This window comes from Natrix helvetica, assembly GCF_964273705.1.
Source record: "Natrix helvetica genome assembly, chromosome: 1".
In the NCBI taxonomy this organism is placed as follows: Eukaryota; Metazoa; Chordata; class Lepidosauria; order Squamata; family Natricidae; genus Natrix; species Natrix helvetica.
Genome location: NC_138548.1, coordinates 276,588,289 through 276,638,996, shown reverse-complemented (window position 1 = coordinate 276,638,996; position 50,708 = coordinate 276,588,289). Strand labels below are relative to the sequence as shown.

Genomic DNA, 50,708 nt, shown 5'->3' with positions numbered 1-50,708 from the left:
TAGTCTACCAGTTGTGTACATGTTAAGCAAATATGGTTGACTATGCCTTAAATAAACAATGTGGTTGTTTTTTTAAGTAATACATTTCAAGCCACACTGCCTGTCACACTCCCTTGCGCTGCTCGTTTCTGCATCCGTTTTACACAATCGGCTGTCAGAGTGAAGGCGGACATGCTTTAAAAAAAAATCGTTGAAAAAGTTTGCTTTCCTTTTGAGAGAGAAACCTGAACCGAACAGCTCCACCGGTACTGCAATGTACTTTTTTTTTAATTTATATTCAAAGCAAAAAATTTCCCTGGGCGGAGTTTAATAATAAACTCAAAGCCCTTCAGCCTAAAAAGAAAGAAAAAAGGAGGCGGGAGGTGATTCCCTTTCTTCCGCGCGGGAACTTTCAGACGGACGCGGCCCGGGTTTCGTCGGCGGGCCGAGCGCGGCGCTCCAGCCCTTTGTGTACAAACCACACCCCCAACCAGCCTCCTGAGCCGGCCGGCCGGCCCTTGCTTCTTCTCATGTACTGCCGGCGGCCGGCTGGGTTTACTTTCGCCCTTCCTTTCGCCCGGGCCAGCAGGAGCTGCTGCCTGTGCTAGCGAGAGCGGGCGTCTCGCCCCCGTGGCCGTCCCTTGGCAGCCGTTCCGCATTGGCCTTGCCTGCCTGCTGCCAGTTATGTTCAACTACGAGGAGGCCACCGCCTTTCTGGGCGAATGGGGCCCCTTCCAGCGCCTTATCTTCTTCCTGCTCAGCGCCAGCATCATCCCTAATGGTTACACGGGGCTGTCCGCAGTCTTCTTGGCCGCCACCCCCGAGCACTGGTGTCGGGTGCCTGCTAACGCCAACCTGAGCTCGGCGTGGCTCAACGTCAGCATCCCCTTGGAGAAGCGCGGCGGGCGGCAGGTGCGGAGCCAGTGCAACCGCTACAGTCTCGAGGCCCTGGTCAACTTCTCGGCCGGTAACCTGAAACCCGGCCGTGATGTCAATCTCAGCCAGGTGGGGCAGGAGGAGTGCCTGGACGGCTGGGAGTTCAGTCGAGAGTACTACGACAACACCATTGTCACCGAGGTAGGCAGGTGCGTTGCTGACTTGCGGGCTGGGTGGGTGGGGGCAGAGGTAGAGGGTAGGGGGTTGGCAGCACGACGGCCTCCCAAGAGATCAAGATCAACCGGGGTGATGTTGGGAGATGTTAGCCTGAAATGGGTAAGGTGACTTCGACGCTGCTTCGCAGGGCGGACGTGGGTGTGTTGGTGGGGAGCGGGAATGTCGAAATAGTGATCGCCGCCTCGAGCTTCTTAAAGACGGGACGGAATAAAAATCGGATCTTAAGATGGGTGCGACTTTCCCTTCAGCTTTTCAGCTTTTTTACACCCTCTGCGTCTGATCTTGACATGGTTGCAAGTCTGACTATGGTAGTTTTGTGCAACTTCCTATTATCCTCAGGCTGAGGTATACTGACTTAGTTTGGTGTCCCCCCCCCCTTGCACAAACTTATCGAATGCAGGAAAGGATTCTCAAATATCTAAAAAATTTCTAATAAAATTCACAAATTATGAACATTCCACTTTCCCTTCATTGCTTTTCTCAAATTGTATTCTTTACAAATCAGGCAAATTCCATTCCACAGTATTAATGCCCCCATTGCCTCTCAGTTGTTGTTGCCTGTTATTTTTCCTCTTCTATACATAAAGGTATAAATCTCATACTACTTCAGGAGTAGTATGGGAAGGTTTTGCCTCATCTTTTAATGTTTTACCCCACAAGGCAGCTGAAAACTATTTTTATAGAGTTGTGAATTTGACAGGGGAGGAAAAGTACATTACAGAATCATAATCCTGTGAGTGTTGTGGAATAAGGGAAATACTATATTTCTCATCTTGGCTTCCCTATGACTTCTGTATTTACATTACATTGTAGAATACATTAAGAATGCACATGCATTAAGATACCTTTCTTTTTATTTATCAAAGAGAAACAAGTTATAGTTCAATTACAACTGCTGTATGTTTGCAATTAATATTAGACTTAAAAGTAATTGTTTTACTTCTGACAAAATACATTATGCAGATTTACGGCAGGAGATTGGAATTCACACTGCCATTCGGACATTAAAACATTAAAAGATTGTATTAGTAGTTTGTCTGGAACTTCAAGATAACTAAGGTCAAGATTTCACAAACACACACATTTCTCCCTTGATGGGGGTTTGGAAATGAAGGTTACTAGATAAATACTAGATTTCAGTGAATGCATTAAACTTCCAATTATTAGTAGAGTAACTGATTATTCATAGATATTTTTAAAGAAAATAGTGATTCTGCGACAATGAAAATATAGTTCTTTGTGATATATTTGTGTGTGCGTGCGCGCGCATGTGTGCGTGCGTGTATTGAATGATTTCACTTGCATGGGACGATTGCTCAGAAGAAATTACTTCAGAGAGATGAAATTCAATAACTATTGTTATTAAAGTATAGTATTTTTAAAATTAACCTGATAACAGCAGCCACTTAATTATAGTATTTGTATCTTTTTGTGAACATATTTTTGACAAATTCCAATTCAAAAACTAAAGCTCCCCCCTCCCCCCCAGTTTTTTCACTTATAGAGACTCACAGTATTAATTGTTACATTCAACATCTGGCCCACATTTTTGTAGCCTTTATTTTCTGTTTAGAATTTCAGGTAATGTTCAAACAAGACTTGTTGCATACATTTCCCCAGGAAGTTGCACAGATTGAATACTTCATAGAATTGCCACAACTCCACCCTGAATGTAGGTTTAAATCTGAGACTTAAATATTACACCTTCCTTTATCAAAATAATCCTTTTAGACTGTAATCCCATTTATGGTTATCACTTACTAAGCTCAACTTTTAGTCTATGTGAGCCCCTAAATTACAGAGAGCCAGTTTGGTATAGTGATTAAGATGCCGGCCCAGAAACTAGAAGACTGCGGGAGTTCTAGTATTGCCTAAAGCATGAGAGCCAGATGTGTGACTTTGGTCCAGTCACTCTCAGCCCAACCCACTTCACAGAGTTGTTGTGGGGAAAATAGGATGAGAAAAGAGTATTAGGTATGTTCACCACCTTAAGTTACTTATAAAGTGATAAGGATCGGATAAAAATCTATTAAATGTTATGCATTGGGGCAGTCAGAAGCTTTGCTGTGCACAGGAGATGAATGTAATGCCTGTTTGCTGCTCTTTAAAGAGCTGTATATTTTGCCAGAATCATGTGGCAGCTGCAAAGAGAAAGAATTCAGCTCTTTAAAGAATTACAAACAAGTGCTATGTTTGTACACTGTTTTTTCTGAATTAGTTCCAAGTCCGTTAGGTATTCCATTAGAGGTAGAAGATGTGTCAACCTATTTATTTTTATAGATCAGATGCTAGGTATCTCAGCTTTATTGAATACGAGACAACCCATGACCAGGGACACTTCCTTACCTAAACAGAGAAGTAGAATAACCATAGGCAGGCAAAAAAGGAGTGGGAGCAGAGGAACTTCTGACCTACTGCCAGCTTCCTCTTTGACTTTCCTTGTAGGAAGCTGACAGAAAGTGTTGGAAATGAAGATCACATGACTGCAGCACTGTAACAGGGACACCTTTGCCAAATTTCAATGCAATAGGAGTCATGGATCCCAAACTTTGGACACATTCTGTGTTAGACCGTTTGAGGGATATTGATTAAAAAAGTGCTCCCTATAGCACACAATTCCACCGAATTGAAGATTTGCAAACAATCAAATGGATACAAAAGTTTTAGTAGTATATAGATGATGGGCTGAGATATGAACGACTCACAATTTCAATAACTAATAGGTGGGATTTGATGTGTGTGTGTGTACGTGTACACACATGTGTACATGTACATTATGTATGGCACCATGCTTCTTCCTGCCAAACAGTATTTTTGCTTTTAATTAATAAAACTATTTTGTTCAATTTTCTAAAATCTTTTTACATGGTTCCGACTTCACACAAAAAGACAAAAAGAGAAGCAATGGTAAAATATAATAAAACAATAATGGACACTGCTAATTAATCCTCAGTAGTTTAGATTAAAAGACTGAAAAATAATAGCTTCAGAGATAAAGAGTGTCCTCACCAGTCACAGGTTTGGCAGAAGCTTATTTGCCCCTTGTCTGACTTTCTAAAAGCCTGTTATAATTGGTGTTTCGTTGGCAAAGTTTTATTGACTCTAACAACTTTTAAAATATAACCTGTTATGTTCCTGAAGCAATTGTGTAAGTTGTACATATAACCTTTCACCCACTTTTTCAATTCTAGTCTTACGTTTGTTTAACTCTTAATCTGTTGATTCATTCTTGCCAATTTGTTTCCAGCTGAACTGCATGTTTTAGCTTCTCTTGTCATTTTATCAGAGGGTGATCTCTCCTTGTGAATGAGCCTTCCATGACATTTAGGGGGAAAGTGCTTACGTTTGGTGTAAATTGCATTCCATTTCTTAAATCCCCATGCTATATTTTCTAGCCCTTATTTAGAAATCCATCCTTTTTGGGGATGAGTTAGGTGACAAATGGAGTATCAGGTTCACACACTGTTCTAAGCCACTGTTCACTTAACCACAGTGCATTGAATAAACCACAATACCTGGATTCACACAATATATACAATTATCCTGACCACGTCACATTATGTCTTGCTTTCTTATATGAACCTAGAATTTTGATTTGTAAACTGGTTTATGGTTTTGCATGTTCTGTGAAGCTAGCCAATTGTGGTTTATTCAGTAAACTGTCATTAACCAAAATATGACCAAAACATACAAATCAGATCAGTGTTCTGAACCGGCTCATACTCATCAGCCTTCAATTTCTAAAGACTAAATGTTTTTGGACTGCAGTTCTATAACAAACCCCACCTGTACCTCTCTTAAAAAGTATGTTTCAAAAGTACTGAACATTATAGAAATAAATGTAATTTTTGTGAGAAAAGCAGTTGTAATCCTTCTCATTACAAATCCAACAAGAGTTTCTTAGGTACCAAATTAAAACAAGTTACATTTCTAATATGAATTTTGCATTTAAATGTAAGATCACCAATTTCCTAGTCATTTCAACTGCATCTCCAATGTATTATGAAATGAATAGTCCCACCCTTGAATTAAGGAATATTGTTTAACTTCTAATAAGCTCCTCTACAGTTGCTGTTATTGATTATAGCCTCACAAGCATCTGTCTAATCACTGTAAATATCAATTAGTTCTGAAGGATAAGAGATAGGAATCTGAAATTCTTCCAAACATATAATATAAGATGTCACCCCAGTTTTCCAAGCTCTTTCCATCTTAATATCACAGGATTTAGAGAAAGGATATGTACTTCAGGGGTTCCAGACATCTTCCAGTCATCTTGTGTTGAGGCTTCCACTTAGATTCCCTACAACCCATCTTTGCCTGGTCAGTGAACTCCCCCCAAAAACATTTCTAACAGAGACCAGCAGATATTTTTATTTTACCTCTTATCTAAAAGCAAATTTGTAAAACTCTGAAAAATCCTCATCATTCAACCCTGATCAAGAAAAGGCCATTAAGAGTTGGCAGAAACAACAAATACTCTATAATGTCCCAAAGGTTGTTACTTTTCAGTTTCTGTTTGTCTTTTGTCAGGAATTTCGTCATATGTTTATCCCATCTCTTTTGTAAGATGAAGATAAGAAAGTTATCCAAATCATTCTTCTGGTTTATTGTTCGCACTTCTCTTTTAATTATTAAGATCTTAACTGGTTTCATTTTAAATCTAGTTTCTTTGGGCTCCCTCTAGTGTCAAAATATCAAAGTCCCATCTTATCAATTTTTTTTGTTTAATTGTTTAATCCACAATCTTTTCCCAGGAAATATTCTCCTAGTTAATTTCAAATTCTGATTTCAAATCCATCTGGTTCCTAAATCTGTTTATAACTTTTCAGATCAACATTCTAATCCACTTTTTCTGGTTATTCTAAAATAATTTTTTAAGGTGCTTGCATAAAACTTGCTTTCGTCAAGGATTGAAAGAGATTCACCCCATGTGATGAGACCTGCCTTTCCAAAAGTTCTTTATATTATTCTATTCTATTCTATTTATTATACTATTAATCAGGGGTGGGTTCCGGCCGCCATTACTATCAGTTCGGCGCCCGAAAAATTTTACTTTACTATACTATACTATACTATACTATACTATACTATACTATACTATACCATACCATACCATACCATACCATACCATACCATACCATACCATACCATACCATACTTATGTACACACATATACAGTTAACAAGCAATTTCCAGAAGTTATTAAGAACAGAAGTATGTGAACCCAATGTCTTTTGATGACTTCAATCCATGATGATCCCTCAGTTCCCAGTGCTCTTCTTGTCTTCTCCCAAGGAACCATTGTATGGAGCACTTGTAGGCAATCCAGTCCTCTCCTTTATCAGAAAGGAATTCTTAAAGAACTGATCCATTCACTGACTTCTCATTGTGCTATAGTTGTTTGGCTCCATTCTCAGCAGAGTTATCTTCAGACCACCATTGCTTCCCCAGAAATCCCAAGACAGATGTTTCTATCACTGAATATTCTTGCCTTGTAGTGTCTCATAGGATTTTGTTGAGAATTCAGTCTTGTTGCCTGAGCCAAGACTTTGCAATACATCTCCTTCATTATCTGGCATTCTTCTGAAGTAATCTGAAGTCTGTTTAGGATTTAGAAATGTTAACATTAACACAATCTCAAGGTTGAAAAAGACTTCAATCTATAGAATTACTATTTTTCAAAGAAATCCATGTAAGCATGGTTTGGGGATTAAGAGATTTTCTAAATAATTCAAGGGCTAGATTAACTCATAGAATAATATGTAAACTTGTCAGTGGAATGAAGCTGTTAATATTTTCCTAACAGAGATCTACTTCATACTTTCCAGTAATGAACAACTTTCCAGTAATGAACTAACACTCATGTGTTAGTTACCTTCATATAGCCTATATTTATTTAGCTTTTATTTTTTTCACTGTTGCAAAACCTGGGATTTATTCAAGAAAATAAATGTTATATATTTAGTTAAGTATCCTGCTGATTCCAACTGGATTTTGTTACCTCATTATTTTTCTGTTAATCCAATTAATAATAATCCAGAAGCCTTAAAGCAATATTCTACACATTTTCAAAATGAATTTCGCAGATTAATTATTGGCATCATTGGTAGTCTTAATAAATATTAACGAAACACAAAGACGCACATTTTTAAAAATAATGCCATTGCTTGGAGATTACACACATGCTTTGTAAATTGAAATTCTAAATTCCTGTGAGATGCCCAAGCAAGGGCTATAAAAAGGGCAGCTATCAATAGTAAGCATGTTATATTTTGCTCCACGGAGCTGTAATTCTTAAGGCAGACAACTGGCTAATGTTTGTAAAAAACAAACAAAAATAAACCCTCATCTTGTCAATTGACCTTAGAAGCAAACTTCTCATATGAACTGTTTGTTGTGTGAGTACAGTAATAACGTTTTATTCTGGTTCTTGTTTTGATTTTCACCTTCCTGTCCCAAATGCTTCTGTTGATTCCAATTAACCTGTGATTTCTCTAGCCCATTTTACTAGCTCTTACCCTGTGGAGACTGTGACTCTAGCTGGGTCATTAAAATATATTGGTCGTTTTCTCACTAATAGCATATTGCAGAGCATTTTCTAGATTCACACTAAAGCAACAATATTCAGAAAGGTTTTATATTACTTAAAAGTAAGATAAAAGCTACAATAAATCAATAAAAATAACTTTGAACGGTCACTAAATGAACTGTTGTAAATCGAGGACTACCTGTACCAGGATTAAGACTTCTATATTTATTTCATTTCTTTGACCTGTCTTGCTTATTAACATATTCAACCGGATCTTTGTTTGTTTTGTTTTTTACCTTTTCTGATGTTTCTTTTTTCTTTTTAATCTTCTTGGAAAATTTCAGACAGTGGGTAGATAGAAAATATAGCTTAAAAAATTAACTATATTTATTGAAAAGCAGCTGCAATTGTTTCTGGTATCCATTTGAACAGATTTGGATTTTGTCTTGGTTTGCTCTTTGTAATAATTTATCTTTGTAAGAAATCCGTAGTCCTGAAACAGTGCTCATCTCAGGAGTGTACTCTTTTATGCCAGGACCCGCAAGATCATTAATCATAAGTGCCTCTGCAGGTTAGAGCACTGATGTACATTGTGATTCCTACAACTTTCCAGTATAGATTACAAGTGATGCATCCCGCTGTTTTACTAATAACAGTAAACAAATGTTGTTCATTACCCCCATGGAAAGTTTGCCATTCTGTAGTTACAATTATAACTACCGCATTTTTCGAACTATAAGACACACCGGTATATAAGACGCACCACAATTTCGAAGAGATAAGTAAGAAAAAAAGTTTTTGCCTTCCCTCAGCCCTCAGCAGCACTCTGTATACTTCAGCAGGGCTGGGGCAAGGCAAAAATGTTCCTGTTTTGGCGAAAAATGGGGCATTTTTTACAAAAATTGAGGGTTTTTTGCTTTCCTTCAGCCCCCAGCAGCCCTCTGCAGGCTTCAACAGGGCCTGGGTATGGCAAAAACGCCTCTGTTTGTGTGAAAAACAGCCCATTTTTCACAAAAACGGAGACATTTTTGCCTTGCCCCAGCCCCGCAGAAGCCTGCAGAGTGCTGCAAGGGGCTGAGGGAAGGCAAAAAAGCCTCAGTTCTTGCAATAAATGACTCATTTTTTACCCATTTTTCACAAAAATGGAATGTGGGGGCAGGGCTTTGGGAGGTCAAAAATTGTTGCAGTCGGTGTATAAGACACACCAACATTTCCACGCTCTTTTAGGGGGGGGGGAAAGGTGCATCTTATACTCCAAAAATACGGTAATAGTTAATTAACTGAAATATTCTGAAGATTTGTTGAAAACTAAAAGACTATAGTTTGTTTTAAATTGAATGTCATTTAATCCTGGAATTATTAATTTTTCAGCTTGGGTGTCCATTATATTTTTGATTTTGATCAAATAAGTGTTCTGTCAAGTTCCTGTTAACTCCAAAAGTATACATGATACACCCACATTAAATAATACTTGTTCATCAGTTAATTTAAAAATATCAAGTAGTTGAACATTGAATAAAACACAGTGGATATAAATGTTGACCCAATAAGACAGATAGTGTGTCTATATTTTAGGTTTCCTATGAGCATGCTTGTAAGAGTGGCCAATTAAGTTCAATCGTATTTAACACTGAAATCCTTGGTTTGTGTTGTTGTTACTACAATCTACACACACACACATCTTTATTTGGTCATAGACCAGCATGTGTACAATCTACATTATCCACACGAACCTGACAGTTCTTAACCTAGAGCAGCCGACACATTTATATCTGTTATTCACTCAAGAATTTTACCAGATTCTTTGAAGCTGTTTGATAAGTAAGAAAAATAATGTTGAATACTAAAATCTTAGCAAGCATCTCCAGTTGACCACTGTTTTCATTTCTCAGTTTGCTCCAAAAGTGTTTGAAAGCAATTTGCAATCATTCTGCAGTCGGAATGAGACTGTTCTCCTCCTACCCTTCGCCGCCCCTTTTTCTCCCCCAGGTTTCCGCCCCCAGCCATTAACCTCTGCCATCTTGCCTCCGCTGTTAAAGGACTCTAGCTGTCCGTATGGGCCAATGGGACCCAGCATCTTTAGTCCAAGGCCCTTCCTCAAGGGCTTTTGGGAGAAACACTGTTCACCCTGGGATTTTGGGCTCAGGTGACAGTTCACCACCAGGCAATCAGAGGAAGGGAAGGGAGAAAGAGAGAGGGAGGGAGGGACAAAGTGTTCCGTGTGGAGTTTCCTCTGGGGGTAGAGGTTGTTTCTCTGCCCAGTTGCCTCGGGTCTGAGCTAGAAAAGCTAGAAAATCCTTTGCATCCCCCCTCCCCAAATGGCCACAGGAAAGTTAAAATCATGACTTTCTACTTGTCACAATTGATCAGATTCCTTCTCTTACTTTTACACCAAAGCTCTTAATATTATAATTACTTCAGTCATATAATCTAACTACATTGTACAACTCAGTCATATACCCTAACATAGACAGATTCCTTTCTGGCAGTGTTTATCTTTTGTTATTCCTGATTGGCCTATTAACAGCACAAAAGGTATAAAGATTGTTCTGGTAGTTTGAGTTACCTGTCAATTTCTGGAGGGAATGGGGATGGCATTTAAAAGGACCCATGAAGGATCCAGATCCCAATGCAGGAAGGATGCAACTGACTGCAGGCACATGCTTTCGCTGAGGCACATGTGCCACAAATGCCCAACAACTAAATGCTCAAAAGGAAAACACCTTTACAGCAGCACAACACATATACATATTATGCATATTATGTCACTGTTTGTTTGTTTGTCTCTGATAGCTGCCTTTGGAGAATTTGCTTCCATCTGAATGGAATCTGATATTTTGGAATGTTGACTCAAAGTACCTCTTTTGGGATTGCTTGTTTTATTTTTTGAAGCTGTTCTTCCCTCCCGCCTTTACATCTGAGTGCATTTTTAAATGTTTATGAGTCAAGGTGCCGCACTGATATTTTGTTTGTTTGTATGTTTGCAACACAAGTTGCTGGCCTTTTGGATGGCATTTGTTGCATCCTCCTTGGCTGCCACCCCTCATAATATGTCTGCAAATATCATGGCCCTCCAAACTATCCCTGCTAAATATGCACCTCTCATTCATCATGATAGAAAGAAGTCTATCGTTTGAGAAAAAGGGAGAAAAATGAAGGAAATGGTAATAAATAAAAAGTAATAAGTATTATCACATGAAGTAGAAACTTGTTATGTTATAGGAATTTGTTCTATTGTAATATGTATATGTGTTGTGCTGCTGTAAAGGTGTTTTCCTTTTGAGCATTTGGTTGTTGGGCACTTGTTTCATCTTCAGTCCCAAAAGGTGAATTTTATTTTAAAGGCATTTTTCATTGCAGAAGCAATGTTCAAGTACAGGTGTGTCAAATTCGATTTCATTGAGGGCCACATCAGGGTTGTGTTTGACCTCGGGGGGGGCAGGGTGTGTGTGGCCAGGGTGGGCATTGGCCAACTCAACGTCACTCATGTCAGGGGTGGCTGTAGTGGCCCAAGCATTCTGCCAGTGAAAACAGGCTCCCGAGCTCCATTTTCAGCTGCCACGGCCTCCTGCAACCATCTGCCAGTGAAAACGGAGACAGAGAGGGCCACATGCAGCCCTCCCGATTTCCATTTTCACTGGCAGAGAGTTGCAGGAGGCTGTGGCATCCGAAAACAGAGCTCGGGAGCCCATTTTCGAGGGCAGAAGCACCACGGGCCTGTCCTTCGCTGTTTCCAGGGCAACCCCGCAGGCCAGGTCTAAGTACCCCATGGGATGAATCCAGCCGCTAAGCCTTGAGTTTAACACCCCTGTTCTAGTAAATTGTATTAGTAACTGAGCCACAGATGAACATGTTTCAGCCCATTATCATATAATATATTGTCAAATGTAAGCAAGTCAAAAAATATTTCTCCAAAATCTAAATGAGGCCATAGTTTCACAAAATGCAAGTGAGTACATACAAAGTATTTTTCTCTAGTGGGTTTTTTTTTTTGGGGGGGGGACAACACAAATATCACATTTTGAATAAAAATACCCTAGTGGTATTTTTAAAAGGTTATAATAAAGCAAAGTTAAACACGCTTTTTCTGTCACCAAATATTTTTCGATATATATTACTTCATTTGAATGTGGTTGTAGGTTATAAATATAATCCCCAAGTATTTGCTAGGCTAAGTGAATATCACATGCTGAGTAATCTACCTCCCATTTTAGTGTCAAGCCATTGCATACTACGACCTCAACTGTTCAGTGTCCTCCTCCTTTTCTGTCATTGAATTCCTAACCCAGAATTCAGAAGATGAATCTTGTGTTCTAATTGGCCCTGAAACCGCAATAAAATTGATTGATGGACTAACTGACTGTTCTGCATTTGTGTCATCTCTGAATTTAGCCCTTTTGAATGGTTAGTTTATTTATTAAATTTGTGTACCATCCAACTTCCACCATGTCTAGGCAATTCACAAGTAAAACCATTTTTAAACAATTACAACAACCAAAGAAAAAGTAATAGATAGCAAAGATGACAGAAATTGATTAGGAACAGAAAAAAAAATGCAAACAGATTATCCAAGATTACTCACCCTTGCTAAATGCCAGGGAAAGAGCCAGATCTTCGAGTCCCTTCAGAACACCAATAGTGTTAGTAACGGAAGGTTTGAGAAATATTGGCTTAAGTTTTCTTTTATTACAATCTTCTATAGCTTGTGTATTGTGTATAAAAAAGTAATATTAAATATAGTACTATAAGAGCTAGGCAGCCTAGGTCGGTGAACTTCAGTAACCTATCTTGGACAGCATTAGAGAATGAAAATAATTCTTGCCTGAGCTGATATGCTATACACTACTGTATTCAGTCCAAGCAACATTTCTGTCATAGTATAATTCTGCATTTGCATGGTAGTGGTAGAACCTCACTGTGCAAACATAACTTTAGTGGTATTTAATATTGTTCCCTGTCAGCTGATTTCTGTCCCCAGGATGATAAAAGTGATGGAGTTCTGCTGTTTTGAAAAATATTTGTAAAATCTTGTCAGACAAATATTAATTATTTCTCCCTATTCTTGGAAATTGGGGAACTGATTCAAATAACAACGTAGAATTTGACCCACTTTGCTTGCTTCATTCTGGAATATTCAGTATTTACATTTTATTCATGTCATGATAGAGAATAATTTATGACATTAGAAAAGCTGGTTTTTCTACTGCAGTTTATAATCACTAGGAATATAGATTAAATTCACGTTGTACCAAGCCAAGTTTCAGTTTGTTTAGTTTTGTTTTATTGAATAAATTACAGTTGGTTGGCTTTCTAGAACATATTAAGCCATTAACATGGTCTATGAATTAACTGGCTATATTCACGCCATGTGCAAATCCAAAATTAAATAAATTATATATGTCGCATAATATTATAAAAATTTGGCCTCAGGTTACAGCATTCCATGTTTTCTTCTTCATCTTGAACCCTATCTGCACTGATCTGATGTCATTCAAAGGTGACTTTAATATAGACAGTTCACAAAAATTAGCCATCTGCTTCATTTCCTGTTCTTATGAAAAACTATGTGTTTTAAGTAGACATAATAGAAGGCTTTGCTCTTCTGTGCATTTGAAAACCTGACTTAAAATGTCCACTAGAAACTGTTTGAAAATGCTGTCATTAACACTGTTTGTGTGCCTATGCCTAACAATTAACTCCTTATGTTGTTAATGAAAACAATTAGGAAACCTAGCATTAACATTTAGTGTTGGTTTTCAAAGTGTACTTGGAAAATTCCTACTTACTCATAGTGACCAGCAGGCTATATAATTTATGTGTGTGACATCTACACAAATAGCTGTCTTGCTTCTCCAAATGTTGCCCCTTACATAGTCAAAATAACTACTTATAGTTGTACCAGTGGCTCTCCAAAATAAAAATAAAAATTCAAATAAACTAATCAATCCTGGGAGGCTGAAATATATAGCCTAATGAAGTTTGAATTTGCTCATTGTTTACAAAGTGTTAGTTGACTGAAATGGGGAGAAATGGGGAAAAAGGCAGATGGTGGTAAAATGGAATACTGTAGTTAAATAACTGCCTCTAAAGATGAGTGGAAAAACTTCACACTGTAGTAGTTGTTGCAGTTTTTATGGGGCCAACCAGCACTGTTTTACTCTAATATTTTGGTCAGTATACCAACTAAACATTTTTAAAGCAACCAGAGGTTAAAAGCCAAGGCCTTGTGTGAATAACCAATATATAGCTGATTTGTCCCCTCCAAAATTCTGATGAATATTTGTTTAACTATTTGAATAATTGCTATCTCTACTTTGTAAAGGCATAATATAAGGCCTTAACAGATAAGACTTTAAGAGAATTGTTTTTATATAACAATGAGAATAATAAATAATTGTAAATATTTTTAATCATGTAATAGATTACGGAATGGTTATTGGGAAAATAATGTTATAATAAGTTAAAAACTGATATTTTAAAACAAGTTAAAATGCTAACCCTCTTTTTTCCCCCAGTGGAAACTTGTTTGTGACAATGACTGGAAAGCACCACTAACTGTCTCCTTATTGTTCGTGGGTGTGCTGTTGGGATCCTTCATATCTGGACAGCTCTCAGACAGGTAGAGTATATATGATAATGTTGGAAGTTATCACCTAGCCCTCTCCCAGAAAAATGAAATATCCTAGGAAATATTGATAAGGCAGAATATTATATTTTCCTGGATGTGAAAAAGGGAGAAACACATTTTAAACACAAAGTAAATTCCTGCAGCTTCCTGCCCATCCCCACTTTGTCAATGGGCCATTAAGAAGGCCAAGCTACTCCACTTTACATAATAAAGAGTTCTCCTCTTCAACTCCAGAGTGATGGGATTAAGGCAGGATAATAAGCCTTTACTCAACTGACCACATGGCATCTAAACTCAATCAAACCTGGATTCAAACTCAGCCTAGAGGGTTGCCCTTGCACGGGCCCATGGGAGTCTGGCAACCAATCAGAATACATTTCTTACACAGGAACAGGAAACAGATAGGTGGGGCAGAACACATTATAAAAAGCCCTGCAAGGCTCTTCCCTTCTCTCTGCCCTTCCTTTTGCCTTCTCTTCTTCTCCACCAACATTGAAGCATGTGATCACCTTTTCTGTTCAGGACTCAAGCCATGCGGTCCTGTCCACCATTAAAACCATCTTTCCAAGCAGCCTCCATGTCTCCAGTGTCTTTTTCCCCACTTGGAGCCGAACCCAGAAGGACATTTCTTCCAACAATAAGCTCTGCATTTATTATTTTCATGCACAACTCATTCAGGATCACATTTCAGGATGTCATTTTTTCCCCAGCACTATATATTTATCTCTAATTAGATAACATTTATTTATTTATAATTATTGGTATGCCATTTTACATCAGCAGTTCACAATATTTTGTATGTATAAAATAAAATATTAAAATCTTTTTAAAAAAAATCTTTAAAATCTGGTACTGTTTTGTAACTCAGTCCACAAAAGTCCACACAAGACTTGAAGAAAAGGTTGGTATTTCTTGTCCCAAAGGTGCTTTTTCCACTTTTTTTCCCCTCTGTTCTTTGAGAACGTTTTACTTTTCATTAAAGAAGCTGCTCAATTCCCTTTTGGAAAAAGCACCTTTGGGACAATCATGACATGGATGATTGAGAATCTCCCTAGATATGGGTATTTCTTCTGTTTTCCAATCCAGCAGGCAGAATAGCCTTACCTCAGAGTATAACCTGTTTCCAGGGTGAAGAGGCTGCAACTAGGAATGTCATTTTTCCTTTTCCTACTCCTTTGGTAGGAAAGGGGTTAAAGGGGCTAAAATCCAATCATCTGTTTGTTTTCTCATGTTTTTGTGTATGCATTAGATTTACACTTGTACAAAGAATCTTTATAATCATCTTTCTTCCTTTAAAACTTTATTGAAATTTTATAAGTTTTCACTGCTGGCTTCATGTATTTGAACTCTAGCATTATTCATATGTTTGAAAGTTGGCATCTCTTTCTGATGCTAATTAGCTAGTCTCTGCTAGTTCATTATTTTCATAAACTCTTGTTTAATACCCGTCTGATTTGCTTTTATTATTATTTTTGTCTCATTGCAGATTTGGTCGGAAGAATGTGCTGTTTGTAACAATGGGGATCCAGACTGCCTTTAGCTTTATCCAGGTCTTCTCAACAAGCTGGGAGATGTTTTCTGTTCTCTTTCTTATTGTTGGAATGGGTCAAATATCTAATTATGTGGCAGCGTTTGTTCTTGGTATGTGATTGTCTTTATGCAAACAGACATTCTCAATAACCTGACCCCCCCAGCTCAGTGAGGGGCATCTTTAATTTCTTTCTGTCTTCTCCACAGCTGTATTTCCAACATTGCTAACCAGAACATAATTTTAAAATGTATCTGATAAACGCAGAACTGGTAGCCAACCTTCTTCTCTTAAACTTGCATTTAACATGTATGTTTGCTGTATACAACTGGAATAAGCATCTGATATGAGATACCCTTCAACTCTTCTGATGTTTTCCCTATGCACTATCCTTCTTGCAAGGGCATTAACAACATCCAGACAACATACCTCAGCTGGAAGGAGCAATTTTATTCCTCACTAATGTCCCTGATGATTGTAATGCACTTGCCAATTGGTGAGCTTCTCAACCCTCTCCATTCATTTTTCAGCAATGGTAGATTATTTCTCCTTATTTAAATAGTACTATTTTTTTAACAGCTGGCTCAATAATCTTGCAGGAGAGGAGGAATTCTTCTCCCTTTGGAAAATGCTTTTTATCTTGGTGATTCAATCTCCTCTCCTCCATCTCTTTCCTGTGATTGTGTTTGTAGGTGTACCTGAGTCTCCTTTCGTCCTCTATTCCCATGTCTGAATCTTCCTATAAGGTGTTTTAATTTCTCTGAATGTCTTATCCCTCTCTTTATTTGTCCCTATATAAGTGTGGGAGTGCATGTATCTGTGGGAAAATATGCTTCAAATCCAGCACTGGTGGTATCACTATATCTGTCAGCAACTGCTTAAATAACCTTTTCCTGGGCTGATGCAGTAGCTGTGCAGGTTCTGGAGAATCTGTATTTAGTTAAGATAGTGACAACATGGTGGAAGTACATGCTCATACCCTGCTGTCACTGCATACCATCTTCTGAACACAAAACACATAGTTTTTCTGTGTACCTATGATACAAAGTACCAAAAAGTTGTGCCTTGAAAGAGCAACTGACAGGTAGAGCAAGAGTGTTCAGGCTGGCTCCAAAGAACCAGTTCAGATCTGAGTCTGCATTCCTTCAAGTAAGAATGGTTGACATACAGATAGTCTTCGACTTACAACAGTTCATTTAATGACCATTCAAAGTTAGAACAGCACTGAAAAAAAGTGACTTATGGCTATTTTTTTCACACTTACAATCGTTGCAGCATCCCCATGGTCACGTGTTTTACATTTGGATGCTTGACAACTGACTACCTTTATGACAGTTGCAGTGTCCCAGATGCATGTGATCCCCTTTTGCAACCTTCTGACAAAGTCAATGGGAAAATCAGATTCACTTAACAACCATGTTACTAATTTAAGAACTGCAATGATTCACTTATTCAAATGGGGAAGAAAAATCATAAAATGGGCCAAAATTCACTTAACAAATTTCTCACTTAGCAACTTATTGGGCTCAATTCTGGTTGAATGCTACCTGTATATAAACCCACAGAAGAAGCAACAATTCAATGTATTTTTTATCAGTTTTTTCCCATATAGTACATAAAATAATTGGTTTATATATTACAGTAAACATGTTGATTCATATGGTCCCTTGTTTGAACAGGTGCAGAAATTCTTGGCAAATCCATCCGCATTATATATGGCACATTAGGTGTCTGCATATTTTATGCATTTGGTTACATGATGCTGCCACTAGGTGCTTACTTCATTCGAGACTGGCGATTGCTGTTATTGGCTCTTACTATTCCTGGACTGTTGTATTTTCCATTGTGGTGGTGAGTGTTTACCATTTTGAAGTCCCGATTGCCCTTCCCAAATTAATGGCCACTAATATACTCTTTGTTTTTAATTGTGATAATTGACATAATTAAGGTTGAGTGATACTAGCTAATCTTGATAATTGGTTTTTGGTTTATTAATAAGTAATACAGTGATCATTTTGCTATTTATTTGTTAATAAGTAACCTATTTGAAAAAGAAATGGCAAGATTTGGTTCCTGCTCACCTTATTATCAGCATTCTTTTTACAATAATAAGCAATAGTCATGCTCTAGGATATTCAATCCTCATTCACTGCATATTTTAAAAGTATAAAAGTCCTGCTGAAATACTGTATTTTCTGATATACAGTTCGTTTTTATTATCCATCTATAATAAAACAGTGTTCTGCATTTAATTTTTGTATCTAAGAGTAACCTTTGTATTAATATATTTCTGCAGTATACTGGTTGGTGACATTAAAAAAAAATCTCATAGGATCTATTTTGAAATTAAAATACAACCGTGGGGACGCTGCAACTCCCCCTACCCGTGTGTCTCTTCCCCCCAATCTCAGCCGCTCACTTGTCCTGCCAGCACTCCTAAAGCTGCTGTGACACAGGAGGCCTCGCTCCAGCATATCCAGAAAGCGCAGGCCCTCTTCCTGCCCCAGATCCAGGTCCATTTACTTTCTGTGCAGCTGCTAAGAGGTGTTTATTTTATTTTATTTATTTTTATTTTCATCGAATTTCTAGACCGCCCCCTCTCCCGAAAAGGACTCGGGGCGGTGTACAGTCCACACAGCAAACAATAAGTATCAAATATAAATATAAATACAGATATAAATACACATAAGGAGGAGGTTAAAAATTTAAAAAGAACTGTACGGAAGAATATAAATCTGGTTCTAAAAACCCTAAAATCAGTTAAATTTAAAACCGTACCCTATAAATAACCAGGTAAGAATATGTTTCCAGGAGGTAACAGTTGTCACAATTATAATTATGCCAGGCCAGCTAATCGAAACAGGTGAGTCTTCAATTTTTGTCGGAAGGAGCGGAAGTCTGTGGTGGTTCTGATATCGGGGGGGAGGTCATTCCAGAGGGTTGGGCCCATCACAGAGAAGGCCCTACTCCTTGGCGTCGCCCACTGGCATTGCCTAGTGGACGGCACCTGGAGAAGCCCCTCCCTGTGAGAGCGGATTGGCCGCAGGGATGTATGTGGGAGGATGCGATCCCGCAAGTAACTAGGTCCTGTGCCATGGAGCGCTTTAAAGATGGTAATCAGGACCTTGAAACGCACCCGAAAAACTACAGGTAGCCAGTGCAGCTCGCGCAGGAGAGGTGTTACATGGGAGTATCTAGAGCTCCCCATGACAACCCGCGCGGCCGCGTTCTGGATTAGCTGCAGTCTCCGGGCGCGTCCCAAGGGAAGCCCCATGTAGAGAGCGTTACAGTAGTCTAGGCGAGACGTCACCAGCACATGAGTGACTGTGCGTAGGGCATCCCGATCCTGAAGGGGGCGCAATTGGCGCACCAGGCGAACCTGGTGGAACGCCCCCCTTGCCACGGCTGCCACATGGTCATCCATTGACAGCCGGGCATCTAGGAGGACGCCCAAATTGCGCGCCCGTTCCACAGGGGGCAATTGCTCGCCCCCTATGGCCAGCGATGGGGTCAGCTGGCTGAACCGAGGCGCCGGTAGCCACAGCCACTCAGTCTTGGAGGGGTTGAGTTTGAGTCTGTTGTCCCCCATCCAGACCCCGACGGCTTCCAAACACCGGGACATCACTTCAACAGCCTCGTTGGGGTGGCTCGGGGTTGAAATGTACAGCTGAGTGTCGTCAGCGTACAGATGGTATTCAACCCCAAAACCACGGATGATCTCGCCCAGCGGCTTCACATATGTATTGAACAGAAGGGGCGAGAGGACCGACCCCTGCGGCACTCCACAAGAGAGTGGCCTCAGGGTCGATCTCTGCCCCCCCGTCAACACATATTGCATCCGGCCGGAGAGGTAGGAGCCGAACCACCGCAAAACGGTGCCTCCGACTCCCATCCCCTCCAGCCGGCGCAGTAGGATACCATGGTCGATGGTATCAAAAGCCGCTGAGAGGTCTAATAGGACCAGGATAGAGGAATAACCTCTATCTCTGGCCCTCCAGAGATCATCGACCAACGCGACCAAGGCTGTCTCTGTGCTGTGTCCGGGTCGGAAGCCGGACTGGCGTGGGTCTAGATAGTCGGATTCATCAAGGTGACGTGGAAATTGCTGCGCCACCACATTCTCAACAACCTTCGCCAGAAAGGGAAGGTTGGAGACTGGACGATAATTAGCTAGCTCCATTGGGTCAAGCGAAGACCTCTTGAGTAAGGGCCTCACCACCGCCTCTTTCAAGGCAGATGGTAAGGATCCCTCCCCCAACGAGGCATCCACCAGGCCCAGAAGCCAGCCTCGTGTCACCTCCCAGGATGCCAGTACCAACCAGGGGGGACAGGGGTCCAATGAACGTGGTGGGTCGCAGCCGTCCACGCAACCTGTCTAAATCCTCGGGGGCAACAGAGTCAAACTCCTCCCAGAGTGGATTCACAAGACTCGCTGTTGACGGCCCGTCCAGACCACTGGAGGGGGCCCATCCGCTTCGGATCTGAGCGACTTTGTTCTGTAGATATTCTCCAAACTCCTCTGCTCTTCCCTGTAAGGGTGCCCCCCGCGTCTCCTGAACCAAGAGGGAGCGGGTCACCCTAAACAGGGCGGCAGGGCGGTTATCCGCAGATGCAATAAGAGCGGCGCAATGTCTACGTTTGGCCGCTCTCAATGCCACAAGGTAGGTCCGTAAATAGGCTCTTACCTGTGTTCTGTCAGATTCGGAGCGTGAGGACCTCCACCTGCTTTCTAGGCGTCTCTTGTGGCGCTTCATCACCCTGAGCTCCTCGGTATACCAAGGTGCCCGGGTGAGTCGCTGCCGTAGGAGAGGTCGCAAAGGCGCAACCCGGTCCAAGGCCCCAGCCGTCGCCCTATTCCAGGCGGCCACTAGGTCCTCCGACCGAGCGCGGGTCAGGGCTACAGGTAATGGCCCAAGCTCCGTCTGGAACCTATCTGGTTCCATCAGGCGCTTGGGGCGGTACCAGCTTGGACGAACTGGCTCCGCCTCCTCGCGGTAGGGGGGTAGCGCCAGGGAAGTCTAGCCGGAGACATGAGTGATCTGACCATGACAGGGGGGTAATATCTAAATCCCCTATTCCCAGATCACTCGTCCACTGTTCAGATACAAAAACAAGGTCCAGTGTGTGACCACCTTCGTGTGTGGGGCCCTGAATTAGTTGGGTCAGGCCCATGGCTGTCCTGGAAGCCATGAACTCCCGAGCTACCTCGGGTGCTGCTCCCGTCGACGGCAGGTTGAAGTCCCCCATAACTAAAAGTTTGGGGATCTCTACCGCCGTCTCTGAGATCAGCTCGAGGAGCTCGGGCAGGGCTGCTGACGTATAGCAAGGAGCCAAGTATACAATCAGCAAACCCCACTGCCTCCCTGGGCCCCATTTCACACCAAGTGACTCACACCCGGATATCTGTGCCAAACTCCAAGATGCGAGGTGCAGACAGACAGCTAGCAAACACAATGTTTCTGAAGGATAGAAAGAGGATTGGTCTACCTTTCATAATAATCACAATAAGAGTGCCATCTCTCATGATGTTTCTGGCTAGAAAGCTAGCGAATGCGATGTTTCAAAAGAGGAGAAAGGCTAGCACGTAGAGGGGAATGCCTGTGGTAGGCTGGACAAAGGAAACTCAAATCTTTGGGATCTGAGTTTCATTTCTCTGTCCCACCACAGATGTTCGCTTCTCCTCATGGAGGCGAGCTGCCTACCCTCTTTCAGCTGAAAAGTTCTTTCACTCCATGTGCTTAACAACCCATGTGAATGACCACAACTGAGAGAGCAAGAATTATGGTCATTGAGCAAAGCAGTCATGTGGGCCTTTAATTAAATTCAAGGTCCAGTTGTGATTGTATGTTGAAGACTACCTATATAATGAATTGGAAACCAACCAAATGGGTCCATTTTCCCAAATAGTCAAAAAAAAACTAAGCTATGCTGTTAATGCATTGTAGGTTGTAGCTAATTATGTGAATACAGATTTGGATGATCTTTTGAGACCTCTTGCAGTTCTATGATTTTATATCTTGATTTGTTTATTATTTGGCAGTGGTCTGATGTAGGAAGATACATTGTAATAATGTTTATTTACCAGGATCTTCAATCAAATCATTCTTCTGAGTTTAAAGTTAATTCCAAAAAACAGTATTAAAAAAAAACAGAAAAAAAGTATTGTGTAACAATTCTGTCATTAAAGAACTGTGCGGACAATTTGTTAAAAGCATATAAAATATTACACCACAAGATGGTGCCACTGTACTCTTAAAAATTGGAGAAGATACATCAACTATCAAATATTTCTAGAGTCTTGCTCCCCTGCCCCAAATTTTGGATATCTGATATATGATATCTGTTATTTTATTTCCAGAACAAGTTTAAATATATTTAGCCACCCCATCTTAAATGCTTGAATGCAGCTAATTCCCTCAATCAGAGCCAATGCATTGGAGGAACATCCCGACAGGCCTGATCAGAGTTTCTATTATTATACTAGCCTTTTCTCAGAGAACTCGTTTTTTCTCCAAACTCATAAATGTAACATTTCCATCACATCATGTTTAAAATAAGAGCAAATAATGCTATGTTACTTGCACTCCTGTTTCTTTACTTTCGTTGCTGTTTTTCCCACTCTGTATGGTTGGTCATTTTCATGCCTTTGAAAGCTTTCTGAATTATAGTCTGATGTAAACCAGAAAAATCACATTTTCAGACATTATAAAATAACAAATGATCTTATACTTTTGTCTGGAGAAGGGAAAACCTCCAAGTTCTCTGGATTTTTCAAGCCTAAATAGCAAATCAGCAAAACAGTCAATTTACATTTTACAGGAAAAAAAGAAAATTTAATAGAAGAGGCATCCTGATTATCCTTCTCTTCCCTATTCTCCATTAAGGACAGCCAGTCCTTTCAATAATTTTTGGACCAGAAAAAGGAACATTGACATTGTAGGAAAACTTCCTGGATGCCCAGTTAATCCCTGGCAGTCAAAACTGAAATAGTCCCAGTGGCAGAGAGCCCTGTAGCTGGATAGAAGAGGCAATCCTTCAGTGAGCCAGTTGGAGCTGTGCAACTCTCTCAGGATCTTCTTCTATGTGGCATAAAACAATCACTGAGAAGAGGATCTAATGCAGTTGCTGATGAAAAATACTAGTTTCCTTCCAGGTCACCTTGATCCAGCCTCAGCCTCCTTCAGCAGCAGATCAGCCTGAAGATGGAGTTCTGATGTGAGGGTATATACATTTTTAACCCAAGCATTCATAGTTGACTGCAGGCTTTATTAATGAACATCTTTTTTTCCTGAAATAGTGTTTGCTAGGTAACGTGGGAAAAAATATTTGGTAATATGTGTATCGTGAAGATTTGCAATTCTAGTTATTCTATTGATGTTGTATTAAAATACTTTAGGTATATTCCAGAATCTCCTCGCTGGCTACTCTCTCAAGGAAGAATTCAAGAAGCAGAAAATATCATTCGTAAGGCTGCAAAAAGGAACCGTGTTGTAGCCCCAGAAGTAATATTTGATCTTGCTGAGGTAACCATGTGCATTGAATCTGTGAATAATTTATTGCTACGCTCCTGTGCTTGGAGAAAAATAACATGAATTAAAATACTCTGTCCTATAAGTCCAAAGCTTTCCAGACCCTTTTCACGAAATTGCTGGTTATTGATTCTATAATAGGATACTGGGACATGATTCTAAAATAGGTCCTTCTTACGTGAAAATTATTCGATGCCATTTGTTATAATTTTGCAGCAGTTTACTTAACATACTGTATTTTTCAAATAAGTAATGTTGTAGGTTATCTGCTTATAAGCCAACAGGTGTCTCTTGATTCTCATATGCATGTATTATTTTATATAGCTGCAAGAGTTGAATTCCCAAGTTCAGCAGTCCTGCAGCATTTTGGACCTAGTGAGAACCCAAAATATACGAACAATCACAATCATGTCTGTGATTCTATGGTAAGCAACTGATAAATTGATTCCTAGAAAATCCTCACATTTCCAAAGTCCAGAAACCATATTTCAAGAAGTCAATGTTTTGGAATTACTTTATTTACTTGCAGATAAATAAAGGCATGGGGCACTTCATAGACTTGCTCATGGAAATCTATATATCAGTCTAAATCTTAAGTTTTATTAGCCCAAGTACCATTGTTTTTGAAAATTAGCTTTCAAAATCACCCACTCTAGAGATTTCATATCTCTTTGCCTAATATGACTATGTCAGCTCAAATGATTTCCTAGTAGTTGAACTGTTTCCAGGAGCAAGTTTAAATTCTCCACGTGCAAATTATTATATAAGGCTGTCTTGATTAGCTAAATATGGGTATTCTGAACGACTTGGAACTTGAAAGAACACTAAAACTCATTCTGCTACTTTTTACAGTTGCACTATTTCAGCATGTAAATTGTAAATGTGGCTGGCCTCTAGAAATCACCTTTTTCTGTTGTTCATTTAATGCCCACAACCTTCCATTTTATACTTCAGCTGACATTTAGGCAAGGATTACTTGAAGATATGGATCTTCAAGGATCTTATGGATGTGTAATTACTGTTTATTTGTTTATACTGATTTATGATTTTAATAAAGAATGATTTATATTCACACACACACACACACATACACCACATCACATGTCCACAACAGACTTGCAAACTCTCTTCTCCCGTGATCATTAAGCAAATTACTTATGGTTGTTGGGTGAGACATTATGTGGACATGACTTGCAATTTCACTGCTAGCTTCTCCATTGACTCTTCTTTTTGGAAGCTGACTGTGAAGTGCGCAAGGATAATTTATGTGGCCATAGGACACTGCAAAAATCATAAATGCCCGCTGATTGCAAAGTCTACCTGTATGTCATAGTTCAAGTTCAATAGTGTCATTGCCCCTATATGTTTATTATCACCTAGATCTGTCTTTCAGGATGGTGATTTCCATAGGCTACTTTGGCCTCTCTCTGGATACCCCTAACTTGCATGGAGACATCTACCTCAATTGTTTCCTTTCAGCAGTAATTGAAATCCCAGCTTATACTATCTCTTGGCTGCTCCTTCAGTATCTGCCACGGCGGTATTCAATGGCAGGAGTCTTGTTCTTAGGAGGCTGTGTTCTTCTTTTCATTCAGTTCGTGCCTGCACGTAAGACTGCTTTCCTTGACACTTTATAGATATAATCTATTGGGATAACCAACTTGTGTTTTTTTTAAAAAAGCAATATTCCATAATAATGATATGATATAGACATATGTTGCAGATCTATTTCATTTTGTGTTCATTTTGTTTCTCTTACTGCAGGGGTGTCAAATTCGGGATGACAAATTGTTGCCACATGATGTATCGCAACTTTTTCTCCCTTTACTAAGACGGGGGTGGGAGTGTCCAGTGCATGACGCATCTGGCCCGCCGGCCGCGAGTTTGACACCCCCGCTCTAGTGATATAAAAAAGATGTGCTGTAATTCTGATTTTTGATTTATTTGTTCTTTACTGTAATAGCAATTAAACACTAATATATTAGCTTTTCATTTGATGTACCAGTTCACAATTAGAAAGAAAAAAAGGAAATCTAATTCAGTAGATGTATCTGGTAAAGTAGGTTCTTGCCTAAAGCAGAACAAAATAGTTAATATATCATAGCGTTATAGTAAAATACAGACATTCCTCATTAACTGTCAACAATTGGGACTAATAACTCCATTACTAAGCTAAATGACCATTAAGTGGAAAGTCACATTAATACAATAGTAGAGTTGGAAGGGACCTTGGAGGTCTTCTAGTCCAACCCCCTGCCTAGGCAGGAAACCCTATACCGTTCCAGACAAATGGCTATCCAACATCTTCTTAAAGACTTCCAGTGTTGGGGCATTCACAACTTCTGGAGGCAAGCTGTTCCACTGATTAATTGTTCTAACTGTCAGGAAGTTTCTCCTCAGTTCTAAGTTGCTTCTCTCTTTCATTAGTTTCCACCCATTGCTTCTTGTTCTGTCCACAGGTGCCTTGGAGAATAGCTTGACTCCCTCTTCTTTGTGGCAACCCCTGAGATATTGGAACACTGCTATCATGTCTCCCCTAGTCCTTCTTTCTCTTAAGCTAGACATACCTAGTTCCTGCAACCGTTCTTCATATGTTTTAGTCTCCAGTCCCCTAATCATCTTTGTTGCTGACCGTGTCATGTGACATAGTCACATGACCGTGACTATGCTTTCTTCCCACCCCCCTTCACCCACCGCACTGAGATGGTTGGCTCAAAACTAATCAGTTTCTAGCTTAAAACTAATCAGGCTCCTAATCACTTCCCTGCCCTTTGGAATGCTCACTTGGGCACTGGGCTAATTAGCAATAAGGGAATTAATGTTTGTATTTATATTCAGTGGAGAAAAAGAGATTATAAGAGAGTAAGCAGGCACAGGAGGAGAATACACGTTGAAAGCAATGCAGTGGCACTGGCAACAATGAGCATGCTCAGCAAACAGCCAGTATTTTCCTCACTGTGTGCCAGCTTACTCTCTTGTAATCCTTTTCTCTCCACTCTCTGCTCTGCAGTGAACAGGAAAAAGAAAAACAACAGGTCAGGCACAAGGCAATATGTGCTGACTGTAATGGCATTCATGTGATTGTGGAGATTGGGTTACTTAGGGACAGCAGCACTATCATAGTTTTGAACCATTACTGAATGAGGCACTTGGTAAGTGAGGATTATCTATAAATGAAGAAGAATACAAAGGCAGGCAATTATTTTATTATTTTACTGGCAGCTTTAATTTCATTTCGTTTGGCTCTTGCTTATAGACCTCCATGTTCTGACCATCATCCTTGTGATGATTGGAAAATTTGGGATCACATCCTCCTTCTCAATGGTTTATGTGTACACTGCTGAGCTGTACCCAACTATTGTGAGAAACATGGGAGTTGGAGCCAGTTCAATGGCCTCCAGAATTGGCAGCATTCTCTCGCCTTATTTTGTTTATCTTGGTAAGTTGCCTATTTTCTCCTAACTCAAGATCATATGTCCTGCTTTTTAGTATTACAGCAATTGCTTACTGGTTCTGATGTACACGCTTATAACATGTTGCTGCTAGGAAAGATGTATAGAAGCTGAGCTTCATTTCTGATCTTCATTTTGAGGAAGTCATAATCATCTTCCAGATCAGATCCAAATAAATCTATAAATATAAACAATACCTCAAAGTCACAATATTAGGAAATGTAAATTGTTAAGCAATCTGAACATGAATAACTTACTACTACTTGTCCTTTCTACTAGGTGCCTATGATAGATTTCTTCCCTACATCTTAATGGGAAGTTTAACAGTGCTTGCAGGAATCCTGACCCTGTTTCTCCCGGAAAGTTATGGCACTCCTCTCCCAGAAACTATTGAACAGATGCTAAGAGTTAAAGGGTAAGGATGTTGCAGAATAGAAATAAGCAGATATCCCAGCTAGTATTTCAGCAGGTCGTTTTGGAAAAGCATTTGAAGTTTATTACAGAAAATACTAGAATATTGTAATATTAGGATACTTAAAAGAATTGCAAGAAGAAGAATATAATGGAAGAAATATTTGAGTCTAAATTCATGGAGTCATTGAGAGTTAGCAGCATACAAATTTAGTAAAGTATAAATTATTAACATTTAAGAAATTATTATTAAATTCCTGAGGAACAGAATTATACATAAGAGAAATTCCAATTGTCCCTTTTCTAACTTTTTGAGACCAAATCATAGTCCTGTTAAATTAAAACTATACAACAATTTCACATTTTCAGTAATTAGTACCACTCAGTACCACCTCTAACCCACCCCCATCTATTTGCTGCCTCCCAAGTCCCAGCTGATCGGAGTCCCAGCTAATCGGCTGGGACTTCTTCTGTTGTCCTGCACAGGAGAATGGAGCTGGAAAGCAGGTTAGTGGGGTGGAAATGGAGATTTTGCAGTATCCTTGCCCTGGAGCAGGGTGGAAATGGAGATTTACAGTATTCTTCTGCTGCCACGCCAGCCAAGCCACACCCATCAAGCCATGCCCACAGAACCTGTAGTAAAAAAAATTGAATCCCACCGCTGAAACTACAGTAAGTTTCCCAAGTGACACAGCCATAGATTTCCATAGAGGGGTGAAAATAGAGTTTAATGAAATTACACCACAGCCCAATTTTACTCCTTATGTACTCAAACAAAGTGTTTCAGCATAAATATGATAAAGATGGCTATCTTTCTGACCTCATAATGGACATTTTGACATTTATGACTTTGTGCACTGGTTGGTTTGAAGCTAGGCATCTAGACACATTTACTGCATATTAAAGAACAACCATATTTCTTAAAAATGAAGTTGAAATATGCTTAAATTATTCTGGAGGTTATGTTATGAGAATGTCTTTTTCCCCATTTTCTTTTTTACAGAATTAAAAATATAAAAGCACTGAAACATCAAAATAGAACAAAGGATACAGAAGAGAATTCAGTTATTGTAAAGACCACAACATTGTGATGAAGCTGCATTGCCCACAGTATTATACCTTGAACTTTTCCTTTAATTTGCTTCCAGAAAAGACTAACCACTTTTTTCCTAGGATGGTAAATATATTTATTAAAAATACATTCATTTTGGGAATGTAAATATAATCTATCCCAGTATGGGATTTTTGCCAGCGACTGTTCATGGAACAGTGTTGGATATGGAATTTTGTTCACTTTTAGGACACGTTAACAACTATCCTTTTTGTGAGACTGCATTTTTAAAAGATGCTTCAAGGTGCAAGTTAAACGTCTTAATATCATTTTTTCCACGCATAGTGGCAAAAAATTAAATAGGTAACAGAGTTTGGATATTGTCACTCCTATTTGAGATTCTGCACCTCTTTTCTTGAGAGAAAAAATAAGCTTGAAATGATATAGAGAAACTGGCAAAGTACACCTTAAAATAATTATGCAAATAACTGAATATAATAAAAGGAGAAGAAACTGAAGCTGATTCTTTTTTACGAACACCTTTGACATAGAAATGGAAAAATAAATGTTCTAATGCAAAACACTGGCAAATTAGTTTTGTTTTCAGAATTAATTTCTTTACTGCAGATTTAAATAATACTTATATACAGTTGTTTGCAACTTGGAATAATGTTTTGCCTTATTTAGACATGTTTATTTTTATCGAAAAATTGCATTTTTAACTCTTTCATTTTACTGTTCATTGAAATTCCTCTGATACTAAAAGACTGTGGAAACACATGCTCATCTGTATTTCCAATTTTTTTTAGTTTTGTCCTGTTTCTGCATAAAATAGATGATATAGGTATATAATAAAGATATTTTATAACGCAGAATGTGTTAATTTAATGGGAATGTCCCAATCTGGGTCCTTCAATTTACCTAATTGTTGTCCTTGGAGTAAGCAGAGAACTATTTTAAGTGAGTATCATGGCATTTATAAACAAGGTTGTTGCTCATACAGTTGGAACAAATCTACACAAATCTAACCATAGATTACGGGAACTATAAATCACATCTATATGCTTTTCTTTTAAAGCAGGACTCTGATTTGCATATCATATTATTAAAAGAATTAAATGATTTTTATGATGCATAGTGCAATGAATTTTACACAGATTAATAAATCTGATGTAGTATCAAGCTGTACTTCTGCTGAATTGTTGGTTGCTTTAAAACTCTAACAAAAGTGACACATAAGTATATTGAAATATATAAGCACTTTTCCTTCTGGTAGATACAGAGGATATAAATATTTCAAATAAATGTATGGAAGCATTAAGGATTGTCTGTACTCTAATTGCTACACCCAATTCCTTGAACTTGCTGTTTTCCTAGCAAGAATATGCATAGCATCTTATCATGGCAATAACTATTGTGTTAATTTTAAAGGAATCTTTTAGATGATGATGTAGCACCATGATTATTCTAAAAGCCTTTCTTACCTTAGTTTTCCTCAGAGACTATTGGACTTCATCTCTTCAAAAAAGTATCCTGCAATATTTCTTTGAAAACCAGGTTGTCAGCCTTACAGCTTGGCAGACTATTAATTGGAGTCAATAGAGTTTATAAAGAAAATAATAGCATACTCTTTTAAAAGATAGCAGAATATAAACAAACCTCTTGACAGATTCATGTGCCTAAAAATATTCCCAGGTCTGTGGCCTTTTGTGTGTGAAGTTGTATTTTATCAGATGTTTTTTCTTCAAATCCTGAATAGTATTCTGAAATGGTTTATTTATAAAATATTTTAATATTGCAATGTCACACTGATTCTGAATAAAAATGAATTTATTTCTTATTGGAAAAATGTGTTACTCTTTTGAAAGTGTTTTCTACATCTCTCACATTTGCTCTAAGCAAACAAACAAACACCCCAAACTTGAAAACCTCATAGGAGAGTTTTCCAAAGTTCTTGATCATTTTCGCTGTTCTTTTCTGTATCAATTTTTAGCGGTCAAGTAGCCAGAACTGTACAGAGTTTTCCAAATGCAATAACATTGTAAATATTACAATGGTGTTGGTTTTGTGAGTCTTATTCGTACCTGGGGATTTATACTTTTCACTGTGGTAGACGATCCTGCACTCGCATTGATGATGTTACCTAGTTTAGGCAATGAAACTTCTGTAAGAAAACAGTCAAGCTCACAGAGCACCAAGGACCCCTCATTTCAGTCCTGAGCTACAAATATTCTCCACTATCATTTTCCATCAAACTTTGTGGGTCACATGGTGATTTACATCATGGGCGATTGAAGACAAATAAGCAAGACGAGTTATTTTCCAACTCTAGATTCCCAATGTACAGTGCTTGTTTTAAGTGTTAGTGGGGAGTTCCAGGAAGAGGGTGGAGGCCTGGAGCAGGACTGGTTTATCCAGATGTTGCCAGCAGTTCATCTTCCAGTACTGTGCAATGCTGAGAGTTCTTTTCAGGACTCTCTGCAAAAGCATAGATTCTACATCTGGTTTGGAGAAACCTTTTAAAATGTGACTATAGAAATGCAGATATGGAAATACGGTATGAAGATTGATTTTTCTTTTAATATTTGCCTGTTTGTGTAGAATGTAGAATAACATTTCTGAATGTCAATGCCCTTTATTGTAAATTATTATGGAAATGAATAATCTACATTCATGCAGTAAACTTCTATGCAAGATTAGTGCCTATAATGGTACCATTGAAAGAGTTCCAATTATAGCAGAGAATCAAGATAGTAAATAATAGCTTTGGCCTGCCAAGAATTATTTCTGCAAACACAGTTTCCTTTTTGCTCAATATATGTATCATAATATTAAAATTAAGTTCAGAGTTGTAGCTCAGATTAACGCAGGTTGCTCAAACATTCACCTCTGTGAACATCCTTTTTATTTTCTCTTTCTGAACCCGGACATAAAACAGTGCAGAAATAAAAGTGAAAGTAATCGTAGTCTTGTTTTGATTTAGGAATCGGAGGCTTGCAGTTGACAGAATTGAACGTGGAAGAGAGCCAAATAGAAAAGGGGTTGTTTTAAACATTTACAAGTAATCAAACATGCCAGCAACACCTGGATTAGGATTGCTAGTTGTTCCTTGTTCCTTTTTCTTCTGCATGACCATTTGAAGACTCCTGAAGAAAAGAAGCAATTCACTGGAGGTAACTGGATAATTTCATGAGGCAACAAGTTGGAAACCATCTTGAAAAGTGCATGAAGAAACTCGGAAAAGATAAGTTGCTTAGACCCTGGAATAATGAAAAATAGAAAGGAGAGGAGAGGCCAAAGGGTAGGGACCTCTTTATTATAATTAAAAGGCTTTTATTTCCTTCCTGCTTTTCCCACCCTAATTTTGTTCAAGCCCAAATAACCCTTTTGTGAAACTCTGGAGTTGGCTTTCTGGTTTTTAATTGGCCCTAATCACTATAACTGAAACGTTTTCATCTGCGTTTTTCATTTTATAAGTCTAAAATTAATTGTAAAGGAAGATGTTTGGTGTATTGTTTTGGGAAACTAGTCCTCAGTTCTTTAGTGTACTTTTTATTTGCAGTGTTTTTTGTGATAAGAGGGCTAGACGGTTTGTGGACTGACCAAACGGTAGATATATTTTTATAAAGGCCCATTAGATACTTTTAACTCGTACAGATGATGTAGCTATGATTAATGTTTCCTTATCTATCTGGCTCTTGGGAGCAATGTTGTGTTACAGAAAAATTTTCACTGTATATGTTTGAAAGAGCTATGTTTTCACTTAGAACAAAGAATGCAGGGGAAAGAGAAGCTTGTAAGAGGAAAATGTTGACATTTGTGTCACAACCAATCAAAACAGATGTGAACAAGAATAGCTAGGCATTCTCCCCCTTCTCTTCATTTCCCCTGCATTTATTTTGTTTTTTTAAATGTACACATAGCTGCCTGGAGACTACTTTCTGTTAGTGAAGGGACAAGGCAATTTGTTTCCTAATGCAAGCTGTGCATAGCTTATTTTACATTATAAGCTAAAGCTGCTGCTATATTTTGATAAATATTTCACCCAGGCTTATGAGCATGCTGGTGAAAAGCTTAGCCTTGATTATGTATTGATCGCAAAGGAAGGATACCTCCTGTGTAGCCCATAAGAAAGTTTCTGATCTTTATTTTCAAAGAAGTTTACAGCAGGCTTTTTATTAGTAAATAGAAACGAATGAGAGCAAAGTTCAGTTGTTCTGATCAGTTAGGTTAATGTTCTCTTTAGCAAATATCAAACAATTCCTTCACACATTATTAGGGAATGCCTTATAGCACTGCAATATGCCTTGAAATATACAGTATTATACCCAGGGTCCTGTTTATAATTTTATTTTCTTTAGAAAAAAGATACTGCATTATTGTTACGTTTGGTGACACAGTCAGCCAGGTGGTAGACTGGATTTGGCATTTTATCCACCTATCTTAAGCACCTGCAATAGGCAGATGTTTGATTGTATTAAAAGGTACCCATCGCAAAATGTAAGCTGTTCTAAGTAAAGCTACCTTTTGCAATTTACCGATGGTGGGTTTGTCAATGCCAATGGTGTTCAAGAGGTGCCGTAGCTGTTTTGGGATTATTATTACTAATCAGCACATTTCTTAAATTTCAAGAGAATATTGAGAATACGATATTGGAAATATATTGATTTAATTGAAGCATCACACCAAACCATGATTTGCATTTAGAAATGATCAGGTTGCAGCTCCAGAGCCATATGCCACTTAATGAATGTTCGTGGTGACTCCAATCCACTCCCTTATTCCCAGAAGTCAATAGCAATGCAATTTTTAGTGTGCCAGAAGGGAAAAATCGTTATATAGTATACCCGAGGAACAACAGTATTAAGTCTATATTTAAATACTTTAGCTTTCACGAAATGAATCACACAAAACTGTTCTCCCCCACTTTTGGGAGTGTGGCTCAAAGTAAACACCACAGAATAAAGCAATTCTTCACTTGGAACAGTTTTATTTTGCTAAGGTTTACCGTTCTTAAAAACCTAGTTGAGTATACAGTGACAGGACTGTACTTATCTGTGTATTGATCCTAATCAAGGAAAAACCCATACAAAGGCAAGAACTTGCACAAGTTATAACCAGAAATCTAATGAGAAGTATTCTTTCAGTTATGTGGCCCTCTACTGATTAAGTTATTATTATTATTCACTACTGAGACATCATTATCAAGAGCAGCAGTTGCATTTGTGATATTTGAATTTAACTACTATTTTTGTGATCCTGGATAATTGTTCTTCCTTTCCTTTATTTATTATATGTCCCACTGAGTTTATAAATAGCCAGTATTGTAGCTGGGTTTTCAAAAGGAATATGGTTGGCGTTGGTGGAAGTATAGCAATGACAATAGCAAAAAAATAAATAAACCAGTTTTGGTGCTATCAATAAGAGTAAACATATGATGCAATTTTTTTAAAAAATTTTCTCTCAAATTCATAGCTCGCTAAGACTTTTAGAAATGGAAATTTATTTGCATACACACCCAGCTTCAGCAGCTTCATCACTTAATTAAACCTCTTGATTCTGCATTTTAGAAATGTTGGTCTGTCCTTGTTCTTTTTTAAAGAGATGTTTAGCATGGATGCAATCCTGACTGTAATGGAATCTGCCCATTATGATCTCAAGTGATGGTTAAGCGAGGTCACCATGTGATCGCTTTGCTTAATGAACTCCACCCCTGCTTTCCCCAATGAAGTTATTAAGCAACTATGTGGGTTGTTAACCCACTGAGCCATGGTGGCACAGTGGTTAGAATGCAGTACTACAGGCTACTTCTGCTGACTGCAATTTGGCAGTTCGAATCTCACCAGGCTCAAGGTTGACTCAGCCTTCCATCCTTCTGAGGTGGGTAAAATGAGGACCCAGATTGTTGGGGGCAATAGGCTGACTCTGTAAACTGCTTAGAGACGGCTGTAAAGCACTGTGAAGTGTATATAAGTCTAAGTGCTGTTGCTAACTGTTTTGTATGAAATAACTCAATATGGAAAAAAATGGGGATCTTGGTTTAACAGAAATACAAAAGCAATCCTCAGAATAACAGAATTGGGAGGAGCCTTGGAGATCTTCTAGTCCAGCGATGGCAAACCTTTTTTGGCTCGCGTGCCACAAGTGAGGGGAGCGCAGGGGGGTCGTGTGCAGGCGTGCCGCACCCATAATGCAATGCGTGACCCCCCCAGTGCGCATGCGTGCACGACGTGTGCCCCCCCCATTTTACATGCTTTTTTCGCCCTCCCCAGGCTCCAGAGGCTTTATAGGAGCCTGGGGAGGGCGAAAAGAGCCTCCCCCGCCCGCCCAGATGCCCTCCGGAGGCTTTAGGGACCGTCCAGAGGCTTCCCTGAAGCCTTCGGAACGCTTAAAACAACCCTCCGAACAAACCGGAAGTCCCGGTTTGCTTGGAGGGTTGTTTTAAGCGTTCCGAAGGCTTCAGGGAAGCCTCTGGACGGTCCCTGAAGCCTCCGGAGGGCCTCTGGGGGGCAGGGGAGGCTCTTTTCGCCCTCCCCAGGCTCCTATAAAGCCTCTGGAGCCTGGGGAGGGTGAAAAATGGCTTTTAAAAAGGTGAACTCAGCTGGCCAGCGCGCACATGCGCGCTGGCCAGCTGACAAGGCAGCGCCTCACGTGCCCTGACAAATGGCTCCGCGTGCCACCTGTGGCACGTGTGCCATAGGTTCGCCATCACTGTTCTAGTCCAAGGATGTCAAATTCAAGGCCCAGGGGCCAGATCCGGCCCACGGGGTGCTTATATCTGGCTACAGGGTTGCTCTGGAAATAGGGAAGGACTGGCCCATGGTGCATCTGCCAGCAAAAATGGAGCTCACAAGGGCCACGCCCGGCTCTTCCAAACTCCATTTTTGCTGGCAGATGGTTGCAGAAGGCCATTGCAGCCAAAAACGAAGCTCGGGAGCCCATTTTTGCTGACAGAGCACTCAGGGCACCACAGATGCCCCCGACACGAGTGATGTCAAGCTGGTCACTCCCATCCTGGCCACACCTACTTCAGCCCGCCAAGGTCAAACACAACCCTGATGCGGCCCTCAGTGAAATTGAATTTGACACCCCTGTTCTAGTCCAATCCTTTGCTGAAGCAGGAGACCCTATACCATTCCAAGTGGCTGTCCAGTCTCTTCTTAAAAGCCTCCAATGATGGAGCACCCACAACCTCTGAAGGCAAGCTGTTTCACTAGTTAATTGTTCTCACTATTAGGAAATTTCTCTTTACTTCTAGGTTGCTTCTCCCCTTAATTAGTTTCCATCCATTGCTTCTTATTCTGCCTTCAGGTGCTTTGGAAAATAAGTTGACCCCCTCTTCTTTGTGGCTGTCCCTCAAATATTGGAACACTGCTATCATGTTGTGTCCCCCCCCCCAGCTCTTTTTTTCACTAGACTAGATATACACAATTTCTGCAACCATTCTTCATATGTTGTAGCTACAGTTATTAGGTTTTACCAACAATTTGGTTATTTTGCTAATAAATGAAAACAACCACAAAGCATGAAATAGGGAGGGAGATTGGGAGATAGATTAACACTTCATGAAATATACCCAGCTATTTAAAGTCACCCCTCTCTTCTATGAGCATTAAGTTAAGGAATTAATATAATTCACGGTAATTACAATTTGACTAGTTGTATACTGGAGTAAGCTGCAAACAGAATTACTATAGTTGCTCCATGCTACTTGGAACACTTTGCTTCCTTTAAAAATTTATAATATATATATAAATAAAGATTCTGTAAAATTCAGAAATATCAACTTCTATAGAAAACTGTTTGCAGCTTTGTCTTTACCATAGTATTATATATGAACAAATTAATTTTAGTTTATGTGCATTTTGAACCAAAAGATGGCAGCATTCCTCCAGAAGAACAACTTTCTGAAGGTATTTTAGGAATAGGATGAAATTATTCAGAGAAAAATAAATAAAAACCCTTAACCCTAATTAGTTTTGAAGTATAATCTGAGTACCATATAATATTTATAATCAAAGCAGGGCAATTGTATACATGTTTGCTCAAAAGTGAGCCTGGTTGTTACCTGTCATATTGAAAACACACAGAGAAGAATGTTCAAAATTGCAATATAAGAAAATGTAGATTAGATAAAACAGATAGTCAATATAGTTCAATTTCTTATCTCATAGTTTATTGTACCTTTCAAAAACTTCTCATACATATTGGGTTATTGATATTTCATGACATTACAGGAGTTCTCATAATTATTAACCATATCAAGTATGTAGTAGTATTTTGTTGCAAGAGGCCCAGTCATTTTTGGGTTATGGGCAGCTGGTGCTGTCTCTCTCTGTTTTCAGACTTAAAATGTAATTAGCAGTATCATTTTCAGTCTGAAATGTTTTCCCAAAATACTATTGGGTCTTTGTGCTTCTATATATTGTAGCAGGAATAGGTAATTTTGGGAGCCACTCATACACTGGTAATGTTAATGACCTCAACATTATAAATTATTTTTCTACGAAATATAAAAGTGTATGTTCTGGATGAGTTGTTTTCTGCATGATCATATTTAAAGGAATAGAGTCTCTTGCAAAGGGGGAAAACAGCACAAGAAGGATGTAAATTTGATGAATAACTTACAACCTCTTTAACTGAAATTTCTGGGATAGGACATGGTTTAGATAAGACTATTGTCCTTAAAACTGCACCCACATTTGCACAGTCGAGCAGAGTTTCTCTTCAACTTTCATATGGACAGTATGATTTATTTTCTTATACTTCCTATTAACTGATCTTGAGAAGCAGGAAGTTCTGCAGGAAGAAAGAAGCAACAAATAATTGAAGAATTCAAGCATTGCATTATTTAGAGCAAATAACTGAGTGAAGGAAAGCACAAATCAGTCAAAATATAATTAAAATGTTTGTACACTAAAATATGCAGTTGATAAAGAAAACTTAAATATATATATACATACCCACTTTACAGACTATATTTAAAACCGGATTGGAGCCCATGGTATTTATTACATTTATTTTCCACCTTTCTCTGAATTCCAAGGATCATGGCAGCTTACACTGACAAAATGTTTAATAGATAATAAAAGCAATTAAAATCAAACACAAAACTAAAATCAATCATTATAAGAATTAATAATGAAAAGCTTGGAGGAAAATGGAATTTTAACCACTTCTAAAGATTAGGAGAAAAATATATCTTTCTTAAGCATATATGCCTTCCATAGCCTGGAACTACAGAGAAGGCCCTTTCCTATATGGTTAATAATCAAACCATGTTGGGAAATCTTCACTCAGAAGGGATTTTCTGCTGTTTAGGCAGATTCAGGCAGGTTCACGGTGGGAGAGCCAATCCCTAAGGCCAATCCCTAAGCCATTTAAGATCAGTAGTAGCATTTTAAATTGTACATGGTAGACAATTGTTAGCCAGAGCAGATTATTTCAGTATAAAGGTAGAGATTCCCCTCGCACATATGTGCTAGTATGTGCTAGTCATTCCCGACTCTAGTGGTGCTCATCTCCATTTCAAAGGCGAAGAGCCAGCGCTGTCCAAAGACGTCTCCGTGGTCATGTGGCACAGCATGACTAAATGCTGTGGCGCACGGAACGCTGTTACCTTCCCATCGAAGATGTTCCCTATTTTTCTACTTGCATTTTTACATGCTTTCAAACTGCTAGGTTAGCAGAAGCTGGGACAAGTAATGGGAGCTCACTCCGTTATGCGGCACTAGGGATATATATATTTCAGTATTATATCTTCATATATAGATATGAAAACATTGCACATTGTTCAGCAGTTTGGCCACTACATGTGGCACGAGCTGCAATTTCCTGAAACCTTTCAAGAGTAGCTCCATATATATCATGCTAGAGTAGCTGAGATGGACTGTAATAATATCCAATCTGTAAAGCATAGATAATTGTAGCTAAGTCTGACCAGCTTGAGAAAGGTTGGAATTAGTACACTAGCTATAATTGTGTGAATATACTCTTCACAATGGATGCTACCACAAGAAATCCACAATGAACACTCCCAAATAGTAAACCTGATGTCCTCTCTAAAACAGACTTCACCTTAATGTCTACATTTAGCTTTTGTCCTTACCAATAACAATTCTATCTTGTCTGATTTTAATTTCATCTTATTTCCCCTATCTAGCCCATTATTAAGTATAGAAAATATTCAGTAAGAATAATTGATTGCTTCCTTTGAGTTAGAAAACAGAGATGATTGTCATCAGCATGACTTCAGCATCTCAGTCTAAAGCTGTGGCTGAATTTCTCCAAGGATTTTATGTCAATGTTATGCAGCCTAGAGAGCAAGCTAAGAACATAGGACTCCATAGTTACCTAAATGTCAAACAGTAGCACCTGAGCACCACCACCTGGCATAACCTGATCTAAAGACTGTTATCATTGGGGAGACCAAGCCAATTCCTATATCAGACAGACCAGAGGGATACAATGGTAGATGGCTTTTGAAAGCTGTTGATAGATCCCAGAGAATTAGCAAGGTTGCAGATCCCATCTTGCTTCTGATGTAGGCTACCCATCATTAACCTAAGCAATCACAAAATTCAATCACTTCAAGGAAAATATCAATCAAATGTACCCTTAGTCAAAATCGTCTTCATTAAAAAAAAAACAATTAGCCTTTTGCAAACCTTTTCTCCAAACTCCAAAATAATTGAGACACCTTCTTCCTCCACCACCATCCTATTTGCCAAAAAGACAAGAAAAGGGGTGTTTTTGCCTGTCCAGGTTGACTTTTTAAAATTTGTCAATAAGGTCTTTTGCTAAACTCCCAACTAGACACAAATAAGGGCAGTTTATCCTGATATTTTCCACAATACTCTTTTGATGGTCTTCTTTTTGTTTAGTCCATCTGGGTTTACATTCCAACATTTCCTTCACCTGCATTGCAGAAATAACCCCTCATGACTGTTCAAGCTAATCCTAGAAAAGCAGACATCGATTAACACATCACTGTGTTGGATAGTCCTTGCATATTTCTCATTAGCTAGTAAAGTCATCATTGCCCAAATATATTGTGGTCAAGCCTCTTTAACACCACTGTTCCTAGGAAAGAACATATTAAGTGCAGTTAAATGTGTCCAAACAATTGTGGGACAGGAATGGCAAATTGTACCCAAACACAGGCTTTTGTAAAGGTAATTGCATGAAAACACAGGAGTTTGCGATCTACTTGCAAGCTTTATGTAAAGAATGCTTTTCAAGAGCCTGGTTTAATTCCTTGAAGCTTGCCTATATTAGCTGAAGCTTTCATGCTGAAACTTGTCCCACCCTTTCCTGTATCAAGAGGTCATCCTTCGTAGAGGAACAAAGCCTAGCATTTGGCAGTATTATTGCTTCGTTGCAGCTGGGTGAACTTATCTAGTGTTTCTAGCAAAAAGCTTTTTGGAGATCCATTTCTTTCATCCAAGCAACAATAGCTGCAGGAGTTCCATGTAGCAGCTGTAGAAGGCTTGGGTCACAGATCTCAACCTTGATAAATTGAGGAAAAGATGACAGTTTCTGTCTCTTCAGCGCTTTTAGTCATTTTGTTGCAGGCTCGGTTGCTCCCACCTTCTTTTTAGCCAACCAAAGAAGCTGGCAGAAACCCGTCTCTCCCGATGAAGACAAAATTGGAGACCGGTTTCTGCTAGCTTCTTTGGTTGGATAAAAGGGGGGGGGGAGCAACTGAGCCTACAACAAAACGACAGGTTTAGGACAACTTTCCACAGCCAACTTATCATGGCCAATTCACTACAGCCAACTCTCTGCAGCCAACTTGCCACGGCTAACTCACCAAGGGACAATTTGCCGTGGAACAAGAGTTACACTAATATCAAAGAAATGGTGGAATGTAATCATTAAAAGAAAGGATGCCATAGGAGGAACAAAACAAAATGTAAATGACAAAAATTAGAATACTTTTTAATTATTTTAAATCGTTCAATCGAATTGTTGAATTGTTCCATGGTGAGTTGTCCTATGGTGAATTGGATGTGATGAGTTAGCCATGGCAAATTGGTTGTGGCGAATTGGCCATGGTGGGTTGGCGTGAGGAATTGTCCCGTTCCAGAAAAAAACACCATTATTACCTCACTTCCACAGCAGTGGTGGGTTCTTACCGGTTCAGACGGGTTCGGTTAAATCAGTAGTGGTTTGCCAGCCTGGGTTGCTGGAACTGGCAGTGACCCAGGTCTGCCACGCCCCAAAACTGGTTCCCCAGGCAGCGCCATAGGGGACGCCATCTTGTTTTTTGTTAACAATTTTTATTGCATTGCACCTGCGCGCATAGCATGCATCAAGCACACGTGCATGGAAAGTGCATAGGGACGCACGGCACACCCACGAGCAAACCGGCAGTAGTGACTGCCGGAACCCACCCCTGTTTCACAGATATTCAAAGTGGGAGCAGTTTTGAGTTACAAAATAAGTTAACCATTAAATATGCATATTGGTTAACATATGAAGATTTTATGCAAATCCTAGTCTTTCTCTAACTTCTTGACTCTGCATAAATGATCCTCTTAGGAGCTATGCTTAACATGCTGATTAGAGGGTTGGAAGAGAAAATTAGTGAAATGGTTGGAAGCATTGGACATAATTGCCCTGGAAAACAGAAGACTGCAGAGGTAGCTGTCTTGAAAGGCTTTCAGGAACAGATTGGGAAGAATTGTTCATAATTGCCCCCCAAAATAGGAAAAGACACCATGGCTTTAAAGGACAAGGAAGCAGGTTTTGAAGAACATCAGGAAATCTCCTTATGCTAAGTGCTGTTCAACAATGGAACAGGAAGTGCTAGATTCTCCATTGAACAGGTTTAAACCAAGGTGGGTGGAAAACTGTTGGGGATGCTATAGTAATGAATTTCTGCACTGGAGTTCCAGTTGGACTGGGTCATCTCTATGATCTACCCCAGCCTTTACATTCTTTAATTTTATTATTCCTGCAGGATTCATCTGATAGCCTGGATTTCAAATGCAGGTAGTCGTTGACTTACAGCAGTTCATTTAGTGACCATTCAAAGTTAAAACGGCACTGACAAAAGTGGCTTATGACTATTTTTCACCTTTGACTGTTGACCTTTGCAGCATCCCCATGCTCATGTGATCAAAGTGCTTGGTAAATGGTTCGTACTTATGACCATTGCAGTGTCCCGGGGTAATGTTATTACTTTTTGCAAACTTCTGACAAGCAAAGTCAATGGGGAAACCAGATTGACTTAACAACCAGGTTATTAACATATCAGCTGCAGTAGTTCACCAAATAACTGTGGCAAGAAATGTTGTAAAATGAGGCAAAACTCACTTAACAAATGTCTCATTTAACAGCAGAGATTTTGGGCTCAATTGTGGTCATACATCGAGGGCTACCTCTAGTAATTACAGCAGTAGCATGGCAGTTTTGAGGAAACACATAATTTCTCTTGAGCAACTGTTGATTGGCTACTTTAAGAAAACTTAGAATGCTATGGATATAGTCTAAAGTGATTAATCCTTTGGCACATAGACAATTGCACTCCAACATTAATGATTTAAAAATGCAGCAAGAAACTTCCTGGATAAAGACTATGTATAAACATGTTGTATGTATTCATATTTTTGTCCAGTACAAGGTCTAATAATTCATTCCTTGTTTTGTGAAGTACAATAGATTCTTTGAAATTATGAATGTTATGTGAAGAAAGGAGATTGTAAATCAAAAGACTGTCTGTCTGCATACAGTGGTACCTGGGTACTCATCATTAATCGGTTCCAAGAGGTGGGATGAGTACCAGAAATGATGATTACCAAATATATTTTTTTCCATACAGAATAATGTATTGAGTCACAAGGCAGCTAACACTGACAAGTTGTAGCTTGTGCATTGAGTATCAAATAAATGATAAGTACCAGGACAAGCTTTACATGTCAAAATGTGTTGAGTACCAAATTCAATGAGTTTCAAAGCAGTTGAATACCAAGATACCACTGTATATATAAGTATTGTGTGTCTTTATGTAAGTGTGTGTAGAATGAAATCCAATTTGGTGTGGAGTACATTCTGACCGATAGGTAGTCCACACTGCTTACAACAAAACATAAACAAAACCCAAATGCTTTTATTTTGTTAGGTACTATGTTGTAAATATTTAAATGGGGAGAAGAGAAAATAGTGGTAGAGAAGGCGGGGAAAGTCACAAAGTGTCACCTTTCTCTCCACAGGGATAACTTTTCCATATGTCAGTCATATATTTCCTTTATATGAAAATTGTTCTAATGTTCCAGCATTGCCTCCTCAACAGATGAGAGAGAGAGAGAGAGAAAATTGCTTTGTAGTCTGCTTTGTAATCCACATTTGAAAACACCTGTTATTATATAGTGATTATTTCAGGGTTATTCTGAATAAAGTTATCTTCCTATTCCTCAGTCATTGACCTCTTATCATCCAATTTTATGTACTTTGTAACTGAAAACTTCCGGCTGATCCCTGGTTCTATACAGGGCAGCTGTCACTCTTTGCAACAACAACATGGTAGAGTCTAGACTGTGGCTTTTATGCCTGGGGAACTCAATTCCCTTGGAGTAATTGAAACCTGGCCATGATGGGTGGGAGCAGACTTGCTTATTAGCCTTGACCCAGTTCCCAAACTAGGATATGGCGAAATGCTCTGCCTTTTTTCTCCCCTTTATACTGTATTGGTAATGGTGGCTGAATAGAAAAGTAGCACAAACATTTTTATTAGTAGTATAACAGGCCACAACTGCTTAATTCTGATAGTGCTGTCATAATTGCAGGAATTTAGCTGGCTGTCCAGAACAAGGTGCATAGGTGCAACCTAATCACTTCACTTTAACACTTCAGTGTTAAAAGTGACTGTATCTTGGGAAGTTTTCTTTGTCTGTTGTAAATGTTGCCTCTGAATATGCATGTGTACAGGCAGCACTTCTGTATGCAAAGGGGCATGCGCACCCAGGCAGGTAACTGGAAGACATGTTAATGCAATGAAGCCAAAACTGTTGAAGGACATGGTTGCTTTAACGTTTCAAGAAGGGTTTCTTGGCTCATATAATGCTTTGCAAGGAGTTCCTTCCAGAATTTTTCCATAGCTGTTAGAAAAAGCTGTACATTAGAACTGTGCATTATACATTGATATGTAGGGACTGAAATGGAAGGACAGTACCGGAAATATGGCTACATTGAAATAGAATTCCATTGGCCAAAACCATGGATACGCCTTCTTCATTGAATAAAGAATTTCTTTCTTCAAGAATATCCATGGATGGTCACCTGAAATATTGCTCTCTATCATAATTTACCGCATTTAGAAATCTAGACTGTTTCAAATGTTTGAAATAAAGCGGCTAAGGAGCTTCTTTGATTAATATTCCTACCTCCCACCAATCTGGGAGCGTTTTGGACTTCCAATTTCCAAAATCCGTCATCGGTATCAGAATGGGAAAGATTATATTAAACATCACACCGTTCTGTAGACTTTCATATTAAGATAACAAATACAGTATATTCTACAAAAGTGGCAGTGGTGGGATTCAAATTTTTTTACTATCGGTTCTGTGGGCCTGGCTTGGTGAGCGTGGCAGAAGAAGGATACTGCAAAATCCCCATTTCCTCCCGATCAGCTGGGACTCGGGAGGCAGAGAATAGATGGGGGCGGGGCCAGTCAGAGGTGGTATTTACCGGTTCTCCGAACTACTCCAAATTTCTGCTACTGATTCTCCAGAACTGGACAGAACCTGCTGAATACCACCTAAGTGGCCTTTAGACTCCAGATGTAGTATTGTAGCCTAGCATGTCTAGAAAAAAAAGTCACATTCTATATAAATGCATAAAGCATTTATAAACAATTACTTCTGCCACATCTATCCAGATTACTGCACTGCTGTACAGGGAGCTTCCTCCAACCCAAAGACCCATAGGAAAGCATAGCTGTCCAGAATGTAACAATGTAAGTAGCATCTTAGTATGCCTATACTAGACTGGTTACCAATTCCCTTCCAAGTGCGATTCAACTAGCTGTTAGTCATTTACAAAGCCATTCATGGCTTGTGGCCTGGATCATTATGGAAGCCACTTACCCCCAATTATTCTGCATGCCATATATGAGAGCTGGCACAATTAGCATGCAGGGTGCCAGAGGTCTTCCCTGTTACCATAGTCCTCCCAAGGTCCATTTGGCTCCAACACACTTTGTCAGGAAAGTAGACCATCAGGAACATTTTGTGAATCCACATGAATGTCCGTTATTTTAATTCTTGTACTCCCAATGGGCTGCTACTCTTGTATTAGTTCCTGTACACTTCCATTTTTATGATGTTTTGAAGTGTGGTATACACTGCTTTTGGTCAGTACCAATACTATAATATAGGGCCAGTTAATAAAATGCAGGTGCATCTTCAGCAACAAATGCAGGCTTCAAAATGATGGGCACTTGACAATCAAAGCTCCCTGCCCCGTTTTACATGCATGCAAAATGTGGATCACATGTTAAAAAGGAGCACTTGCCTTGTTGCATCTGTCTTTTTGAAGGCAGTTACTGTCATAGCAAATGGCTCTGTTAGGTTATAACCTTATAAATCTATTTATTTATTTATATATGGACTATTACAGTTGTGTGACTTTTGCACAAAAGCCTGTTGGCATAGGAATCCTGGTGTACTGGAGTGGCAGGAAGTATAAATTAACCATATTGCGTGTAGAGTACCAGCAATCATATCTTACCACCAGCACTTTGTTGTATTTGTTAGTGTGGGTGGTAATCATTACCAAACACCCACAGTATCATAAAATGGACTTTTGTTAGTAAGTCAATGATTGCTGGGGACAATAAAGATAGCACAAGATGGAAAATTGTGTACTCAAAGGAACATGTTAATCCATTCATTTCTGGAGAATGAATAAAACAACCTCACTAAATTCAGAAGGAAGATAAATATTTGGAATCATATCCTTTCGTGCTTGCTTTCTGAGATATGCAGAGACACATCTCAGAAATATTCCTTACATTTCCATACCCTTCTCCAAGTTGTTACTTTTCATATGCCTTTGAAATGCTGTTTGGGTATAGCAGTGGTGGGTTGCAGGTGGTACCCCCGGTACAGGCATTCTGGAGCCTGCCTGGAGCACTGGACACCATTCCAGTATGGTGCTCCAGAGGGCCCACCATACCCGTCCGAGCTCCTTACCGATCTTTTAAGTCTTCAACGCTTCTGCGCATGTACATGGTATGTACAGCCGCCTGCGCAATGTGATGCTAAGCATCTGGAGCATTGCGGAAGCTCGTGGAGGTGCTAAGATGCATGCGCACATCCATGTGGATGCTGCCGGACCCGTTCCAACCATTCCGGTTGGAACGGGATCTGGAACCCACCACTGCGGTATAGGTACAACATGTCTTGGGGGGGGGCAGCAGGTTTGAAAAAGGGTTACAATATTGTTACTCTGGATGTGATTGGCTCTTAGAAGCACCAATATCATTACAAAGGTAGCAATAAAAATTATTGCAGGTGAACAGAGTCAGTTTCCATCTCTGCTGAGACTCATTCAGAAAATCTTCTATTCCGTTGTCTGTGATGAATTTGTATCTTTGGGGACAATATATAGTGAAGAATAATACACACTGAAAGAGTAGTGCTTGATTTGTGAGATAATGTATACTGCTAGCTTGGATTGTACACAGGAAGACTTAACAATTATGCTGCAGGCAGGCAGCAATTGCTAAAGCAATAGTGCTTAAACTTATATACCACTTCACAGTGCTTTTACAGCCCTCTCTAAGCAGTTTACAGAGTCAGCATATGGCCCCCAACAATCTGGATCCTCATTTTACCGATCTCGGAAGGATGGAAGGCTGAGTCAACCTTAAGCCTGGTGAGATTCGAACTGCCAAATTGCAGTCAACTGGGAGTCAGCAGAAGTAGCTTGCAGTACTGCATTCTAACCACTGCACCACCGCAGTGTCGTAGCTATGCTGGAATTTTGGGGGGTGGGAATCCAAATATCTGAGGCAAATTGCCCTAAGCAATTGTCCTATATTATGGAAACCCTGGGCATGTTTTAATGCAATTCTGGAATATTTTCGGATTGATTGATTGATTGATTGATTGATTTCTGGTCCTTATTGTTTTTACAAGTACTTCAAAGTGGCAAATATATCCAACATACCTTCCTCCTCCTATTTTCCCCACAACAATGGTTACCTCATGAGGTGTGTTGAGCTGAGAGAGAGTCAGAGGTGGGTTGCTCCTGGTTCGGCCTGGATCGGGCGAACCGTCAGTGGCAGCGGTGGAGGCTCCGCCCACCTGTCCAGACGCTTCTGCGCATGCGCAGAAGTGTCCCACGCATGCACAAGTGAACCAGTAGTAAAATAAATGGAAACCCACCCCTGGAGAGAGTGTCTGTCCGAATCCAGCCATCTTTCATGTCATCTTTTCTTTCTTCTAAAATTATCAATTTCACACTCACGCATTTGAAACATGCTCATCTTGGAGACTTTGTTTAGAATGTCTGATAAACCTTTCAAGACAACTCCCTGCTGTACAAACGGGGACAATGAAGTCGCCTCAGCTTCTTCACTTACGTCCCCTCCCCCTTCTTTTGCTTGAATATTATTTAAATGAGCCTCCTGAAACAATGGTTCAAAAAACTGTTCTGCTGCAAAGAAAAGAAAAGAGCCAGAGGCTTATATATGACCTTTGAAGACTGAGAATTTACATTTTTCCCCCATCCAAGAAAACAAACATCAAGTATGTACAATGGTTTATACCTTTGAAAACAATGTGCTCTAGTCTAGTCCACGAAAGTGCCTGCAGGTAGTCCTCAACTTACAATCACCTCATTTAGAGACTGTTGAAAGTTACAATGGCACTGAAAAAGTAAATTACGACCATTTTACACATTTATAATTGCTGCAGCATCCCTGTGGTCATTTGGATGCTTGGCAGCTGGCATGTATTTATGATGGTTGCAATATGTGATCACCTTTTGCAAACTTCTAACAGGCAAAGTCAATGGGGAAACCAGATTCACTTAACAACTGGGTTACTTAATGAACAAATGACTGATTCATTTAACAGCTAAGGAAAGAAAGGTTGTAAAATGGGGCAAATTTCACTGAACAACTGTTTTGCTTAACATAGGAAATTTTGGGCTCAGTTGTGGTTGTAAGTCAAGGACTATCTGTACTGCAGTCAGTCTGATATCAAATGAACGTGTTACTTCAGCTTCTAACAACTGCCTCTGTCAAGTTTCTCACTCGAGAATTAACAGTTCACTTGAGGTTAATAGGGGAGGTCATCTGTTTCCCTTTTCATAATCCCTTTTTGGTCATAGTTCTGATATTGCAAGAGTTAAACTTTGAAGCAACAGATGGAATCCATTTCTTTAGTGGATTGATTTATTATGGTTAAATGGTAACACTTCTATCTGGGCTTTGATCAAAAGATAGACTTATTCTGGAAACTGAATCTATTATATTTAATTAAACAATTGATAAGAGATGGCATAAGAAGCAAACATGGAGATTTGATCCAGAACAAATCATTTATATTTGGGGTGATTTGGGATAGATAAGGCGCAATGATAAAATTTCTACAACTGGATTACAATAACAGTTTGTTAACAGAATTTAGAAATTTTAATTTTGTTTTGCTTTAGTATTATTATTCTTCCTGTTAACTACTTTGTCACTAATATAACATATAGAAGAGAGGTCAATAATTTGCGAATAGATTTAGTAGTTTAAAGAGAACCTGTTTCACAAAGGGTGGGAATTAATGTCGTAGTAATATATTAATCGATATTCACCTACCGGTAGGTGGAATAATATGTATACAAGTGGTGGGGAGTTTTTGATGCAACTTTTTAAATGTTTTGATATATATAAATGTAAATATTATATATATATATATATATATATATATATATATATATATATATATATATATATATATATATATATATATATATATATGCTGGTTTTGTTGTATTCGGGTCTTTTCCCGTGTAAGGTTGAGATTGTCTTTGTAACGTTTCGGCAGGATCACACCTGCCATCTTCAAGCTGTGGGCTTAAAATTTTAAGCCCACAGCTTGAAGATGGCAGGTGTGATCCTGCCGAAACGTTGCAAAGACAATCTCAACCTTACACGGGAAAAGACCCGAATACAACAAAACCAGCATACCTACACCCGTGAAAATCTACGAAAACAAATATATATATATATATATATATATATATATATATATATATATATATATATATATATATATAGTTTATATATAAAGATTTTACAAAGATTTTTAAAAGCTATAGAAGCATAGAAGAAGAAATAGGAAACAAAGAGATTATAGAAGGCCAAAAGAAAAAGTGAATAACAAGAAGCAAGAAAAGAGAAAATATCTAAAGAAGCAACTTTCTATTTTCTTTGCAGTAGTTACAAACACATCAATTGCCATGTCCCACTCCCATATTGCACAACATAGTTCCCTTCTTCCCACAAACAAACCTTTTTAATCAAAGGATTAAGGGGGGAAAAGATAAAAATCATTTTTAAGGTTTTGCTGTTATTCAACTTGTTATAAAAAGTGCAGAGGTTGTTATTTTTTAAAAAAAATGGGAAAAATAATGGAGATGATCCATATTATCTAAACTACGTCCAACACCACTTTACATTGGCTGGAAGTCAAGCAGAGAGAAAAGAAGGCGATAGAGGTTCTAGGAAATACTAGATAACAATATAACAAATATAAAGAAAGACATAGAGGACTGTAGCACTCCCAACGGATTCTAGAGTATTTTTAGTCTAGCTGCTCACTGTTTATTGCAGCTGCGAGGATGATATCAGCTCGTCTGACTCAGGATTTGACTTGGCAGCATGCCTCTCTGAAGGCAAGTCATGTGATTTGAAGGAATAGCTAAGCCGCGGCGGCATTGCCAAGTGTGATTGGTTTCTCGAGAGAAAAGAAGAAGAAAAAATGCAGACACAAACAAACAGTATTCAAGGGTTGGCAAATAAGTGTGCGACTGTGTTATTGTCTTTATTCAAAGTACCTGTGATTAGCTAACCAATTCCTTGAGTTTCCTGGAGGGGAAAAAAAGTACCTGGATGGGGTAAAAAAAGTTCAGAAACCACAACAAGGTGATGGTTTTGACTTGGAGTAAGCGTGGGAGGTTATAGCTGAAAAGATGCAGTGCAAATAAAGAACAGTAGTGAGATCTAATATTTGCTCATGCACAGAGGCACTGCCCAGACCTGAAATGGTGAGAGATTCAAGGCAGAACAGGAAACAACTGGGGTCAATAGAAAGAGGCTGCTTGCCATGAGACCTGACAAGAATTAAAATGCAACCCTGGTCAGCCGATAGATAGTTGAGTGGGTGCCTCCCTTAGATTGGATTAACAGAGTTGGTAGGGACCTTATAGGTCAGGGGTGTCCAAACTTGGGAACTTTAAGACTTGTGGACTTCAACTCCCAGAATTCCCCAGCCAGCTATGCTGGGGAATTCTGGGAGTTAAAGTCCACAAGTCTTAAAGTTCCCAAGTTTGGACACCCCTGTTATAGGTCATCTAGTCCAACTCCTCCCCACACACACCGGCCAATCTTTTCCTGAAAGCCTCCAGTGATGAAGCTCCCACAACTTCCAAAGGCAAGCTGTTCCATTGCTTGATTGTGACATTTTAGGAACCCATTTTAGATAAAATCATGTGTGTTGATCATGTGATTCCAGAAAGCTTTTCCTATTGTGAGGACATTTTCTTGTTGGGGTTCCCAATGGAAGAAAACAAAACCTGAATTCCTCATAAGGGAAGGGAAGATCCTAATGTGAGTTCCCTTAGCTTGTACAGATGTAACTGAGACAGCCCATGTGCCCGTTTGTGATTTTGATCTGCTGTGACAAAAGATCACTTTTTTATTTAAAAAAAAATTGAACATTTTAATTCTTTGAAGATTCCTCAGTTATGAAAAATCCAAATTTAAATGTAAAATCTACACTAGGCAGAGCTGTGTGTTTGTGTTTTTCCTTTCAAACTCAACCCTGTGTGTTTAACCATGATTTTTTTAAAAAGAGGCACAAGGTTGATAGGGCTTCCCACCCAGAAAAAAGACCTACCATCATGACTCTGAGCAATTTCTCTTTCTCCTTTAATAAAACAGATAAAACACAGGACAGGAATGAAAAACACAGTGTCAAAAGATTAACCAAAAGCTGAAAACAGGAAAAGAAAAACAGGAAACCCATTTGGAAGCATTTAAAAAAAAAACTTTAAATTTCCATCTTCAATATTTCTATCAAAAATGACATTTGTATACAAGAAGGGAAATTAAAATAGCTAAAGAATGGTGATTTAATGTGAGAAAATGTCTCCTAAGTGATAGGATTCTTTAAAAACATTTGCATGCATTTTATTTCTTTAGGCCAAAGTATGCTGGGCCTATCTTAGATGATCTCAAAAATTTAAAAACAAAACAAAACC

The 50,708-nt window shown here is 39.1% G+C and overlaps 1 protein-coding gene across 2 annotated transcripts; it reads left to right on the top strand.

Annotated features, from left to right (window-relative positions):
- Positions 1-490: 490 nt before the first annotated feature.
- Positions 491-30,066, top strand: LOC309384872 (organic cation/carnitine transporter 2-like; the record flags this gene model as incomplete). Of its 2 annotated transcripts, XM_081938715.1 has the most annotated exons (10): positions 491-1,056; positions 14,140-14,243; positions 15,739-15,893; positions 17,460-17,631; positions 23,177-23,303; positions 23,634-23,734; positions 24,703-24,917; positions 26,566-26,748; positions 27,041-27,176; positions 28,176-30,066. In XM_081938715.1, the coding sequence occupies exons 1-10, from the start codon at positions 664-666 to the stop codon at positions 28,261-28,263; spliced, it is 1,674 nt and encodes a 557-aa protein (XP_081794841.1). In that variant the 5' UTR covers positions 491-663. The 2 variants fall into 2 exon arrangements, with proteins under 2 accessions (XP_081794841.1, XP_081794842.1); XM_081938716.1 differs by lacking the exon at positions 28,176-30,066 and having other exon boundaries at positions 27,041-27,180.
- Positions 30,067-50,708: the final 20,642 nt, after the last annotated feature.